We start from the raw sequence: 72,089 nt of genomic DNA on the forward strand, positions 1-72,089 counted from the left end.
GGGTGATACTGTCAAAATACTGAGAGATGTACGAATATAAGGAAAACACTTTCAAAAATTGCCATAAAAAACGAGAATTTTTTTTGAAATGTTGACTTAAGTCTCCGTTTCGACTCCAATATATTCATTTCCCCATGATATATATTCGGGGAAAATATCGAACGAGTTGAACACGAGGGTAATACATTTCGGAAAAATTAGTAAAATCTCCAATTCACCAAAGGGGTACCCCTTTCAGAAATCTTCGATATCTCTAATATGAATTAGAGCAATGTTTTGATAGTGAATACTAAGGAATATTCGAGGGTGATGGGAACAAAAGTTGTAGCCCTATGTCTCAGGGTTCTATGTATAAAATTTCGTGCAAATCCGAGGTGTGTAGAGGGCGATACTGTCAAAATACTGAGAGATGTACGAATATAAGGAAAACACTTTCGAAAATTGCCATAAAAAACGAGAATTTTTTTGAAATGTTGACTTAAGTCTCCGTTTCGACTCCAATATATTCATTTCCCCATGAGATATATTCGGGGAAAATATCTAACGAGTTGAACACGAGGGTAATACATTTCGGAGAAATTAGTGAAATCTCCAATTCACCAAAGGGGTACCCCTTTCAGAAATCTTCGATATCTCTAATATGAATTAGAGCAATGTTTTGATAGTGAATACTAAGGAATATGCGAGGGTCATGGGAACAAAAGTTGTAGCCCTATGTCTCAGGGTTCTATGTATAAAATCTCGTGCAAATCCGAGGTGTGTAGAGGGCGATACTGTCAAAATACTGAGAGATGTACGAATATAAGGAAAACACTTTCAAAAATTGCCATAAAAAACGAGAATTTTTTTTGAAATGTTGACTTAAGTCTCCGTTTCGACTCCAATATATTCATTTCCCCATGATATATATTCGGGGAAAATATCGAACGAGTTGAACACGAGGGTAATACATTTCGGAAAAATTAGTAAAATCTCCAATTCACCAAAGGGGTACCCCTTTCAGAAATCTTCGATATCTCTAATATGAATTAGAGCAATGTTTTGATAGTGAATACTAAGGAATATTCGAGGGTGATGGGAACAAAAGTTGTAGCCCTATGTCTCAGGGTTCTATGTATAAAATTTCGTGCAAATCCGAGGTGTGTAGAGGGCGATACTGTCAAAATACTGAGAGATGTACGAATATAAGGAAAACACTTTCGAAAATTGCCATCAAAAACGAGAATTTTTTTGAAATGTTGACTTAAGTCTCCGTTTCGACTCCAATATATTCATTTCCCCATGAGATATATTCGGGGAAAATATCTAACGAGTTGAACACGAGGGTAATACATTTCGGAGAAATTAGTGAAATCTCCAATTCACCAAAGGGGTACCCCTTTCAGAAATCTTCGATTTCTCTAATATTAATTAGAGCAATGTTTTGATAGTGAATACTAAGGAATATGCGAGGGTCATGGGAACAAAAGTTGTAGCCCTATATCTCAGGGTTCTATGTATAAAATTTCGTGCAAATCCGAGGTGTGTAGAGGGCGATACTGTCAAAATACTGAGAGATGTACGAATATAAGGAAAACACTTTCGAAAATTGCCATCAAAAACGAGAATTTTTTTTGAAATGTTGACTTAAGTCTCCGTTTCGACTCCAATATATTCATTTCCCCATGAGATATATTCGGGGAAAATATCGAACGAGTTGAACACGAGGGTAATACATTTCGGAGAAATTAGTGAAATCTCCAATTCACCAAAGGGGTACCCCTTTCAGAAATCTTCGATTTCTCTAATATTAATTAGAACAATGTTTTGATAGTGAATAATAAGGAATATGCGAGGTACATGGGAAAAAAAGTTGTAGCCCTATATCTCAGGGTTCTATGTATAAAATTTCGTGCAAATCGGAGGTGTGTAGAGGGCGATACTGTCAAAATACTGAGAGATGTACGAATATAAGGAAAACACTTTCGAAAATTGCCATCAAAAACGAGAATTTTTTTTGAAATGTTGACTTAAGTCTCCGTTTCGACTCCAATATATTCATTTCCCCATGAGATATATTCGGGGGAAATATCGAACGAGTTGAAAACGAAGGTAATACATTTCGGAGAAATTAGTGAAATCTCCAATTCACCAAAGGGGTACCCCTTTCAGAAATCTTCGATATCTCTAATATGAATTAGAGCAATGTTTTGATAGTGAATACTAAGGAATATGCGAGGGTCATGGGAACAAAAGTTGTTGCCCTATGTCTCAGGGTTCTATGTATAAAATTTTGTGCAAATCCGAGGTTTATAGAGGGCGATACTGTCAAAATACTGAGAGATGTACGAATATAAGGAAAACACTTTCGAAAATTGCCATCAAAAACGAGAATTTTTTTTGAAATGTTGACTTAAGTCTCCGTTTCGACTCCAATATATTCATTTCCCCATGAGATATATTCGGGGAAAATATCGAACGAGTTGAACACGAGGGTAATACATTTCGGAGAAATTAGTGAAATCTCCAATTCACCAAAGGGGTACCCCTTTCAGAAATCTTCGATATCTCTAATATGAATTAGAGCAATGTTTTGATAGTGAATACTAAGGAATATGCGAGGGTCATGGGAACAAAAGTTGTAGCCCTATGTCTCAGGGTTCTATGTATAAAATTTCGTGCAAATCCGAGGTGTGTAGAGGGTGATACTGTCAAAATACTGAGAGATGTACGAATATAAGGAAAACACTTTCAAAAATTGCCATAAAAAACGAGAATTTTTTTTGAAATGTTGACTTAAGTCTCCGTTTCGACTCCAATATATTCATTTCCCCATGATATATATTCGGGGAAAATATCGAACGAGTTGAACACGAGGGTAATACATTTCGGAAAAATTAGTAAAATCTCCAATTCACCAAAGGGGTACCCCTTTCAGAAATCTTCGATATCTCTAATATGAATTAGAGCAATGTTTTGATAGTGAATACTAAGGAATATTCGAGGGTGATGGGAACAAAAGTTGTAGCCCTATGTCTCAGGGTTCTATGTATAAAATTTCGTGCAAATCCGAGGTGTGTAGAGGGCGATACTGTCAAAATACTGAGAGATGTACGAATATAAGGAAAACACTTTCGAAAATTGCCATAAAAAACGAGAATTTTTTTGAAATGTTGACTTAAGTCTCCGTTTCGACTCCAATATATTCATTTCCCCATGAGATATATTCGGGGAAAATATCTAACGAGTTGAACACGAGGGTAATACATTTCGGAGAAATTAGTGAAATCTCCAATTCACCAAAGGGGTACCCCTTTCAGAAATCTTCGATATCTCTAATATGAATTAGAGCAATGTTTTGATAGTGAATACTAAGGAATATGCGAGGGTCATGGGAACAAAAGTTGTAGCCCTATGTCTCAGGGTTCTATGTATAAAATCTCGTGCAAATCCGAGGTGTGTAGAGGGCGATACTGTCAAAATACTGAGAGATGTACGAATATAAGGAAAACACTTTCAAAAATTGCCATAAAAAACGAGAATTTTTTTTGAAATGTTGACTTAAGTCTCCGTTTCGACTCCAATATATTCATTTCCCCATGATATATATTCGGGGAAAATATCGAACGAGTTGAACACGAGGGTAATACATTTCGGAAAAATTAGTAAAATCTCCAATTCACCAAAGGGGTACCCCTTTCAGAAATCTTCGATATCTCTAATATGAATTAGAGCAATGTTTTGATAGTGAATACTAAGGAATATTCGAGGGTGATGGGAACAAAAGTTGTAGCCCTATGTCTCAGGGTTCTATGTATAAAATTTCGTGCAAATCCGAGGTGTGTAGAGGGCGATACTGTCAAAATACTGAGAGATGTACGAATATAAGGAAAACACTTTCGAAAATTGCCATCAAAAACGAGAATTTTTTTGAAATGTTGACTTAAGTCTCCGTTTCGACTCCAATATATTCATTTCCCCATGAGATATATTCGGGGAAAATATCTAACGAGTTGAACACGAGGGTAATACATTTCGGAGAAATTAGTGAAATCTCCAATTCACCAAAGGGGTACCCCTTTCAGAAATCTTCGATTTCTCTAATATTAATTAGAGCAATGTTTTGATAGTGAATACTAAGGAATATGCGAGGGTCATGGGAACAAAAGTTGTAGCCCTATATCTCAGGGTTCTATGTATAAAATTTCGTGCAAATCCGAGGTGTGTAGAGGGCGATACTGTCAAAATACTGAGAGATGTACGAATATAAGGAAAACACTTTCGAAAATTGCCATCAAAAACGAGAATTTTTTTTGAAATGTTGACTTAAGTCTCCGTTTCGACTCCAATATATTCATTTCCCCATGAGATATATTCGGGGAAAATATCGAACGAGTTGAACACGAGGGTAATACATTTCGGAGAAATTAGTGAAATCTCCAATTCACCAAAGGGGTACCCCTTTCAGAAATCTTCGATTTCTCTAATATTAATTAGAACAATGTTTTGATAGTGAATAATAAGGAATATGCGAGGTACATGGGAAAAAAAGTTGTAGCCCTATATCTCAGGGTTCTATGTATAAAATTTCGTGCAAATCGGAGGTGTGTAGAGGGCGATACTGTCAAAATACTGAGAGATGTACGAATATAAGGAAAACACTTTCGAAAATTGCCATCAAAAACGAGAATTTTTTTTGAAATGTTGACTTAAGTCTCCGTTTCGACTCCAATATATTCATTTCCCCATGAGATATATTCGGGGGAAATATCGAACGAGTTGAAAACGAAGGTAATACATTTCGGAGAAATTAGTGAAATCTCCAATTCACCAAAGGGGTACCCCTTTCAGAAATCTTCGATATCTCTAATATGAATTAGAGCAATGTTTTGATAGTGAATACTAAGGAATATGCGAGGGTCATGGGAACAAAAGTTGTTGCCCTATGTCTCAGGGTTCTATGTATAAAATTTTGTGCAAATCCGAGGTTTATAGAGGGCGATACTGTCAAAATACTGAGAGATGTACGAATATAAGGAAAACACTTTCGAAAATTGCCATCAAAAACGAGAATTTTTTTTGAAATGTTGACTTAAGTCTCCGTTTCGACTCCAATATATTCATTTCCCCATCAGATATATTCGGGGAAAATATCGAACGAGTTGAACACGAGGGTAATACATTTCGGAGAAATTAGTGAAATCTCCAATTCACCAAAGGGGTACCCCTTTCAGAAATCTTCGATATCTCTAATATGAATTAGAGCAATGTTTTGATAGTGAATACTAAGGAATATGCGAGGGTCATGGGAACAAAAGTTGTAGCCCTATGTCTCAGGGTTCTATGTATAAAATCTCGTGCAAATCCGAGGTGTGTAGAGGGCGATACTGTCAAAATACTGAGAGATGTACGAATATAAGGAAAACACTTTCAAAAATTGCCATAAAAAACGAGAATTTTTTTTGAAATGTTGACTTAAGTCTCCGTTTCGACTCCAATATATTCATTTCCCCATGAGATATATTCGGGGAAAATATCGAACGAGTTGAACACGAGGGTAATACATTTCGGAGAAATTAGTAAAATCTCCAATTCACCAAAGGGGTACCCCTTTCAGAAATCTTCGATATCTCTTATATGAATTAGAGCAATGTTTTGATAGTGAATACTAAGGAATATGCGAGGGTCATGGGAACAAAAGTTGTAGCCCTATGTCTCAGGGTTCTATGTATAAAATTTTGTGCAAATCCGAGGTGTGTAGAGGGCGATACTGTCAAAATACTGAGAGATGTACGAATATAAGGAAAACACTTTCGAAAATTGCCATCAAAAACGAGAATTTTTTTTGAAATGTTGACTTAAGTCTCCGTTTCGACTCCAATATATTCATTTCCCCATGAGATATATTCGGGGAAAATATCGAACGAGTTGAACACGAGGGTAATACATTTCGGAGAAATTAGTGAAATCTCCAATTCACCAAAGGGGTACCCCTTTCAGAAATCTTCGATATCTCTAATATGAATAAGAGCAATGTTTTGATAGTGAATCCAAAGGAATATGCGAGGGCCATGGGAACAAAATTTGTAGCCCTATATCTCAGGGTTCTATGTATAAAATTTTATGCAAATCCGAGGTGTGTAGAGGGCGATACTGCCAAAATACTGAGAGATGTACGAATATAAGGAATACACTTTCGAAAATTGCCATCAAAAACGAGAATTTTTTTTGAAATGTTGACTTAAGTCTCCGTTTCGACTCCAATATATTCATTTCCCCATGAGATATATTCGGGGAAAATATCGAACGAGTTGAACACGAGGGTAATACATTTCGGAGAAATTAGTGAAATCTCCAATTCACCAAAGGGGTACCCCTTTCAGAAATCTTCGATATCTCTAATATGAATTAGAGCAATGTTTTGATAGTGAATACTAAGGAATATGCGAGGGTCATGGGAACAAAAGTTGTAGCCCTATGTCTCAGGGTTCTATGTATAAAATCTCGTGCAAATCCGAGGTGTGTAGATGGCGATACTGTCAAAATACTGAGAGATGTACGAATATAAGGAAAACACTTTCAAAGATTGCCATAAAAAACGAGAATTTTTTTTGAAATGTTGACTTAAGTCTCCGTTTCGACTCCAATATATTCATTTCCCCATGAGATATATTCGGGGAAAATATCGAACGAGTTGAACACGAGGGTAATACATTTCGGAGAAATTAGTAAAATCTCCAATTCACCAAAGGGGTACCCCTTTCAGAAATCTTCGATATCTCTAATATGAATTAGAGCAATGTTTTGATAGTGAATACTAAGGAATATGCGAGGGTCATGGGAACAAAAGTTGTAGCCCTATGTCTCAGGGTTCTATGTATAAAATTTTGTGCAAATCCGAGGTGTATAGAGGGCGATACTGTCAAAATACTGAGAGATGTACGAATATAAGGAAAACACTTTCGAAAATTGCCATCAAAAACGAGAATTTTTTTTGAAATGTTGACTTAAGTCTCCGTTTCGACTCCAATATATTCATTTCCCCATGAGATATATTCGGGGAAAATATCGAACGAGTTGAACACGAGGGTAATACATTTCGGAGAAATTAGTGAAATCTCCAATTCACCAAAGGGGTACCCCTTTCAGAAATCTTCGATATCTCTAATATGAATTAGAGCAATGTTTTGATAGTGAATACTAAGGAATATGCGAGGGTCATGCGAACAAAAGTTGTAGCCCTATGTCTCAGGGTTCTATGTATAAAATTTCGTGCAAATCCGAGTTTTGTAGAGAGCGATACTGTCAAAATACTGAGAGATGTACGAATATAAGGAAAACACTTTCGAAAATTGCCATCAAAAACGAGAATTTTTTTTGAAATGTTGACTTAAGTCTCCGTTTCGACTCCAATATATTCATTTCCCCATGAGATATATTCGGGGAAAATATCTAACGAGTTGAACACGAGGGTAATACATTTCGGAGAAATTAGTGAAATCTCCAATTCACCAAAGGGGTACCCCTTTCAGAAATCTTCGATTTCTCTAATATTAATTAGAGCAATGTTTTGATAGTGAATACTAAGGAATATGCGAGGGTCATGGGAACAAAAGTTGTAGCCCTATATCTCAGGGTTCTATGTATAAAATTTTGTGCAAATCCGAGGTGTATAGAGGGCGATACTGTCAAAATACTGAGAGATGTACGAATATAAGGAAAACACTTTCGAAAATTGCCATCAAAAACGAGAATTTTTTTTGAAATGTTGACTTAAGTCTCCGTTTCGACTCCAATATATTCATTTCCCCATGAGATATATTCGGGGAAAATATCGAACGAGTAGAACACGAGGGTAATACATTTCGGAGAAATTAGTGAAATCTCCAATTCACCAAAGGGGTACCCCTTTCAGAAATCTTCGATATCTCTAATATGAATTAGAGCAATGTTTTGATAGTGAATCCAAAGGAATATGCGAGGGCCATGGGAACAAAAGTTGTAACCCTATATCTCAGGGTTCTATGTATAAAATTTTATGCAAATCCGAGGTGTGTAGAGGGCGATACTGTCAAAATACTGAGAGATGTACGAATATAAGGAATACCCTTTCAAAAATTGCCATCAAAAACGAGAATTTTTTTTGAAATGTTGACTTAAGTCTCCGTTTCGACTCCAATATATTCATTTCCCCATGAGATATATTCGGGGAAAATATCGAACGAGTTGAACACGAGGGTAATACATTTCGGAGAAATTAGTGAAATCTCCAATTCACCAAAGGGGTACCCCTTTCAGAAATTTTCAATTTCTCTAATATGAATTTGAGCAATGTTTTGATTGTGAATACTAAGGAATATGCGAGGGTCATGCGAACAAAAGTTGTAGCCCTATGTCTCAGGGTTCTATGTATAAAATTTCGTGCAAATCCGAGGTGTGTAGAGGGCGATACTGTCAAAATACTGAGAGATGTACGAATATAAGGAAAACACTTTCGAAAATTGCCATCAAAAACGAGAATTTTTTTTGAAATGTTGACTTAAGTCTCCGTTTCGACTCCAATATATTCATTTCCCCATGAGATATATTCGGGGAAAATATCGAACGAGTTGAACACGAAGGTAATACATTTCGGAGAAATTAGTGAAATCTCCAATTCACCAAAGGGGTACCCCTTTCAGAAATCTTCGATATCTCTAATATTAATTAGAGCAATGTTTTGATAGTGAATACTAATGAATATGAGAGGGACATGGGAACAAAAGTTGTAGCCCTATGTCTTAGGGTTCTATGTATAAAATTTCGTGCTAATCCGAGGTTTGTAGTGTGCGATACAGTCAAAGTAATTAGAGATGTACGAATATTAGGAATACACTTTCAAAAATTGCCATCAAAAACGAGAATTTTTTTTGAAATGTTGACTTAAGTCTCTGTTTCGACTCCAATATATTCATTTCCCCATGAGATATATTCGGGGAAAATATCGAACGAGTTCAACACGAGGGTAATACATTTCGGAGAAATTAGTGAAATCTCCAATTCACCAAAGGGGTACCCCTTTCAGAAATCTTCAATTTCTCTAATATTAATTAGAGCAATGTTTTAATAGTGAATACTAAGGAATATGCGAGGGTCATGGGAACAAAAGTTGTAGCCCTATTTCTCAAGGTTCTATGTATAAAATTTCGTGAAAATCCGAGATATGTAGAGGGCAATACAGTCAAAATACTTAGAGATGTACGAATATAAGGAAAACACTTTCGAAAATTGCCATCAAAAATGGGATTTTTTTTTGAAATGTTGACTTAAGTCTCTGTTTCGACTCCAATATATTCATTTCCCCATGAGATATCTTGGGGGAAAATATCTAATGAGTTGAACCCGAGGGTAATACATTTCGGAGAAATTAGTGAAATCTCCAATTCACCAAAGGGGTACCCCTTTCAGAAATCTTCGATTTCTCTAATATGAATTAGGGAAATATTTTGATAATGAATACAAAGGAATATGCGAGGGTCATGGGAACAAAATTGTAGCCCTATGTCTGAGGGTTCTATGTATAAAATTTCGTGCAAATCCGAGGTGTGTAGAGGGCGATACTGTCAAAATACTGAGAGAAGTACGAATATAAGGAAAACACTTTCGAAAATTGCCATCAAAAACGAGAATTTTTTTTGAAATGTTGACTTAAGTCTCCGTTTCGACTCCAATATATTCATTTCCCCATGAGATATATTCGGGGAAAATATCGAACGAGTTGAACACGAGGGTAATACATTTCGGAGAAATTAGTGAAATCTCCAATTCACCAAAGGGGTACCCCTTTCAGAAATCTTCGATATCTCTAATATGAATTAGAGCAATGTTTTGATAGTGAATACTAAGGAATATGCGAGGGTCATGGGAACAAAAGTTGTAGCCCTATGTCTCAGGGTTCTATATATAAAATTTCGTGCAAATCCGAGGTGTGTAGAGGGCGAAACTGTCAAAATACTGAGAGATGTACGAATATAAGGAAAACACTTTCGAAAATTGCCATCAAAAACGAGAATTTTTTTTGAAATGTTGACTTAAGTCTCCGTTTCGACTCCAATATATTCATTTCCCCATGAGATATATTCGGGGAAAATATCGAACGAGTTGAACACGAGGGTAATACATTTCGGAGAAATTAGTGAAATCTCCAATTCACCAAAGGGGTACCCCTTTCAGAAATCTTCGATATCTCTAATATGAATTAGAGCAATGTTTTGATAGTGAATACAAAGGAATATGCGAGGGCCATGGGAACAAAAGTTGTAGCCCTATATCTCAGGGTTCTATGTATAAAATTTTGTGCAAATCCGAGGTGTGTAGAGGGCGATACTGTCAAAATACTGAGAGATGTACGAATATAATGAAAACACTTTCGAAAATTGCCATCAAAAACGAGAATTTTTTTTGAAATGTTGACTTAAGTCTCCGTTTCGACTCCAATATATTCATTTCCCCATGAGATATATTCGGGGAAAATATCGAACGAGTTGAACACGAAGGTAATACATTTCGGAGAAATTAGTGAAATCTCCAATTCACCAAAGGGGTAACCCTTTCAGAAATCTTCGATATCTCTAATATGAATTAGAGTAATATTTTGATAGTGAATACTAAGGAATATGCGAGGGTCATGGGAACAAAAGTTGTAGCCCTATGTCTCAGGGTTCTATGTATAAAATTTTGTGCAAATCCGAGGTGTATAGAGGGCGATACTGTCAAAATACTGAGAGATGTACGAATATAAGGAAAACACTTTCGAAAATTGCCATCAAAAACGAGAATTTATTTTGAAATGTTGACTTAAGTCTCCGTTTCGACTCCAATATATTCATTTCCCCATGAGATATATTCGGAGAAAATATCGAACGAGTTGAACACGAAGGTAATACATTTCGGAGAAATTAGTGAAATCTCCAATTCACCAAAGGGGTAACCCTTTCAGAAATCTTCGATATCTCTAATATGAATTAGAGCAATATTTTGATAGTGAATACTAAGGAATATGCGAGGGTCATGGGATCAAAATTGTAGCCCTATGTCTGAGGGTTCTATGTATAAAATTTCGTGCAAATCCGAGGTGTGTAGAGGGCGATACTGTCAAAATACTGAGAGAAGTACGAATATAAGGAAAACACTTTCGAAAATTGCCATCAAAAACGAGAATTTTTTTTGAAATGTTGACTTAAGTCTCCGTTTCGACTCCAATATATTCATTTCCCCATGAGATATATTCGGGGAAAATATCGAACGAGTTGAACACGAGGGTAAAACATTTCGGAGAAATTAGTGAAATCTCCAATTCACCAAAGGGGTACCCCTTTCAGAAATCTTCGATTTCTCTAATAATAATTAGAGCAATGTTTTGATAGTGAATACTAAGGAATATGCGAGGGACATCGGAACAAAAGTTGTAGCCCTATATCTTAGGGTTCTATGTATAAAATTTCGTGCAAATCCAAGGTGTGTAGAGGGCGATACTGTCAAAATACTGAGAGATGTACGAATATAAGGAAAACACTTTCGAAAATTGCCATCAAAAACGAGAATTTTTTTTGAAATGTTGACTTAAGTCTCCGTTTCGACTCCAATATATTCATTTCCCCATGAGATATATTCGGGGAAAATATCGAACGAGTTGAACACGAGGGTAATACATTTTGGGGAAATTAGTGAAATCTCCAATTCACCAAAGGGGTACCCCTTTCAGAAATCTTCGATTTCTCTAATATAAATTAGAACAATGTTTTGATAGTGAATAATAAGGAATATGCGAGGTACATGGGAAAAAAAGTTGTAGCCCTATATCTTAGGGTTCTATGTATAAAATTTCGTGCAAATCCGAGGTGTGTAGAGGGCGATACTGTCAAAATACTGAGAGATGTACGAATATAAGGAAAACACTTTCGAAAATTGCCATAAAAAACGATAATTTTTTTTGAAATGTTGACTTAAGTCTCCGTTTCGACTCCAATATATTTATTTCCCCATGAGATATATTCGGGGAAAATATCGAACGAGTTGAACACGAGGGTAATACATTTCGGAGAAATTAGTAAAATCTCCAATTCACCAAAGGGGTACCCCTTTCAGAAATCTTCAAATCTCTAATATGAATTAGAGCAATGTTTTGATAGTGAATACTAAGGAATATGCGAGGGTCATGGGAACAAAAGTTGTAGCCCTATGTCTCAGGGTTTTATGTATAAAATTTTGTGCAAATCCGAGGTGTATAGAGGGCGATACTGTCAAAATACTGAGAGATGTACGAATATAAGGAAAACACTTTCGAAAATTGCCATCAAAAACGAGAATTTTTTTTGAAATGTTGACTTAAGTCTCCGTTTCGACTCCAATATATTCATTTCCCCATGAGATATATTCGGGGAAAATATCGAACGAGTTGAACACGAGGGTAATACATTTCGGAGAAATTAGTGAAATCTCCAATTCACCAAAGGGGTACCCCTTTCAGAAATCTTCGATATCTCTAATATGAATTAGAGCAATGTTTTGATAGTGAATACTAAGGAATATGCGAGGGTCATGGGAACAAAAGTTGTAGCCCTATGTCTCAGGGTTCTATGTATAAAATTTCGTGCAAATCCGAGGTGTGTAGAGGGCGATACTGTCAAAATACTGAGAGATGTACGAATATAAGGAAAACACTTTCGAAAATTGCCATCAAAAACGAGAATTTTTTTTGAAATGTTGACTTAAGTCTCCGTTTCGACTCCAATATATTTATTTCCCCATGAGATATATTCGGGGAAAATATCGAACGAGTTGAACACGAAGGTAATACATTTCGGAGAAATTAGTGAAATCTCCAATTCACCAAAGGGGTACCCCTTTCAGAAATCTTCGATATCTCTAATATGAATTAGAGCAATGTTTTGATAGTGAATACTAAGGAATATGCGAGGGTCATGGGAACAAAAGTTGTAGCCCTATGTCTCAGGGTTCTATGTATAAAATTTCGTGCAAATCCGAGGTGTATAGAGGGCGATACTGTCAAAATACTGAGAGATGTACGAATATAAGGAAAACACTTTCGAAAATTGCCATCAAAAACGAGAATTTTTTTTGAAATGTTGACTTAAGTCTCCGTTTCGACTCCAATATATTTATTTCCCCATGAGATATATTCGGGGAAAATATCGAACGAGTTGAACACGAGGGTAATACATTTCGGAGAAATTAGTGAAATCTCCAATTCACCAAAGGGGTACCCCTTTCAGAAATCTTTGATATCTCTAATTTGAATTAGAGCAATGTTTTGATAGTGAATACTAAGGAATATGCGAGGGTCATGGGAACAAAAGTTGTAGCCCTATATCTCAGGGTTCTATGTATAAAATTTCGTGCAAATCCGAGATTTGTAGAGGGCGATACTGTCAAAATACTGAGAGATGTATGAATATAAGGAAAACACTTTCGAAAATTGCCATCAAAAACGAGAATTTTTTTTGAAATGTTGACTTAAGTCTCCGTTTCGACTCCAATATATTCATTACCCCATGAGATATATTCGGGGAAAATATCTAACGAGTTGAACACGAGGGTAATACATTTCGGAGAAATTAGTGAATTCTCCAATTCACCAAAGGGGTACCCCTTTCAGAAATCTTCGATATCTCTAATATGAATTAGAGCAATGTTTTGATAGTGAATACTAAGGAATATGCGAGGGTCATGCGAACAAAAGTTGTAGCCCTATGTCTCAGGGTTCTATGTATAAAATTTCGTGCAAATCCGAGTTGTGTAGAGAGCGATACTGTCAAAATACTGAGAGATGTACGAATATAAGGAAAACACTTTCGAAAATTGCCATCAAAAACGAGAATTTTTTTTGAAATGTTGACTTAAGTCTCCGTTTCGACTCCAATATATTCATTTCCCCATGAGATATATTCGGGGAAAATATCTAACGAGTTGAACACGAGGGTAATACATTTCGGAGAAATTAGTGAAATCTCTAATTCACCAAAGGGGTACCCCTTTCAGAAATCTTCGATTTCTCTAATATTAATTAGAGCAATGTTTTGATAGTGAATACTAGGGAATATGCGAGGGTCATGGGAACAAAAGTTGTAGCCCTATATCTCAGGGTTCTTTGTATAAAATTTCGTGCAAATCCGAGGTGTGTAGAGGGCGATACTGTCAAAATACTGAGAGATGTATGAATATAAGGAAAACACTTTCGAAAATTGCCATCAAAAACGAGAATTTTTTTTGAAATGTTGACTTAAGTCTCCGTTTCGACTCCAATATATTCATTACCCCATGAGATATATTCGGGGAAAATATCTAACGAGTTGAACACGAGGGTAATACATTTCGGAGAAATTAGTGAAATCTCCAATTCACCAAAGGGGTACCCCTTTCAGAAATCTTCGATATCTCTAATATGAATTAGAGCAATGTTTTGATAGTGAATACTAAGGAATATGCGAGGGTCATGCGAACAAAAGTTGTAGCCCTATGTCTCAGGGTTCTATGTATAAAATTTCGTGCAAATCCGAGTTTTGTAGAGAGCGATACTGTCAAAATACTGAGAGATGTACGAATATAAGGAAAACACTTTCGAAAATTGCCATCAAAAACGAGAATTTTTTTTGAAATGTTGACTTAAGTCTCCGTTTCGACTCCAATATATTCATTTCCCCATGAGATATATTCGGGGAAAATATCTAACGAGTTGAACACGAGGGTAATACATTTCGGAGAAATTAGTGAAATCTCCAATTCACCAAAGGGGTACCCCTTTCAGAAATCTTCGATATCTCTAATATGAATTAGAGCAATGTTTTGATAGTGAATACTAAGGAATATGCGAGGGTCATGCGAACAAAAGTTGTAGCCCTATGTCTCAGGGTTCTATGTATAAAATTTCGTGCAAATCCGAGTTTTGTAGAGAGCGATACTGTCAAAATACTGAGAGATGTACGAATATAAGGAAAACACTTTCGAAAATTGCCATCAAAAACGAGAATTTTTTTTGAAATGTTGACTTAAGTCTCCGTTTCGACTCCAATATATTCATTTCCCCATGAGATATATTCGGGGAAAATATCTAACGAGTTGAACACGAGGGTAATACATTTCGGAGAAATTAGTGAAATCTCCAATTCACCAAAGGGGTACCCCTTTCAGAAATCTTCGATTTCTCTAATATTAATTAGAGCAATGTTTTGATAGTGAATACTAAGGAATATGCGAGGGTCATGGGAACAAAAGTTGTAGCCCTATATCTCAGGGTTCTATGTATAAAATTTCGTGCAAATCCGAGGTGTGTAGAGGGCGATACTGTCAAAATACTGAGAGATGTATGAATATAAGGAAAACACTTTCGAAAATTGCCATCAAAAACGAGAATTTTTTTTGAAATGTTGACTTAAGTCTCCGTTTCGACTCCAATATATTCATTACCCCATGAGATATATTCGGGGAAAATATCTAACGAGTTGAACACGAGGGTAATACATTTCGGAGAAATTAGTGAAATCTCCAATTCACCAAAGGGGTACCCCTTTCAGAAATCTTCGATTTCTCTAATATTAATTAGAGCAATGTTTTGATAGTGAATCCTAAGGAATATGCGAGGGTCATGGGAACAAAATTTATAGCCCTATGTCTCAAGGTTCTATGTATAAAATTTCGTGCAAATCCGAGATATGTAGTGGGCAATACAGTCAAAATACTTAGAGATATACGAATATAAGGAAAAAACTTGCGAAAATTTCCATCAAAGATGGGATTTTTTTTTGAAATGTTGACTTAAGTCTCTGTTTCGACTCCAATATATTCATTTCCCCATGAGATATCTTGGGGGAAAATATCTAACGAGTTGAACACGAGTGTAATACATTTCGGAGAAATTAATGAAATCTCCAATTCACCAAAGGGGTACCTCTTTCAGAAATCTTCGATTTCTCTAATATTAATTAGGGAAATATTTTGATAGTGAATACTAAGGAATATGCGAGGGTCATGGGAACAAAATTGTAGCCCTATGTCTCAGGGTTCTATGTATAAAATTTCGTGCAAATCCGAGGTGTGTAGAGGGCGATACTGTCAAAATACTGAGAGATGTACGAATATAAGGAAAACACTTTCAAAAATTGCCATAAAAAACGAGAATTTTTTTTGAAATGTTGACTTAAGTCTCCGTTTCGACTCCAATATATTCATTTCCCCATGAGATATATTCGGGGAAAATATCGAACGAGTTGAACACGAGAGTAATACATTTCGGAGAAATTAGTGAAATCTCCAATTCACCAAAGGGGTACCCCTTTCAGAAATCTTCGATATCTCTAATATGAATTAGAGCAATGTTTTGATAGTGAATACTAAGGAATATGCGAGGGTCATGGGAACAAAAGTTGTTGCCCTATATCTTAGGGTTCTATGTATAAAATTTCGTGCAAATCCGAGGTGTGTAGAGGGCGATACTGTCAAAATACTGAGAGATGTACGAATATAAGGAAAACACTTTCGAAAATTGCCATCAAAAACGAGAATTTTTTTTGAAATGTTGACTTAAGTCTCCGTTTCGACTCCAATATATTTATTTCCCCATGAGATATATTCGGGGAAAATATCAAACGAGTTGAACACGAGGGTAATACATTTCGGAGAAATTAGTGAAATCTCCAATTCACCAAAGGGGTACCCCTTTCAGAAATCTTTGATATCTCTAATTTGAATTAGAGCAATGTTTTGATAGTGAATACTAAGGAATATGCGAGGGTCATGGGAACAAAAGTTGTAGCCCTATATCTCAGGGTTCTATGTATAAAATTTCGTGCAAATCCGAGGTTTGTAGAGGGCGATACTGTCAAAATACTGAGAGATGTATGAATATAAGGAAAACACTTTCGAAAATTGCCATCAAAAACGAGAATTTTTTTTGAAATGTTGACTTAAGTCTCCGTTTCGACTCCAATATATTCATTACCCCATGAGATATATTCGGGGAAAATATCTAACGAGTTGAACACGAGGGTAATACATTTCGGAGAAATTAGTGAATTCTCCAATTCACCAAAGGGGTACCCCTTTCAGAAATCTTCGATATCTCTAATATGAATTAGAGCAATGTTTTGATAGTGAATACTAAGGAATATGCGAGGGTCATGCGAACAAAAGTTGTAGCCCTATGTCTCAGGGTTCTATGTATAAAATTTCGTGCAAATCCGAGTTGTGTAGAGAGCGATACTGTCAAAATACTGAGAGATGTACGAATATAAGGAAAACACTTTCGAAAATTGCCATCAAAAACGAGAATTTTTTTTGAAATGTTGACTTAAGTCTCCGTTTCGACTCCAATATATTCATTTCCCCATGAGATATATTCGGGGAAAATATCTAACGAGTTGAACACGAGGGTAATACATTTCGGCGAAATTAGTGAAATCTCTAATTCACCAAAGGGGTACCCCTTTCAGAAATCTTCGATTTCTCTAATATTAATTAGAGCAATGTTTTGATAGTGAATACTAAGGAATATGCGAGGGTCATGGGAACAAAAGTTGTAGCCCTATATCTCAGGGTTCTTTGTATAAAATTTCGTGCAAATCCGAGGTGTGTAGAGGGCGATACTGTCAAAATACTGAGAGATGTATGAATATAAGGAAAACACTTTCGAAAATTGCCATCAAAAACGAGAATTTTTTTTGAAATGTTGACTTAAGTCTCCGTTTCGACTCCAATATATTCATTACCCCATGAGATATATTCGGGGAAAATATCTAACGAGTTGAACACGAGGGTAATACATTTCGGAGAAATTAGTGAAATCTCCCATTCACCAAAGGGGTACCCCTTTCAGAAATCTTCGATATCTCTAATATGAATTAGAGCAATGTTTTGATAGTGAATACTAAGGAATATGCGAGGGTCATGCGAACAAAAGTTGTAGCCCTATGTCTCAGGGTTCTATGTATAAAATTTCGTGCAAATCCGAGTTTTGTAGAGAGCGATACTGTCAAAATACTGAGAGATGTACGAATATAAGGAAAACACTTTCGAAAATTGCCATCAAAAACGAGAATTTTTTTTGAAATGTTGACTTAAGTCTCCGTTTCGACTCCAATATATTCATTTCCCCATGAGATATATTCGGGGAAAATATCTAACGAGTTGAACACGAGGGTAATACATTTCGGAGAAATTAGTGAAATCTCCAATTCACCAAAGGGGTACCCCTTTCAGAAATCTTCGATTTCTCTAATATTAATTAGAGCAATGTTTTGATAGTGAATACTAAGGAATATGCGAGGGTCATGGGAACAAAAGTTGTAGCCCTATATCTCAGGGTTCTATGTATAAAATTTCGTGCAAATCCGAGGTGTGTAGAGGGCGATACTGTCAAAATACTGAGAGATGTATGAATATAAGGAAAACACTTTCGAAAATTGCCATCAAAAACGAGAATTTTTTTTGAAATGTTGACTTAAGTCTCCGTTTCGACTCCAATATATTCATTACCCCATGAGATATATTCGGGGAAAATATCTAACGAGTTGAACACGAGGGTAATACATTTCGGAGAAATTAGTGAAATCTCCAATTCACCAAAGGGGTACCCCTTTCAGAAATCTTCGATTTCTCTAATATTAATTAGAGCAATGTTTTGATAGTGAATCCTAAGGAATATGCGAGGGTCATGGGAACAAAATTTATAGCCCTATGTCTCAAGGTTCTATGTATAAAATTTCGTGCAAATCCGAGATATGTAGTGGGCAATACAGTCAAAATACTTAGAGATATACGAATATAAGGAAAAAACTTGCGAAAATTTCCATCAAAGATGGGATTTTTTTTTGAAATGTTGACTTAAGTCTCTGTTTCGACTCCAATATATTCATTTCCCCATGAGATATCTTGGGGGAAAATATCTAACGAGTTGAACACGAGTGTAATACATTTCGGAGAAATTAATGAAATCTCCAATTCACCAAAGGGGTACCTCTTTCAGAAATCTTCGATTTCTCTAATATTAATTAGGGAAATATTTTGATAGTGAATACTAAGGAATATGCGAGGGTCATGGGAACAAAATTGTAGCCCTATGTCTCAGGGTTCTATGTATAAAATTTCGTGCAAATCCGAGGTGTGTAGAGGGCGATACTGTCAAAATACTGAGAGATGTACGAATATAAGGAAAACACTTTCAAAAATTGCCATAAAAAACGAGAATTTTTTTTGAAATGTTGACTTAAGTCTCCGTTTCGACTCCAATATATTCATTTCCCCATGAGATATATTCGGGGAAAATATCGAACGAGTTGAACACGAGAGTAATACATTTCGGAGAAATTAGTGAAATCTCCAATTCACCAAAGGGGTACCCCTTTCAGAAATCTTCGATATCTCTAATATGAATTAGAGCAATGTTTTGATAGTGAATACTAAGGAATATGCGAGGGTCATGGGAACAAAAGTTGTTGCCCTATATCTTAGGGTTCTATGTATAAAATTTCGTGCAAATCCGAGGTGTGTAGAGGGCGATACTGTCAAAATACTGAGAGATGTACGAATATAAGGAAAACACTTTCGAAAATTGCCATCAAAAACGAGAATTTTTTTTGAAATGTTGACTTAAGTCTCCGTTTCGACTCCAATATATTCATTTCCCCATGAGATATATTCGGGGAAAATATAGAACGAGTTGAACACGAAGGTAATACATTTCGGAGAAATTAGTGAAATCTCCAATTCACCAAAGGGGTACCCCTTTCAGAAATCTTCTATATCTCTAATATGAATTAGAGCAATGTTTTGATAGTGAATACTAAGGAATATGCGAGGGCCATGGGAACAAAAGTTGTAGCCCTATGTCTCAGGGTTCTATGTATAAAATTTTGTGCAAATCCGAGGTGTGTAGAGGGCGATACTGTCAAAATACTGAGAGATGTACGAATATAAGGAAAACACTTTCAAAAATTGCCATAAAAAACGAGAATTTTTTTTGAAATGTTGACTTAAGTCTCCGTTTCGACTCCAATATATTCATTTCCCCATGAGATATATTCGGGGAAAATATCGAACGAGTTGAACACGAGGGTAATACATTTCGGAGAAATTAGTGAAATCTCCAATTCACCAAAGGGGTACCCCTTTCAGAAATCTTCGATATCTCTAATATGAATTAGAGCAATGTTTTGATAGTGAATACTAAGGAATATGCGAGGGTCATGGGAACAAAAGTTGTAGCCCTATGTCTCAGGGTTCTATGTATAAAATTTCGTGCAAATCCGAGATGTGTAGAGGGCGATACTGTCAAAATACTGAGAGATGTACGAATATAAGGAAAACACTTTCGAAAATTGCCATCAAAAACGAGAAATTTTTTTGAAATGTTGACTTAAGTCTCCGTTTCGACTCCAATATATTCATTTCCCCATGAGATATATTCGGCGAAAATATCGAACGAGTTGAACACGAAGGTAATACATTTCGGAGAAATTAGTGAAATCTCTAATTCACCAAAGGGGTACCCCTTTCAGAAATCTTCGATATCTCTAATATGAATTAGAGCAATGTTTTGATAGTGAATACTAAGGAATATGCGAGGGTCATGGGAACAAAAGTTGTAGCCCTATGTCTCAGGGTTCTATGTATAAAATTTCGTGCAAATCCGAGGTGTATAGAGGGCGATACTGTCAAAATACTGAGAGATGTAAGAATATAACGAAAACACTTTGGAAAATTGCCATCAAAAACGAGAATTTTTTTTGAAATGTTGACTTAAGTCTCCGTTTCGACTCCAATATATTTATTTCCCCATAAGATATATTCGGGGAAAATATCGAACGAGTTGAACACGAGGGTAATACATTTCGGAGAAATTAGTGAAATCTCCAATTCACCAAAGGGGTACCCCTTTCAGAAATCTTCGATATCTCTAATATGAATTAGAGCAATGTTTTGATAGTGAATACTAAGGAATATGCGAGGGTCATGCGAACAAAAGTTGTAGCCCTATGTCTCAGGGTTCTATGTATAAAATTTCGTGGAAATCCGAGTTGTGTAGAGAGCGATACTGTCAAAATACTGAGAGATGTACGAATATAAGGAAAACACTTTCGAAAATTGCCATCAAAAACGAGAATTTTTTTTGAAATGTTGACTTAAGTCTCCGTTTCGACTCCAATATATTCATTTCCCCATGAGATATATTCGGGGAAAATATCGAACGAGTTGAACACGAGGGTAATACATTTCGGAGAAATTAGTGAAATCTCCAATTCACCAAAGGGGTACCCCTTTCAGAAATCTTCGATATCTCTAATATGAATTAGAGCAATGTTTTGATAGTGAATACTAAGGAATATGCGAGGGCCATGGGAACAAAAGTTGTAGCCCTATGTCTCAGGGTTCTATGTATAAAATTTTGTGCAAATCCGAGGTGTGTAGAGGGCGATACTGTCAAAATACTGAGAGATGTACGAATATAAGGAAAACACTTTCAAAAATTGCCATAAAAAACGAGAATTTTTTTTGAAATGTTGACTTAAGTCTCCGTTTCGACTCCAATATATTCATTTCCCCATGAGATATATTCGGGGAAAATATCGAACGAGTTGAACACGAGGGTAATACATCTCGGAGAAATTAGTGAAATCTCCAATTCACCAAAGGGGTACCCCTTTCAGAAATCTTCGATATCTCTAATATGAATTAGAGCAATGTTTTGATAGTGAATACTAAGGAATATGCGAGGGTCATGGGAACAAAAGTTGTAGCCCTATGTCTCAGGGTTCTATGTATAAAATTTCGTGCAAATTCGAGATGTGTAGAGGGCGATACTGTCAAAATACTGAGAGATGTACGAATATAAGGAAAACACTTTCGAAAATTGCCATCAAAAACGAGAAATTTTTTTGAAATGTTGACTTAAGTCTCCGTTTCGACTCCAATATATTCATTTCCCCATGAGATATATTCGGGGAAAATATCGAACGAGTTGAACACGAAGGTAATACATTTCGGAGAAATTAGTGAAATCTCCAATTCACCAAAGGGGTACCCCTTTCAGAAATCTTCGATATCTCTAATATGAATTAGAGCAATGTTTTGATAGTGAATACTAAGGAATATGCGAGGGTCATGGGAACAAAAGTTGTAGCCCTATGTCTCAGGGTTCTATGTATAAAATTTCGTGCAAATCCGAGGTGTATAGAGGGCGATACTGTCAAAATACTGAGAGATGTACGAATATAAGGAAAACACTTTGGAAAATTGCCATCAAAAACGAGAATTTTTTTTGAAATGTTGACTTAAGTCTCCGTTTCGACTCCAATATATTTATTTCCCCATGAGATATATTCGGGGAAAATATCGAACGAGTTGAACACGAGGGTAATACATTTCGGAGAAATTAGTGAAATCTCCAATTCACCAAAGGGGTACCCCTTTCAGAAATCTTCGATATCTCTAATATGAATTAGAGCAATGTTTTGATAGTGAATACTAAGGAATATGCGAGGGTCATGGGAACAAAAGTTGTAGCCCTATGTCTCAGGGTTCTATGTATAAAATTTCGTGCAAATCCGAGTTGTGTAGAGAGCGATACTGTCAAAATACTGAGAGATGTACGAATATAAGGAAAACACTTTCGAAAATTGCCATCAAAAACGAGAATTTTTTTTGAAATGTTGACTTAAGTCTCCGTTTCGACTCCAATATATTCATTTCCCCATGAGATATATTCGGGGAAAATATCGAACGAGTTGAACACGAAGGTAATACATTTCGGAGAAATTAGTGAAATCTCCAATTCACCAAAGGGGTACCCCTTTCAGAAATCTTCGATATCTCTAATATGAATTAGAGCAATGTTTTGATAGTGAATACTAAGGAATATGCGAGGGTCATGCGAACAAAAGTTGTAGCCCTATGTCTCAGGGTTCTATGTATAAAATTTCGTGCAAATCCGAGGTGTGTAGAGGGCGATACTGTCAAAATACTGAGAGATGTACGAATATAAGGAAAACACTATCGAAAATTGCCATAAAAAACGAGAATGTTTTTTGAAACGTTGACTTAAGTCTCCGTTTCGACTCCAATATATTCATTTCCCATGAGATATATTCGGGGAAAATATCGAACGAGTTGAACACGAGGGTAATACATTTCGGAGAAATTAGTGAAATCTCCAATTCACCAAAGGGTTACCCCTTTCAGAAATCTTCGATATCTCTAATATGAATTAGAGCAATGTTTTGGTAGTGAATACTAAGGAATATGCGAGGGTCATGGGAACAAAAGTTGTAGCCCTATGTCTCAGGGTTCTATGTATAAAATTTCGTGAAAATCCGAGGTGTGTAGAGGGCGATACTGTCAAAATACTGAGAGATGTACGAATATAAGGAAAACACTTTCAAAAATTGCCATCAAAAACGAGAATTTTTTTTGAAATGTTGACTTAAATCTCCGTTTCGACTCCAATATATTCATTTCCCCATGAGATATATTCGGGGAAAATATCGAACGAGTTGAACACGAGGGTAATACATTTCGGAGAAATTAGTGAAATCTCCAATTCACCAAAGGGGTACCCCTTTCAGAAATCTTCGATATCTCTAATATGAATTAGAGCAATGTTTTGATAGTGAATACTAAGGAATATGCGAGGGTCATGGGAACAAAAGTTGTAGCCCTATGTCTCAGGGTTCTATGTATAAAATTTTGTGCAAATCCGAGGTATATAGAGGGCGATACTGTCAAACTACTGAGAGATGTACGAATATAAGGAAAACACTTTCGAAAATTGCCATCAAAAACGAGAATTTTTTTTGAAATGTTGACTTAAGTCTCCGTTTCGACTCCAATATATTCATTTCCCCATGAGATATATTCGGGGAAAATATCGAACGAGTTGAACACGAGGGTAATACATTTCGGAGAAATTAGTGAAATCTCCAATTCACCAAAGGGGTACCCCTTTCAGAAATCTTCGATATCTCTAATATGAATTAGAGCAATGTGTTGATAGCGAATACTAAGGAATATGCGAGGGCCATGGGAACAAAAGTTGTAGCCCTATGTCTCAGGGTTCTATGTATAAAATTTTGTGCAAATCCGAGGTGTGTAGAGGGCGATACTGTCAAAATACTGAGAGATGTACGAATATAAGGAAAACACTTTCAAAAATTGCCATCAAAAACGAGAATTTTTTTTGAAATGTTGACTTAAGTCTCCGTTTCGACTCCAATATATTCATTTCCCCATGAGATATATTCGGGGAAAATATCGAACGAGTTGAACACGAGGGTAATACATTTCGGATAAATTAGTGAAATCTCCAATTCACCAAAGGGGTACCCCTTTCAGAAATCTTCGATATCTCTAATATGAATTAGAGCAATGTTTTGATAGTGAATACTAAGGAATATGCGAGGGTCATGGGAACAAAAGTTGTAGCCCTATGTCTCAGGGTTCTATGTATAAAATTTCGTGCAAATCCGAGATGTGTAGAGGGCGATACTGTCAAAATACTGAGAGATTTACGAATATAAGGAAAACACTTTCGAAAATTGCCATCAAAAACGAGAAATTTTTTTGAAATGTTGACTTAAGTCTCCGTTTCGACTCCAATATATTCATTTCCCCATGAGATATATTCGGGGAAAATATCGAACGAGTTGAACACGAAGGTAATACATTTCGGAGAAATTAGTGAAATCTCCAATTCACCAAAGGGGTACCCCTTTCAGAAATCTTCGATATCTCTAATATGAATTAGAGCAATGTTTTGATAGTAAATACTAAGGAATATGCGAGGGTCATGGGAACAAAAGTTGTAGCCCTATGTCTCAGGGTTCTATGTATAAAATTTCGTGCAAATCCGAGGTGTATAGAGGGCGATACTGTCAAAATACTGAGAGATGTACGAATATAAGGAAAACACTTTGGAAAATTGCCATCAAAAACGAGAATTTTTTTTGAAATGTTGACTTAAGTCTCCGTTTCGACTCCAATATATTTATTTCCCCATGAGATATATTCGGGGAAAATATCGAACGAGTTGAACACGAGGGTAATACATTTCGGAGAAATTAGTGAAATCTCCAATTCACCAAAGGAGTACCCCTTTCAGAAATCTTCGATATCTCTAATATGAATTAGAGCAATGTTTTGATAGTGAATACTAAGGAATATGCGAGGGTCATGCGAACAAAAGTTGTAGCCCTATGTCTCAGGGTTCTATGTATAAAATTTCGTGCAAATCCGAGTTGTGTAGAGAGCGATACTGTCAAAATACTGAGAGATGTACGAATATAAGGAAAACACTTTCGAAAATTGCCATCAAAAACGAGAATTTTTTTTGAAATGTTGACTTAAGTCTCCGTTTCGACTCCAATATATTCATTTCCCCATGAGATATATTCGGTGAAAATATCGAACGAGTTGAACACGAAGGTAATACATTTCGGAGAAATTAGTGAAATCTCCAATTCACCAAAGAGGTACCCCTTTCAGAAATCTTCGATATCTCTAATATGAATTAGAGCAATGTTTTGATAGTGAATACTAAGGAATATGCGAGGGTCATGCGAACAAAAGTTGTAGCCCTATGTCTCAGGGTTCTATGTATAAAATTTCGTGCAAATCCGAGTTGTGTAGAGGGCGATACTGTCAAAATACTGAGAGATGTACGAATATAAGGAAAACACTTTCGAAAATTGCCATCAAAAACGAGAATTTTTTTTGAAATGTTGACTTAAGTCTCCGTTTCGACTCCAATATATTCATTTCCTCATGAGATATATTCGGGGAAAATATCGAACGAGTTGAACACGAAGGTAATACATTTCGGAGAAATTAGTGAAATCTCCAATTCACCAAAGGGGTACCCCTTTCAGAAATCTTCGATATCTCTAATATGAATTCGAGCAATGTTTTGATAGTGAATACTAAGGAATATGCGAGGGTCATGGGAACAAAAGTTGTAGCCCTATGTCTCAAGGTTCTATGTATAAAATTTTGTGCAAATCCGAGGTGTATAGAGGGCGATACTGTCAAAATACTGAGAGATGTACGAATATAAGGAAAACACTTTCGAAAATTGCCATAAAAAACGAGAATTTTTTTTGAAATGTTGACTTAAGTCTCCGTTTCAACTCCAATATATTCATTTCCCATGAGATATATTCGGGGAAAATATCGAACGAGTTGAACACGAGGGTAATACATTTCGGAGAAATTAGTGAAATCTCCAATTCACCAAAGGGGTACCCCTTTCAGAAATCTTCGATATCTCTAATATGAATTAGAGCAATGTTTTGATAGTGAATACTAAGGAATATGCGAGGGTCATGGGAACAAAAGTTGTAGCCCTATGCCTCAGGGTTCTATGTATAAAATTTTGTGCAAATCCGAGGTATATAGAGGGCGATACTGTCAAAATACTGAGAGATGTACGAATATAAGGAAAACACTTTCGAAAATTGCCATCAAAAACGAGAATTTTTTTTGAAATGTTGACTTAAGTCTCCGTTTCGACTCCAATATATTCATTTCCCCATGAGATATATTCGGGGAAAATATCGAACGAGTTGAACACGAGGGTAATACATTTCGGAGAAATTAGTGAAATCTCCAATTCACCAAAGGGGTACCCCTTTCAGAAATCTTCGATATCTCTAATATGAATTAGAGCAATGTGTTGATAGCGAATACTAAGGAATATGCGAGGGCCATGGGAACAAAAGTTGTAGCCCTATGTCTCAGGGTTCTATGTATAAAATTTTGTGCAAATCCGAGGTGTGTAGAGGGCGATACTGTCAAAATACTGAGAGATGTACGAATATAAGGAAAACACTTTCAAAAATTGCCATCAAAAACGAGAATTTTTTTTGAAATGTTGACTTAAGTCTCCGTTTCGACTCCAATATATTCATTTCCCCATGAGATATATTCGGGGAAAATATCGAACGAGTTGAATACGAGGGTAATACATTTCGGAGAAATTAGTGAAATCTCCAATTCACCAAAGGGGTACCCCTTTCAGAAATCTTCGATATCTCTAATATGAATTAGAGCAATATTTTGATAGTGAATACTAAGGAATATGCGAGGGTCATGGGAACAAAAGTTGTAGCCCTATGTCTCAGGGTTCTATGTATAAAATTTCGTGAAAATCCGAGGTGTGTAGAGGGCGATACTGTCAAAATACTGAGAGATGTACGAATATAAGGAAAACACTTTCAAAAATTGCCATCAAAAACGAGAATTTCTTTTGAAATGTTGACTTAAATCTCCGTTTCGACTCCAATATATTCATTTCCCCATGAGATATATTCGGGGAAAATATCGAACGAGTTGAACACGAGGGTAATACATTTCGGAGAAATTAGTGAAATCTCCAATTCACCAAAGGGGTACCCCTTTCAGAAATCTTCGATATCTCTAATATGAATTAGAGCAATGTTTTGATAGTGAATACTAAGGAATATGCGAGGGTCATGGGAACAAAAGTTGTAGCCCTATGTCTCAGGGTTCTATGTATAAAATTTTGTGCAAATCCGAGGTATATAGAGGGCGATACTGTCAAAATACTGAGAGATGTACGAATATAAGGAAAACACTTTCGAAAATTGCCATCAAAAACGAGAATTTTTTTTGAAATGTTGACTTAAGTCTCCGTTTCGACTCCAATATATTCATTTCCCCATGAGATATATTCGGGGAAAATATCGAACGAGTTGAACACGAGGGTAATACATTTCGGAGAAATTAGTGAAATCTCCAATTCACCAAAGGGGTACCCCTTTCAGAAATCTTCGATATCTCTAATATGAATTAGAGCAATGTGTTGATAGTGAATACTAAGGAATATGCGAGGGCCATGGGAACAAAAGTTGTAGCCCTATGTCTCAGGGTTCTATGTATAAAATTTCGTGCAAATCCGAGGTGTGTAGAGGGCGATACTGTCAAAATACTGAGAGATGTACGAATATAAGGAAAACACTTTCGAAAATTGCCATCAAAAACGAGAATTTTTTTTGAAATGTTGACTTAAGTCTCCGTTTCGACTCCAATATATTCATTTCCCCATGAGATATATTCGGGGAAAATATCGAACGAGTTGAACACGAGGGTAATACATTTCGGAGAAATTAGTGAAATCTCCAATTCACCAAAGGGGTACCCCTTTCAGAAATCTTCGATATCTCTAATATGAATTAGAGCAATGTTTTGATAGTGAATACTAAGGAATATGCGAGGGTCATGGGAACAAAAGTTGTAGCCCTATGTCTCAGGGTTCTATTTATAAAATTTCGTGAAAATCCGAGGTGTGTAGAGGGCGATACTGTCAAAATACTGAGAGATGTACGAATATAAGGAAAACACTTTCAAAAATTGCCATCAAAAACGAGAATGTTTTTTGAAATGTTGACTTAAATCTCCGTTTCGACTCCAATATATTCATTTCCCCATGAGATATATTCGGGGAAAATATCGAACGAGTTGAACACGAGGGTAATACATTTCGGAGAAATTAGTGAAATCTCCAATTCACCAAAGGGGTACCCCTTTCAGAAATTTTCGATATCTCTAATATGAATTAGAGCAATGTTTTGATAGTGAATACTAAGGAATATGCGAGGGTCATGGGAACAAAAGTTGTAGCCCTATGTCTCAGGGTTCTATGTATAAAATTTCGTGAAAATCCGAGGTGTGTAGAGGGCGATACTGTCAAAATACTGAGAGATGTACGAATATAAGGAAAACACTTTCAAAAATTGCCATCAAAAACGAGAATTTTTTTTGAAATGTTGACTTAAATCTCCGTTTCGACTCCAATATATTCATTTCCCCATGAGATATATTCGGGGAAAATATCGAACGAGTTGAACACGAGGGTAATACATTTCGGAGAAATTAGTGAAATCTCCAATTCACCAAAGGGGTACCCCTTTCAGAAATCTTCGATATCTCTAATATGAATTAGAGCAATTTTTTGATAGTGAATACTAAGGAATATGCGCGGGTCATGGGAACAAAAGTTGTAGCCCTATGTCTCAGGGTTCTATGTATAAAATTTTGTGCCAATCCGAGGTATATAGAGGGCGATACTGTCAAAATACTGAGAGATGTACGAATATAAGGAAAACACTTTCGAAAATTGCCATCAAAAACGAGAATTTTTTTTGAAATGTTGACTTAAGTCTCCGTTTCGACTCCAATATATTCATTTCCCCATGAGATATATTCGGGGAAAATATCGAACGAGTTGAACACGAGGGTAATACATTTCGGAGAAATTAGTGAAATCTCCAATTCACCAAAGGGGTACCCCTTTCAGAAATCTTCGATATCTCTAATATGAATTAGAGCAATGTGTTGATAGTGAATACTAAGGAATATGCGAGGGCCATGGGAACAAAAGTTGTAGCCCTATGTCTCAGGGTTCTATGTATAAAATTTTGTGCAAATCCGAGGTGTGTAGAGGGCGATACAGTCAAAATACTGAGAGATGTACGAATATAAGGAAAACACTTTAAAAAATTGCCATCAAAAACGAGAATTTTTTTTGAAATGTTGACTTAAATCTCCGATTCGACTCCAATATATTCATTTCCCCATGAGATATATTCGGGGAAAATATCGAACGAGTTGAACAGGAGGGTAATACATTTCGGAGAAATTAGTGAAATCTCCAATTCACCAAAGGGGTACGTACCCCTTTCAGAAATCTTCGATATCTCTAATTTGAATTAGAGCAATGTTTTGATAGTGAATACTAAGGAATATGCGAGGGTCATGGGAACAAAAGTTGTAGCCCTATGTCTCAGGGTTCTATGTATAAAATTTCGTGCAAATCCGAGGTGTATAGAGGGCGATACTGTCAAAATATTGAGAGATGTACGAATATAAGGAAAACACTTTCGAAAATTGCCATCAAAAACGAGAAATTTTTTTGAAATGTTGACTTAATTCTCCGTTTCGACTCCAATATATTCATTTCCCCATGAGATATATTCGGGGAAAATATCGAACGAGTTGAACAGGAGGGTAATACATTTCGGAGAAATTAGTGAAATCTCCAATTCACCAAAGGGGTACCCCTTTCAGAAATCTTCGATATCTCTAATATGAATTAGAGCAATGTTTTGATAGTGAATACTAAGGAATATGCGAGGGTCATGGGAACAAAAGTTGTAGCCCTATGTCTCAGGGTTCTGTGTATAAAATTTCGTGCAAATCCGAGGTATATAGAGGGCGATACTGTCAAAATACTGAGAGATGTACGAATATAAGGAAAACACTTTCGAAAATTGCCATCAAAAACGAGAATTTTTTTTGAAATGTTGACTTAAGTCTCCGTTTCGACTCCAATATATTCATTTCCCCATGAGATATATTCGGGGAAAATATCGAACGAGTTGAACACGAGGGTAATACATTTCGGAGAAATTAGTGAAATCTCCAATTCACCAAAGGGGTACCCCTTTCAGAAATCTTCGATATCTCTAATATGAATTAGAGCAATGTTTTGATAGTGAATACTAAGGAATATGCGAGGGTCATGCGAACAAAAGTTGTAGCCCTATGTCTCAGGGTTCTATGTATAAAATTTCGTGCAAATCCGAGGTGTGTAGAGGGCGATACTGTCAAAATACTGAGAGATGTACGAATATAAGGAAAAAACTTGCGAAAATTTCCATCAAAGATGGGATTTTTTTTTGAAATGTTGACTTAAGTCTCCGTTTCGACTCCAATATATTCATTTCCCCATGAGATATATTCGGGGAAAATATCGAACGAGTTGAACACGAGGGTAATACATTTCGGAGAAATTAGTGAAATCTCCAATTCACCAAAGGGGTACCCCTTTCAGAAATCTTCGATATCTCTAATATGAATTAGAGCAATGTTTTGATAGTGAATACTAAGGAATATGCGAGGGTCATGCGAACAAAAGTTGTAGCCCTATGTCTCAGGGTTTTATGTATAAAATTTCGTGCAAATCCGAGGTGTGTAGAGGGCGATACTGTCAAAATACTGAGAGATGTACGAATATAAGGAAAACACCTTCGAAAATTGCCATCAAAAACGAGAATTTTTTTTGAAATGTTGACTTAAGTCTCCGTTTCGACTCCAATATATTCATTTCCCCATGAGATATATTTGGGGAAAATATCTAACGAGTTGAACACGAAGGTAATACATTTCGGAGAAATTAGTGAAATCTCCAATTCACCAAAGGGGTACCCCTTTCAGAAATCTTCGATATCTCTAATATGAATTAGAGCAATGTTTTGATAGTGAATACTAAGGAATATGCGAGGGTCATGGGAACAAAAGTTGTAGCCCTATGTCTCAGGGTTCTATGTATAAAATTTCGTGCAAATCCGAGGTGTGTAGAGGGCGATACTGTCAAAATACTGAGAGATGTACGAATATAAGGAAAACACTTTCGAAAATTGCCATCAAAAACGAGAAATTTTTTTGAAATGTTGACTTAAGTCTCCGTTTCGACTCCAATATATTCATTTCCCCATGAGATATATTCGGGGAAAATATCGAACGAGTTGAACACGAAGGTAATACATTTCGGAGAAATTAGTGAAATCTCCAATTCACCAAAGGGGTACCCCTTTCAGAAATCTTCGATATCTCTAATATGAATTAGAGCAATGTTTTGATAGTGAATACTAAGGAATATTCGAGGGTCATGGGAACAAAAGTTGTAGCCCTATGTCTCAGGGTTCTATGTATAATATTTCGTGCAAATCCGAGGTGTATAGAGGGCGATACTGTCAAAATACTGAGAGATGTACGAATATAAGGAAAACACTTTCGAAAATTGCCATCAAAAACGAGAATTTTTTTTGAAATGTTGACTTAAGTCTCCGTTTCGACTCCAATATATTGATTTCCCCATGAGATATATTCGGGGAAAATATCGAACGAGTTGAACACGAGGGTAATACATTTCGGAGAAATTAGTGAAATCTCCAATTCACCAAAGGGGTACCCCTTTCAGAAATCTTCGATATCTCTAATATGAATTAGAGCAATGTTTTGATAGTGAATACTAAGGAATATGCGAGGGTCATGGAAACAAAAGTTGTAGCCCTATGTCTCAGGGTTCTATGTATAAAATTTCGTGCAAATCCGAGGTGTGTAGAGGGCGATACTGTCAAAATACTTAGAGATGTACGAATATAAGGAAAACACTTTCGAAAATTGCCATCAAAATCGAGAATTTTTTTTGAAATGTTGACTTAAGTCTCCGTTTCGACTCCAATATATTCATTTCCCCATGAGATATATTCGGGGAAAATATCGAACGAGTTGAACACGAAGGTAATACATTTCGGAGAAATTAGTGAAATCTCCAATTCACCAAAGGGGTACCCCTTTCAGAAATCTTCGATATCTCTAATATGAATTAGAGCAATGTTTTGATAGTGAATACTAAGGAATATGCGAGAGTCATGCGAACAAAAGTTGTAGCCCTATGTCTCAGGGTTCTATGTATAAAATTTCGTGCAAATCCGAGTTGTGTAGAGGGCGATACTGTCAAAATACTGAGAGATGTACGAATATAAGGAAAACACTTTCGAAAATTGCCATCAAAAACGAGAATTTTTTTTGAAATGTTGACTTAAGTCTCCGTTTCAACTCCAATATATTCATTTCCCATTAGATATATTCGGGGAAAATATCGAACGAGTTGAACACGAGGGTAATACATTTCGGAGAAATTAGTGAAATCTCAAATTCACCAAAGGGGTACCCCTTTCAGAAATCTTCGATATCTCTAATATGAATTAGAGCAATGTTTTGATAGTGAATACTAAGAAATATGCGAGGGTCATGGGAACAAAAGTTGTAGCCCTATGTCTCAGGGTTCTATGTATAAAATTTCGTGCAAATCCGAGGTGTGTAGAGGGTGATACTGTCAAAATACTGAGAGATGTACGAATATAAGGAAAACACTTTCGAAAATTGCCATCAAAAACGAGAATTTTTTTTGAAATGTTGACTTAAATCTCCGTTTCGACTCCAATATATTCATTTCCCCATGAGATATATTCGGGGAAAATATCGAACGAGTTGAACAGGAGGGTAATACATTTCGGAGAAATTAGTGAAATCTCCAATTCACCAAAGGGGTACCCCTTTCAGAAATCTTCGATATCTCTAATATGAATTAGAGCAATGTTTTGATAGTGAATACTAAGGAATATGCGAGGGTCATGGGAACAAAAGTTGTAGCCCTATGTCTCAGGGTTCTGTGTATAAAATTTCGTGCAAATCCGAGGTATATAGAGGGCGATACTGTCAAAATACTGAGAGATGTACGAATATAAGGAAAACACTTTCGAAAATTGCCATCAAAAACGAGAATTTTTTTTGAAATGTTGACTTAAGTCTCCGTTTCGACTCCATTATATTCATTTCCCCATGAGATATATTCGGGGAAAATATCGAACGAGTTGAACACGAGGGTAATACATTTCGGAGAAATTAGTGAAATCTCCAATTCACCAAAGGGGTACCCCTTTCAGAAATCTTCGATATCTCTAATATGAATTAGAGCAATGTTTTGATAGTGAATACTAAGAAATATGCGAGGGTCATGGGAACAAAAGTTGTAGCCCTATGTCTCAGGGTTCTATGTATAAAATTTCGTGCAAATCCGAGGTGTGTAGAGGGCGATACTGTCAAAATACTGAGAGATGTACGAATATAAGGAAAACACTTTCGAAAATTGCCATCAAAAACGAGAATTTTTTTTGAAATGTTGACTTAAATCTCCGTTTCGACTCCAATATATTCATTTCCCCATGAGATATATTCGGGGAAAATATCGAACGAGTTGAACACGAGGGTAATACATTTCGGAGAAATTAGTGAAATCTCCAATTCACCAAAGGGGTACCCCTTTCAGAAATCTTCCATATCTCTAATATGAATTAGAGCAATGTTTTGATAGTGAATACTAAGGAATATGCGAGGGTCATGCGAACAAAAGTTGTAGCCCTATGTCTCAGGGTTCTATGTATAAAATTTTGTGCAAATCCGAGGTGTGTAGAGGGCGATACTGTCAAAATACTGAGAGATGTACGAATATAAGGAAAACACCTTCGAAAATTGCCATCAAAAACGAGAATTTTTTTTGAAATGTTGACTTAAGTCTCCGTTTCGACTCCAATATATTCATTTCCCCATGAGATATATTTGGGGAAAATATCTAACGAGTTGAACACGAAGGTAATACATTTCGGAGAAATTAGTGAAATCTCCAATTCACCAAAGGGGTACCCCTTTCAGAAATCTTCGATATCTCTAATATGAATTAGAGCAATGTTTTGATAGTGAATACTAAGGAATATGCGAGGGTCATGGGAACAAAAGTTGTAGCCCTATGTCTCAGGGTTCTATGTATAAAATTTCGTGCAAATCCGAGGTGTGTAGAGGGCGATACTGTCAAAATACTGAGAGATGTACGAATATAAGGAAAACACTTTCGAAAATTGCCATCAAAAACGAGAAATTTTTTTGAAATGTTGACTTAAGTCTCCGTTTCGACTCCAATATATTCATTTCCCCATGAGATATATTCGGGGAAAATATCGAACGAGTTGAACACGAAGGTAATACATTTCGGAGAAATTAGTGAAATCTCCAATTCACCAAAGGGGTACCCCTTTCAGAAATCTTCGATATCTCTAATTTGAATTAGAGCAATGTTTTGATAGTGAATACTAAGGAATATGCGAGGGTCATGGGAACAAAAGTTGTAGCCCTATGTCTCAGAGTTCTATGTATAAAATTTTGTGCAAATCCGAGGTATATAGAGGGCGATACTGTCAAAATATTGAGAGATGTACGAATATAAGGAAAACACTTTCGAAAATTGCCATCAAAAACGAGAAATTTTTTTGAAATGTTGACTTAATTCTCCGTTTCGACTCCAATATATTCATTTCCCCATGAGATATATTCGGGGAAAATATCGAACGAGTTGAACACGAGGGTAATACATTTCGGAGAAATTAGTGAAATCTCCAATTCACCAAAGGGGTACCCCTTTCAGAAATCTTCCATATCTCTAATATGAATTAGAGCAATGTTTTGATAGTGAATACTAAGGAATATGCGAGGGTCATGCGAACAAAAGTTGTAGCCCTATGTCTCAGGGTTCTATGTATAAAATTTTGTGCAAATCCGAGGTGTGTAGAGGGCGATACTGTCAAAATACTGAGAGATGTACGAATATAAGGAAAACACCTTCGAAAATTGCCATCAAAAACGAGAATTTTTTTTGAAATGTTGACTTAAGTCTCCGTTTCGACTCCAATATATTCATTTCCCCATGAGATATATTTGGGGAAAATATCTAACGAGTTGAACACGAAGGTAATACATTTCGGAGAAATTAGTGAAATCTCCAATTCACCAAAGGGGTACCCCTTTCAGAAATCTTCGATATCTCTAATATGAATTAGAGCAATGTTTTGATAGTGAATACTAAGGAATATGCGAGGGTCATGGGAACAAAAGTTGTAGCCCTATGTCTCAGGGTTCTATGTATAAAATTTCGTGCAAATCCGAGGTGTGTAGAGGGCGATACTGTCAAAATACTGAGAGATGTACGAATATAAGGAAAACACTTTCGAAAATTGCCATCAAAAACGAGAAATTTTTTTGAAATGTTGACTTAAGTCTCCGTTTCGACTCCAATATATTCATTTCCCCATGAGATATATTCGGGGAAAATATCGAACGAGTTGAACACGAAGGTAATACATTTCGGAGAAATTAGTGAAATCTCCAATTCACCAAAGGGGTACCCCTTTCAGAAATCTTCGATATCTCTAATTTGAATTAGAGCAATGTTTTGATAGTGAATACTAAGGAATATGCGAGGGTCATGGGAACAAAAGTTGTAGCCCTATGTCTCAGAGTTCTATGTATAAAATTTTGTGCAAATCCGAGGTATATAGAGGGCGATACTGTCAAAATATTGAGAGATGTACGAATATAAGGAAAACACTTTCGAAAATTGCCATCAAAAACGAGAAATTTTTTTGAAATGTTGACTTAATTCTCCGTTTCGACTCCAATATATTCATTTCCCCATGAGATATATTCGGGGAAAATATCGAACGAGTTGAACAGGAGGGTAATACATTTCGGAGAAATTAGTGAAATCTCCAATTCACCAAAGGGGTACCCCTTTCAGAAATCTTCGATATCTCTAATATGAATTAGAGCAATGTTTTGATAGTGAATACTAAGGAATATGCGAGGGTCATGGGAACAAAAGTTGTAGCCCTATGTCTCAGGGTTCTGTGTATAAAATTTCGTGCAAATCCGAGGTATATAGAGGGCGATACTGTCAAAATACTGAGAGATGTACGAATATAAGGAAAACACTTTCGAAAATTGCCATCAAAAACGAGAATTTTTTTTGAAATGTTGACTTAAGTCTCCGTTTCGACTCCAATATATTCATTTCCCCATGAGATATATTCGGGGAAAATATCGAACGAGTTGAACACGAGGGTAATACATTTCGGAGAAATTAGTGAAATCTCCAATTCACCAAAGGGGTACCCCTTTCAGAAATCTTCGATATCTCTAATATGAATTAGAGCAATGTTTTGATAGTGAATACTAAGGAATATGCGAGGGTCATGCGAACAAAAGTTGTAGCCCTATGTCTCAGGGTTTTATGTATAAAATTTCGTACAAATCCGAGGTGTGTAGAGGGCGATACTGTCAAAATACTGAGAGATGTACGAATATAAGGAAAACACCTTCGAAAATTGCCATCAAAAACGAGAATTTTTTTTGAAATGTTGACTTAAGTCTCCGTTTCGACTCCAATATATTCATTTCCCCATGAGATATATTTGGGGAAAATATCTAACGAGTTGAACACGAAGGTAATACATTTCGGAGAAATTAGTGAAATCTCCAATTCACCAAAGGGGTACCCCTTTCAGAAATCTTCGATATCTCTAATATGAATTAGAGCAATGTTTTGATAGTGAATACTAAGGAATATGCGAGGGTCATGGGAACAAAAGTTGTAGCCCTATGTCTCAGGGTTCTATGTATAAAATTTCGTGCAAATCCGAGGTGTGTAGAGGGCGATACTGTCAAAATACTGAGAGATGTACGAATATAAGGAAAACACTTTCGAAAATTGCCATCAAAAACGAGAAATTTTTTTGAAATGTTGACTTAAGTCTCCGTTTCGACTCCAATATATTCATTTCCCCATGAGATATATTCGGGGAAAATATCGAACGAGTTGAACACGAAGGTAATACATTTCGGAGAAATTAGTGAAATCTCCAATTCACCAAAGGGGTACCCCTTTCAGAAATCTTCGATATCTCTAATATGAATTAGAGCAATGTTTTGATAGTGAATACTAAGGAATATTCGAGGGTCATGGGAACAAAAGTTGTAGCCCTATGTCTCAGGGTTCTATGTATAATATTTCGTTCAAATCCGAGGTGTATAGAGGGCGATACTGTCAAAATACTGAGAGATGTACGAATATAAGGAAAACACTTTCGAAAATTGCCATCAAAAACGAGAATTTTTTTTGAAATGTTGACTTAAGTCTCCGTTTCGACTCCAATATATTGATTTCCCCATGAGATATATTCGGGGAAAATATCTAACGAGTTGAACACGAGGGTAATACATTTCGGAGAAATTAGTGAAATCTCCAATTCACCAAAGGGGTACCCCTTTCAGAAATCTTCGATATCTCTAATATGAATTAGAGCAATGTTTTGATAGTGAATACTAAGGAATATGCGAGGGTCATGGAAACAAAAGTTGTAGCCCTATGTCTCAGGGTTCTATGTATAAAATTTCGTGGAAATCCGAGGTGTGTAGAGGGCGATACTGTCAAAATACTTAGAGATGTACGAATATAAGGAAAACACTTTCGAAAATTGCCATCAAAATCGAGAATTTTTTTTGAAATGTTGACTTAAGTCTCCGTTTCGACTCCAATATATTCATTTCCCCATGAGATATATTCGGGGAAAATATCGAACGAGTTGAACACGAAGGTAATACATTTCGGAGAAATTAGTGAAATCTCCAATTCACCAAAGGGGTACCCCTTTCAGAAATCTTCGATATCTCTAATATGAATTAGAGCAATGTTTTGATAGTGAATACTAAGGAATATGCGAGAGTCATGCGAACAAAAGTTGTAGCCCTATGTCTCAGGGTTCTATGTATAAAATTTCGTGCAAATCCGAGTTGTGTAGAGGGCGATACTGTCAAAATACTGAGAGATGTACGAATATAAGGAAAACACTTTCGAAAATTGCCATCAAAAACGAGAATTTTTTTTGAAATGTTGACTTAAGTCTCCGTTTCAACTCCAATATATTCATTTCCCATGAGATATATTCGGGGAAAATATCGAACGAGTTGAACACGAGGGTAATACATTTCGGAGAAATTAGTGAAATCTCCAATTCACCAAAGGGGTACCCCTTTCAGAAATCTTCGATATCTCTAATATGAATTAGAGCAATGTTTTGATAGTGAATACTAAGAAATAAGCGAGGGTCATGGGAACAAAAGTTGTAGCCCTATGTCTCAGGGTTCTATGTATAAAATTTCGTGCAAATCCGAGGTGTGTAGAGGGTGATACTGTCAAAATACTGAGAGATGTACGAATATAAGGAAAACACTTTCGAAAATTGCCATCAAAAACGAGAATTTTTTTTGAAATGTTGACTTAAATCTCCGTTTCGACTCCAATTTATTCATTTCCCCATGAGATATATTCGGGGAAAATATCGAACGAGTTGAACAGGAGGGTAATACATTTCGGAGAAATTAGTGAAATCTCCAATTCACCAAAGGGGTACCCCTTTCAGAAATCTTCGATATCTCTAATATGAATTAGAGCAATGTTTTGATAGTGAATACTAAGGAATATGCGAGGGTCATGGGAACAAAAGTTGTAGCCCTATGTCTCAGGGTTCTGTGTATAAAATTTCGTGCAAATCCGAGGTATATAGAGGGCGATACTGTCAAAATACTGAGAGATGTACGAATATAAGGAAAACACTTTCGAAAATTGCCATCAAAAACGAGAATTTTTTTTGAAATGTTGACTTAAGTCTCCGTTTCGACTCCATTATATTCATTTCCCCATGAGATATATTCGGGGAAAATATCGAACGAGTTGAACACGAGGGTAATACATTTCGGAGAAATTAGTGAAATCTCCAATTCACCAAAGGGGTACCCCTTTCAGAAATCTTCGATATCTCTAATATGAATTAGAGCAATGTTTTGATAGTGAATACTAAGGAATATGCGAGGGTCATGGGAACAAAAGTTGTAGCCCTATGTCTCAGGGTTCTGTGTTTAAAATTTCGTGCAAATCCGAGGTATATAGAGGGCGATACTGTCAAAATACTGAGAGATGTACGAATATAAGGAAAACACTTTCGAAAATTGCCATCAAAAACGAGAATTTTTTTTGAAATGTTGACTTAAGTCTCCGTTTCGACTCCATTATATTCATTTCCCCATGAGATATATTCGGGGAAAATATCGAACGAGTTGAACACGAGGGTAATACATTTCGGAGAAATTAGTGAAATCTCCAATTCACCAAAGGGGTACCCCTTTCAGAAATCTTCGATATCTCTAATATGAATTAGAGCAATGTTTTGATAGTGAATACTAAGAAATATGCGAGGGTCATGGGAACAAAAGTTGTAGCCCTATGTCTCAGGGTTCTATGTATAAAATTTCGTGCAAATCCGAGGTGTGTAGAGGGCGATACTGTCAAAATACTGAGAGATGTACGAATATAAGGAAAACACTTTCGAAAATTGCCATCAAAAACGAGAATTTTTTTTGAAATGTTGACTTAAATCTCCGTTTCGACTCCAATATATTCATTTCCCCATGAGATATATTCGGGGAAAATATCGAACGAGTTGAACACGAGGGTAATACATTTCGGAGAAATTAGTGAAATCTCCAATTCACCAAAGGGGTACCCCTTTCAGAAATCTTCCATATCTCTAATATGAATTAGAGCAATGTTTTGATAGTGAATACTAAGGAATATGCGAGGGTCATGCGAACAAAAGTTGTAGCCCTATGTCTCAGGGTTCTATGTATAAAATTTTGTGCAAATCCGAGGTGTGTAGAGGGCGATACTGTCAAAATACTGAGAGATGTACGAATATAAGGAAAACACCTTCGAAAATTGCCATCAAAAACGAGAATTTTTTTTGAAATGTTGACTTAAGTCTCCGTTTCGACTCCAATATATTCATTTCCCCATGAGATATATTTGGGGAAAATATCTAACGAGTTGAACACGAAGGTAATACATTTCGGAGAAATTAGTGAAATCTCCAATTCACCAAAGGGGTACCCCTTTCAGAAATCTTCGATATCTCTAATATGAATTAGAGCAATGTTTTGATAGTGAATACTAAGGAATATGCGACGGTCATGGGAACAAAAGTTGTAGCCCTATGTCTCAGGGTTCTATGTATAAAATTTCGTGCAAATCCGAGGTGTGTAGAGGGCGATACTGTCAAAATACTGAGAGATGTACGAATATAAGGAAAACACTTTCGAAAATTGCCATCAAAAACGAGAAATTTTTTTGAAATGTTGACTTAAGTCTCCATTTCGACTCCAATATATTCATTTCCCCATGAGATATATTCGGGGAAAATATCGAACGAGTTGAACACGAAGGTAATACATTTCGGAGAAATTAGTGAAATCTCCAATTCACCAAAGGGGTACCCCTTTCAGAAATCTTCGATATCTCTAATATGAATTAGAGCAATGTTTTGATAGTGAATACTAAGGAATATTCGAGGGTCATGGGAACAAAAGTTGTAGCCCTATGTCTCAGGGTTCTATGTATAAAATTTCGTGCAAATCCGAGGTGTATAGAGGGCGATACTGTCAAAATACTGAGAGATGTACGAATATAAGGAAAACACTTTCGAAAATTGCCATAAAACACGAGAATTTTTTTTGATATGTTGACTTAAGTCTCCGTTTCGACTCCAATATATTGATTTCCCCATGAGATATATTCGGGGAAAATATCGAACGAGTTGAACACGAGGGTAATACATTTCGGAGAAATTAGTGAAATCTCCAATTCACCAAAAGGGTACCCCTTTCAGAAATCTTCGATATCTCTAATATGAATTAGAGCAATGTTTTGATAGTGAATACTAAGGAATATGCGAGGGTCATGGAAACAAAAGTTGTAGCCCTATGTCTCAGGGTTCTATGTATAAAATTTCGTGCAAATCCGAGGTGTGTAGAGGGCGATACTGTCAAAATACTTAGAGATGTACGAATATAAGGAAAACACTTTCGAAAATTGCCATCAAAATCGAGAATTTTTTTTGAAATGTTGACTTAAGTCTCCGTTTCGACTCCAATATATTCATTTCCCCATGAGATATATTCGGGGAAAATATCGAACGAGTTGAACACGAAGGTAATACATTTCGGAGAAATTAGTGAAATCTCCAATTCACCAAAGGGGTACCCCTTTCAGAAATCTTCGATATCTCTAATATGAATTAGAGCAATGTTTTGATAGTGAATACTAAGGAATATGCGAGAGTCATGCGAACAAAAGTAGTAGCCCTATGTCTCAGGGTTCTATGTATAAAATTTCGTGCAAATCCGAGTTGTGTAGAGGGCGATACTGTCAAAATACTGAGAGATGTACGAATATAAGGAAAACACTTTCGAAAATTGCCATCAAAAACGAGAATTTTTTTTGAAATGTTGACTTAAGTCTCCGTTTCGACTCCAATATATTCATTTCCCCATGAGATATATTCGGGGAAAATTTCGAACGAGTTGAACACGAGGGTAATACATTTCGGAGAAATTAGTGAAATCTCCAATTCACCAAAGGGGTACCCCTTTCAGAAATCTTCGATATCTCTAATATGAATTAGAGCAATGTTTTGATAGTGAATACTAAGGAATATGCGAGGGTCATGGGAACAAAAGTTGTAGCCCTATGTCTCAGGGTTCTATGTATAAAATTTCGTGCAAATCCGAGGTGTATAGAGGGCGATACTGTCAAAATACTGAGAGATGTACGAATATAAGGAAAACACTTTCGAAAATTGCCATCAAAAACGAGAATTTTTTTTGATATGTTGACTTAAGTCTCCGTTTCGACTCCAATATATTGATTTCCCCATGAGATATATTCGGGGAAAATATCGAACGAGTTGAACACGAGGGTAATACATTTCGGAGAAATTAGTGAAATCTCCAATTCACCAAAAGGGTACCCCTTTCAGAAATCTTCGATATCTCTAATATGAATTAGAGCAATGTTTTGATAGTGAATACTATGGAATATGCGAGGGTCATGGAAACAAAAGTTGTAGCCCTATGTCTCAGGGTTCTATGTATAAAATTTCGTGCAAATCCGAGGTGTGTAGAGGGCGATACTGTCAAAATACTTAGAGATGTACGAATATAAGGAAAACACTTTCGAAAATTGCCATCAAAATCGAGAATTTTTTTTGAAATGTTGACTTAAGTCTCCGTTTCGACTCCAATATATTCATTTCCCCATGAGATATATTCGGGGAAAATATCGAACGAGTTGAACACGAAGGTAATACATTTCGGAGAAATTAGTGAAATCTCCAATTCACCAAAGGGGTACCCCTTTCAGAAATCTTCGATATCTCTAATATGAATTAGAGCAATGTTTTGATAGTGAATACTAAGGAATATGCGAGAGTCATGCGAACAAAAGTTGTAGCCCTATGTCTCAGGGTTCTATGTATAAAATTTCGTGCAAATCCGAGTTGTGTAGAGGGCGATACTGTCAAAATACTGAGAGATGTACGAATATAAGGAAAACACTTTCGAAAATTGCCATCAAAAACGAGAATTTTTTTTGAAATGTTGACTTAAGTCTCCGTTTCGACTCCAATATATTCATTTCCCCATGAGATATATTCGGGGAAAATTTCGAACGAGTTGAACACGAGGGTAATACATTTCGGAGAAATTAGTGAAATCTCCAATTCACCAAAGGGGTACCCCTTTCAGAAATCTTCGATATCTCTAATATGAATTAGAGCAATGTTTTGATAGTGAATACTAAGGAATATGCGAGGGTCATGGGAACAAAAGTTGTAGCCCTATGTCTCAGGGTTCTATGTATAAAATTTCGTGCAAATCCGAGGTGTGTAGAGGGCGATACTGTCAAAATACTGAGAGATGTACGAATATAAGGAAAACACTTTCGAAAATTGCCATCAAAAACGAGAATTTTTTTTGAAATGTTGACTTAAGTCTCCGTTTCGACTCCAATATATTCATTTCCCCATGAGATATATTCGGGGAAAATATCGAACGAGTTGAACACGAAGGTAATACATTTCGGAGAAATTAGTGAAATCTCCAATTCACCAAAGGGGTACCCCTTTCAGAAATCTTCGATATCTCTAATATGAATTAGAGCAATGTTTTGATAGTGAATACTAAGGAATATGCGAGGGTCATGGGAACAAAAGTTGTAGCCCTATGTCTCAGGGTTCTATGTATAATATTTCGTGCAAATCCGAGGTGTTTAGAGGGCGATACTGTCAAAATACTGAGAGATGTACGAATATAAGGAAAACACTTTCGAAAATTGCCATCAAAAACGAGAAATTTTTTTGAAATGTTGACTTAAGTCTCCGTTTCGACTCCAATATATTCATTTCCCCATGAGATATATTCGGGGAAAATATCGAACGAGTTGAACACGAAGGTAATACATTTCGAAGAAATTAGTGAAATCTCCAATTCACCAAAGGGGTACCCCTTTCAGAAATCTTCGATATCTCTAATATGAATTAGAACAATGTTTTGATAGTGAATACTAAGGAATATGCGAGGGTCATGGGAACAAAAGTTGTAGCCCTATGTCTCAGGGTTCTATGTATAAAATTTCGTGCAAATCCGAGGTGTATAGAGGGCGATACTGTCAAAATACTGAGAGATGTACGAATATAAGGAAAACACTTTCGAAAATTGCCATCAAAAACGAGAATTTTTTTTGAAATGTTGACTTAAGTCTCCGTTTCGACTCCAATATATTTATTTCCCCATGAGATATATTCGGGGAAAATATCGAACGAGTTGAACACGAGGGTAATACATTTCGGAGAAATTAGTGAAATCTCCAATTCACCAAAGGGGTACCCCTTTCAGAAATCTTCGATATCTCTAATATGAATTAGAGCAATGTTTTGATAGTGAATACTAAGGAATATGCGAGGGTCATGCGAACAAAAGTTGTAGCCCTATGTCTCAGGGTTCTATGTATAAAATTTCGTGCAAATCCGAGGTGTGTAGAGGGCGATACTTTCAAAATACTGAGTGATGTACGAATATAAGGAAAACACTTTCGAAAATTGCCATCAAAAACGAGAATTTTTTTTGAAATGTTGACTTAAGTCTCCGTTTCGACTCCAATATATTCATTTCCCCATGAGATATATTCGGGGAAAATATCGAACGAGTTGAACACGAAGGTAATACATTTTGGAGAAATTAGTGAAATCTCCAATTCACCAAAGGGGTACCCCTTTCAGAAATCTTCGATATCTCTAATATGAATTAGAGCAATGTTTTGATAGTGAATACTAAGGAATATGCGAGGGTCATGGAAACAAAAGTTGTAGCCCTATGTCTCAGGGTTCTATGTATAAACTTTCGTGCAAATCCGAGGTGTGTAGAGGGCGATACTGTCAAAATACTTAGAGATGTACGAATATAAGGAAAACACTTTCGAAAATTGCCATCAAAAACGAGAATTTTTTTTGAAATGTTGACTTAAGTCTCCGTTTCGACTCCAATATATTCATTTCCCCATGAGATATATTCGGGGAAAATATCGAACGAGTTGAACACGAAGGTAATACATTTCGGAGAAATTAGTGAAATCTCCAATTCACCAAAGGGGTACCCCTTTCAGAAATCTTCGATATCTCTAATATGAATTAGAGCAATGTTTTGATAGTGAATACTAAGGAATATGCGAGGGTCATGCGAACAAAAGTTGTAGCCCTATGTCTCAGGGTTCTATGTATAAAATTTCGTGCAAATCCGAGGTGTGTAGAGGGCGATACTTTCAAAATACTGAGAGATGTACGAATATAAGGAAAACACTTTCGAAAATTGCCATCAAAAACGAGAATTTTTTTTGAAATGTTGACTTAAGTCTCCGTTTCGACTCCAATATATTCATTTCCCCATGAGATATATTCGGGGAAAATATCGAACGAGTTGAACACGAAGGTAATACATTTTGGAGAAATTAGTGAAATCTCCAATTCACCAAAGGGGTACCCCTTTCAGAAATCTTCGATATCTCTAATATGAATTAGAGCAATGTTTTGATAGTGAATACTAAGGAATATGCGAGGGTCATGGAAACAAAAGTTGTAGCCCTATGTCTCAGGGTTCTATGTATAAAATTTCGTGCAAATCCGAGGTGTGTAGAGGGCGATACTGTCAAAATACTTAGAGATGTACGAATATAAGGAAAACACTTTCGAAAATTGCCATCAAAAACGAGAATTTTTTTTGAAATGTTGACTTAAGTCTCCGTTTCGACTCCAATATATTCATTTCCCCATGAGATATATTCGGGGAAAATATCGAACGAGTTGAACACGAAGGTAATACATTTCGGAGAAATTAGTGAAATCTCCAATTCACCAAAGGGGTACCCCTTTCAGAAATCTTCGATATCTCTAATATGAATTAGAGCAATGTTTTGATAGTGAATACTAAGGAATATGCGAGGGTCATGGGAACAAAAGTTGTAGCCCTATGTCTCAGGGTTCTATGTATAAAATTTCGTGCAAATCCGAGGTGTGTAGAGGGCGATACTGTCAAAATACTGAGAGATGTACGAATATAAGGAAAACACTTTCGAAAATTGCCATCAAAAACGAGAATTTTTTTTGAAATGTTGACTTAAGTCTCCGTTTCGACTCCAATATATTCATTTCCCCATGAGATATATTCGGGGAAAATATCGAACGAGTTGAACACGAAGGTAATACATATCGGAGAAATTAGTGAAATCTCCAATTCACCAAAGGGGTACCCCTTTCAGAAATCTTCGATATCTCTAATATGAATTAGAGCAATGTTTTGATAGTGAATACTAAGGAATATGCGAGGGTCATGGGAACAAAAGTTGTAGCCCTATGTCTCAGGGTTCTATGTATAAAATTTCGTGCAAATCCGAGGTGTGTAGAGGGCGATACTGTCAAAATACTGAGAGATGTACGAATATAAGGAAAACACTTTCGAAAATTGCCATCAAAAACGAGAAATTTTTTTGAAATGTTGACTTAAGTCTCCGTTTCGACTCCAATATATTCATTTCCCCATGAGATATATTCGGGGAAAATATCGAACGAGTTGAACACGAAGGTAATACATTTCGAAGAAATTAGTGAAATCTCCAATTCACCAAAGGGGTACCCCTTTCAGAAATCTTCGATATCTCTAATATGAATTAGAACAATGTTTTGATAGTGAATACTAAGGAATATGCGAGGGTCATGGGAACAAAAGTTGTAGCCCTATGTCTCAGGGTTCTATGTATAAAATTTCGTGCAAATCCGAGGTGTATAGAGGGCGATACTGTCAAAATACTGAGAGATGTACGAATATAAGGAAAACACTTTCGAAAATTGCCATCAAAAACGAGAATTTTTTTTGAAATGTTGACTTAAGTCTCCGTTTCGACTCCAATATATTTATTTCCCCATGAGATATATTCGGGGGAAATATCGAACGAGTTGAACACGAGGGTAATACATTTCGGAGAAATTAGTGAAATCTCCAATTCACCAAAGGGGTACCCCTTTCAGAAATCTTCGATATCTCTAATATGAATTAGAGCAATGTTTTGATAGTGAATACTAAGGAATATGCGAGGGTCATGCGAACAAAAGTTGTAGCCCTATGTCTCAGGGTTCTATGTATAAAATTTCGTGCAAATCCGAGGTGTGTAGAGGGCGATACTTTCAAAATACTGAGAGATGTACGAATATAAGGAAAACACTTTCGAAAATTGCCATCAAAAACGAGAATTTTTTTTGAAATGTTGACTTAAGTCTCCGTTTCGACTCCAATATATTTATTTCCCCATGAGATATATTCGGGGAAAATATCGAACGAGTTGAACACGAGGGTAATACATTTCGGAGAAATTAGTGAAATCTCCAATTCACCAAAGGGGTACCCCTTTCAGAAATCTTCGATATCTCTAATATGAATTAGAGCAATGTTTTGATAGTGAATACTAAGGAATATGCGAGGGTCATGCGATCAAAAGTTGTAGCCCTATGTCTCAGGGTTCTATGTATAAAATTTCGTGCAAATCCGAGGTGTGTAGAGGGCGATACTGTCAAAATACTGAGAGATGTACGAATATAAGGAAAACACTTTCGAAAATTGCCATCAAAAACGAGAATTTTTTTTGAAATGTTGACTTAAGTCTCCGTTTCGACTCCAATATATTTATTTCCCCATGAGATATATTCGGGGAAAATATCGAACGAGTTGAACACGAGGGTAATACATTTCGGAGAAATTAGTGAAATCTCCAATTCACCAAAGGGGTACCCCTTTCAGAAATCTTCGATATCTCTAATATGAATTAGAGCAATGTTTTGATAGTGAATACTAAGGAATATGCGAGGGTCATGCGAACAAAAGTTGTAGCCCTATGTCTCAGGGTTCTATGTATAAAATTTCGTGCAAATCCGAGGTGTGTAGAGGGCGATACTTTCAAAATACTGAGAGATGTACGAATATAAGGAAAACACTTTCGAAAATTGCCATCAAAAACGAGAATTTTTTTTGAAATGTTGACTTAAGTCTCCGTTTCGACTCCAATATATTCATTTCCCCATGAGATATATTCGGGGAAAATATCGAACGAGTTGAACACGAAGGTAATACATTTCGGAGAAATTAGTGAAATCTCCAATTCACCAAAGGGGTACCCCTTTCAGAAATCTTCGATATCTCTAATATGAATTAGAGCAATGTTTTGATAGTGAATACTAAGGAATATGCGAGGGTCATGGAAACAAAAGTTGTAGCCCTATGTCTCAGGGTTCTATGTATAAAATTTCGTGCAAATCCGAGGTGTGTAGAGGGCGATACTGTCAAAATACTGAGAGATGTACGAATATAAGGAAAACACTTTCGAAAATTGCCATCAAAAACGAGAATTTTTTTTGAAATGTTGACTTAAGTCTCCGTTTCGACTCCAATATATTCATTTCCCCATGAGATATATTCGGGGAAAATATCGAACGAGTTGAACACGAAGGTAATACATTTCGGAGAAATTAGTGAAATCTCCAATTCACCAAAGGGGTACCCCTTTCAGAAATCTTCGATATCTCTAATATGAATTAGAGCAATGTTTTGATAGTGAATACTAAGGAATATGCGAGGTTCATGGGAACAAAAGTTGTAGCCCTATGTCTCAGGGTTCTATGTATAAAATTTCGTGCAAATCCGAGGTGTGTAGAGGGCGATACTGTCAAAATACTGAGAGATGTACGAATATAAGGAAAACACTTTCGAAAATTGCCATCAAAAACGAGAAATTTTTTTGAAATGTTGACTTAAGTCTCCGTTTCGACTCCAATATATTTATTTCCCCATGAGATATATTCGGGGAAAATATCGAACGAGTTGAACACGAAGGTAATACATTTCGAAGAAATTAGTGAAATCTCCAATTCACCAAAGGGGTACCCCTTTCAGAAATCTTCGATATCTCTAATATGAATTAGAACAATGTTTTGATAGTGAATACTAAGGAATATGCGAGGGTCATGGGAACAAAAGTTGTAGCCCTATGTCTCAGGGTTCTATGTATAAAATTTCGTGCAAATCCGAGGTGTATAGAGGGCGATACTGTCAAAATACTGAGAGATGTACGAATATAAGGAAAACACTTTCGAAAATTGCCATCAAAAACGAGAATTTTTTTTGAAATGTTGACTTAAGTCTCCGTTTCGACTCCAATATATTTATTTCCCCATGAGATATATTCGGGGAAAATATCGAACGAGTTGAACACGAGGGTAATACATTTCGGAGAAATTAGTGAAATCTCCAATTCACCAAAGGGGTACCCCTTTCAGAAATCTTCGATATCTCTAATATGAATTAGAGCAATGTTTTGATAGTGAATACTAAGGAATATGCGAGGGTCATGCGAACAAAAGTTGTAGCCCTATGTCTCAGGGTTCTATGTATAAAATTTCGTGCAAATCCGAGGTGTGTAGAGGGCGATACTTTCAAAATACTGAGAGATGTACGAATATAAGGAAAACACTTTCGAAAATTGCCATCAAAAACGAGAATTTTTTTTGAAATGTTGACTTAAGTCTCCGTTTCGACTCCAATATATTTATTTCCCCATGAGATATATTCGGGGAAAATATCGAACGAGTTGAACACGAGGGTAATACATTTCGGAGAAATTAGTGAAATCTCCAATTCACCAAAAGGGTACCCCTTTCAGAAATCTTCGATATCTCTAATATGAATTAGAGCAATGTTTTGATAGTGAATACTAAGGAATATGCGAGGGTCATGGAAACAAAAGTTGTAGCCCTATGTCTCAGGGTTCTATGTATAAAATTTCGTGCAAATCCGAGGTGTGTAGAGGGCGATACTGTCAAAATACTTAGAGATGTACGAATATAAGGAAAACACTTTCGAAAATTGCCATCAAAAACGAGAATTTTTTTTGAAATGTTGACTTAAGTCTCCGTTTCGACTCCAATATATTCATTTCCCCATGAGATATATTCGGGGAAAATATCGAACGAGTTGAACACGAGGGTAATACATTTCGGATAAATTAGTGAAATCTCCAATTCACCAAAGGGGTACCCCTTTCAGAAATCTTCGATATCTCTAATATGAATTAGAGCAATATTTTGATAGTGAATACTAAGGAATATGCGAGGGTCATGGGAACAAAAGTTGTAGCCCTATGTCTCAGGGTTCTATGTATAAAATTTCGTGCAAATCCGAGGTGTGTAGAGGGCGATACTGTCAAAATACTTAGAGATGTACGAATATAAGGAAAACACTTTCGAAAATTGCCATCAAAATCGAGAATTTTTTTTGAAATGTTGACTTAAGTCTCCGTTTCGACTCCAATATATTCATTTCCCCATGAGATATATTCGGGGAAAATATCGAACGAGTTGAACACGAAGGTAATACATTTCGGAGAAATTAGTGAAATCTCCAATTCACCAAAGGGGTACCCCTTTCAGAAATCTTCGATATCTCTAATATGAATTAGAGCAATGTTTTGATAGTGAATACTAAGGAATATGCGAGAGTCATGCGAACAAAAGTTGTAGCCCTATGTCTCAGGGTTCTATGTATAAAATTTCGTGCAAATCCGAGTTGTGTAGAGGGCGATACTGTCAAAATACTGAGAGATGTACGAATATAAGGAAAACACTTTCGAAAATTGCCATCAAAAACGAGAATTTTTTTTGAAATGTTGACTTAAGTCTCCGTTTCGACTCCAATATATTCATTTCCCCATGAGATATATTCGGGGAAAATTTCGAACGAGTTGAACACGAGGGTAATACATTTCGGAGAAATTAGTGAAATCTCCAATTCACCAAAGGGGTACCCCTTTCAGAAATCTTCGATATCTCTAATATGAATTAGAGCAATGTTTTGATAGTGAATACTAAGGAATATGCGAGGGTCATGGGAACAAAAGTTGTAGCCCTATGTCTCAGGGTTCTATGTATAAAATTTCGTGCAAATCCGAGGTGTGTAGAGGGCGATACTGTCAAAATACTGAGAGATGTACGAATATAAGGAAAACACTTTCGAAAATTGCCATCAAAAACGAGAATTTTTTTTGAAATGTTGACTTAAGTCTCCGTTTCGACTCCAATATATTCATTTCCCCATGAGATATATTCGGGGAAAATATCGAACGAGTTGAACACGAAGGTAATACATTTCGGAGAAATTAGTGAAATCTCCAATTCACCAAAGGGGTACCCCTTTCAGAAATCTTCGATATCTCTAATATGAATTAGAGCAATGTTTTGATAGTGAATACTAAGGAATATGCGAGGGTCATGGGAACAAAAGTTGTAGCCCTATGTCTCAGGGTTCTATGTATAATATTTCGTGCAAATCCGAGGTGTTTAGAGGGCGATACTGTCAAAATACTGAGAGATGTACGAATATAAGGAAAACACTTTCGAAAATTGCCATCAAAAACGAGAAATTTTTTTGAAATGTTGACTTAAGTCTCCGTTTCGACTCCAATATATTCATTTCCCCATGAGATATATTCGGGGAAAATATCGAACGAGTTGAACACGAAGGTAATACATTTCGAAGAAATTAGTGAAATCTCCAATTCACCAAAGGGGTACCCCTTTCAGAAATCTTCGATATCTCTAATATGAATTAGAACAATGTTTTGATAGTGAATACTAAGGAATATGCGAGGGTCATGGGAACAAAAGTTGTAGCCCTATGTCTCAGGGTTCTATGTATAAAATTTCGTGCAAATCCGAGGTGTCTAGAGGGCGATACTGTCAAAATACTGAGAGATGTACGAATATAAGGAAAACACTTTCGAAAATTGCCATCAAAAACGAGAATTTTTTTTGAAATGTTGACTTAAGTCTCCGTTTCGACTCCAATATATTTATTTCCCCATGAGATATATTCGGGGAAAATATCGAACGAGTTGAACACGAGGGTAATACATTTCGGAGAAATTAGTGAAATCTCCAATTCACCAAAGGGGTACCCCTTTCAGAAATCTTCGATATCTCTAATATGAATTAGAGCAATGTTTTGATAGTGAATACTAAGGAATATGCGAGGGTCATGCGAACAAAAGTTGTAGCCCTATGTCTCAGGGTTCTATGTATAAAATTTCGTGCAAATCCGAGGTGTGTAGAGGGCGATACTTTCAAAATACTGAGAGATGTACGAATATAAGGAAAACACTTTCGAAAATTGCCATCAAAAACGAGAATTTTTTTTGAAATGTTGACTTAAGTCTCCGTTTCGACTCCAATATATTCATTTCCCCATGAGATATATTCGGGGAAAATATCGAACGAGTTGAACACGAAGGTAATACATTTTGGAGAAATTAGTGAAATCTCCAATTCACCAAAGGGGTACCCCTTTCAGAAATCTTCGATATCTCTAATATGAATTAGAGCAATGTTTTGATAGTGAATACTAAGGAATATGCGAGGGTCATGGAAACAAAAGTTGTAGCCCTATGTCTCAGGGTTCTATGTATAAAATTTCGTGCAAATCCGAGGTGTGTAGAGGGCGATACTGTCAAAATACTTAGAGATGTACGAATATAAGGAAAACACTTTCGAAAATTGCCATCAAAAACGAGAATTTTTTTTGAAATGTTGACTTAAGTCTCCGTTTCGACTCCAATATATTCATTTCCCCATGAGATATATTCGGGGAAAATATCGAACGAGTTGAACACGAAGGTAATACATTTCGGAGAAATTAGTGAAATCTCCAATTCACCAAAGGGGTACCCCTTTCAGAAATCTTCGATATCTCTAATATGAATTAGAGCAATGTTTTGATAGTGAATACTAAGGAATATGCGAGGGTCATGGGAACAAAAGTTGTAGCCCTATGTCTCAGGGTTCTATGTATAAAATTTCGTGCAAATCCGAGGTGTGTAGAGGGCGATACTGTCAAAATACTGAGAGATGTACGAATATAAGGAAAACACTTTCGAAAATTGCCATCAAAAACGAGAATTTTTTTTGAAATGTTGACTTAAGTCTCCGTTTCGACTCCAATATATTCATTTCCCCATGAGATATATTCGGGGAAAATATCGAACGAGTTGAACACGAAGGTAATACATATCGGAGAAATTAGTGAAATCTCCAATTCACCAAAGGGGTACCCCTTTCAGAAATCTTCGATATCTCTAATATGAATTAGAGCAATGTTTTGATAGTGAATACTAAGGAATATGCGAGGGTCATGGGAACAAAAGTTGTAGCCCTATGTCTCAGGGTTCTATGTATAAAATTTCGTGCAAATCCGAGGTGTGTAGAGGGCGATACTGTCAAAATACTGAGAGATGTACGAATATAAGGAAAACACTTTCGAAAATTGCCATCAAAAACGAGAAATTTTTTTGAAATGTTGACTTAAGTCTCCGTTTCGACTCCAATATATTCATTTCCCCATGAGATATATTCGGGGAAAATATCGAACGAGTTGAACACGAAGGTAATACATTTCGAAGAAATTAGTGAAATCTCCAATTCACCAAAGGGGTACCCCTTTCAGAAATCTTCGATATCTCTAATATGAATTAGAACAATGTTTTGATAGTGAATACTAAGGAATATGCGAGGGTCATGGGAACAAAAGTTGTAGCCCTATGTCTCAGGGTTCTATGTATAAAATTTCGTGCAAATCCGAGGTGTATAGAGGGCGATACTGTCAAAATACTGAGAGATGTACGAATATAAGGAAAACACTTTCGAAAATTGCCATCAAAAACGAGAATTTTTTTTGAAATGTTGACTTAAGTCTCCGTTTCGACTCCAATATATTTATTTCCCCATGAGATATATTCGGGGGAAATATCGAACGAGTTGAACACGAGGGTAATACATTTCGGAGAAATTAGTGAAATCTCCAATTCACCAAAGGGGTACCCCTTTCAGAAATCTTCGATATCTCTAATATGAATTAGAGCAATGTTTTGATAGTGAATACTAAGGAATATGCGAGGGTCATGCGAACAAAAGTTGTAGCCCTATGTCTCAGGGTTCTATGTATAAAATTTCGTGCAAATCCGAGGTGTGTAGAGGGCGATACTTTCAAAATACTGAGAGATGTACGAATATAAGGAAAACACTTTCGAAAATTGCCATCAAAAACGAGAATTTTTTTTGAAATGTTGACTTAAGTCTCCGTTTCGACTCCAATATATTTATTTCCCCATGAGATATATTCGGGGAAAATATCGAACGAGTTGAACACGAGGGTAATACATTTCGGAGAAATTAGTGAAATCTCCAATTCACCAAAGGGGTACCCCTTTCAGAAATCTTCGATATCTCTAATATGAATTAGAGCAATGTTTTGATAGTGAATACTAAGGAATATGCGAGGGTCATGCGATCAAAAGTTGTAGCCCTATGTCTCAGGGTTCTATGTATAAAATTTCGTGCAAATCCGAGGTGTGTAGAGGGCGATACTGTCAAAATACTGAGAGATGTACGAATATAAGGAAAACACTTTCGAAAATTGCCATCAAAAACGAGAATTTTTTTTGAAATGTTGACTTAAGTCTCCGTTTCGACTCCAATATATTTATTTCCCCATGAGATATATTCGGGGAAAATATCGAACGAGTTGAACACGAGGGTAATACATTTCGGAGAAATTAGTGAAATCTCCAATTCACCAAAGGGGTACCCCTTTCAGAAATCTTCGATATCTCTAATATGAATTAGAGCAATGTTTTGATAGTGAATACTAAGGAATATGCGAGGGTCATGCGAACAAAAGTTGTAGCCCTATGTCTCAGGGTTCTATGTATAAAATTTCGTGCAAATCCGAGGTGTGTAGAGGGCGATACTTTCAAAATACTGAGAGATGTACGAATATAAGGAAAACACTTTCGAAAATTGCCATCAAAAACGAGAATTTTTTTTGAAATGTTGACTTAAGTCTCCGTTTCGACTCCAATATATTCATTTCCCCATGAGATATATTCGGGGAAAATATCGAACGAGTTGAACACGAAGGTAATACATTTCGGAGAAATTAGTGAAATCTCCAATTCACCAAAGGGGTACCCCTTTCAGAAATCTTCGATATCTCTAATATGAATTAGAGCAATGTTTTGATAGTGAATACTAAGGAATATGCGAGGGTCATGGAAACAAAAGTTGTAGCCCTATGTCTCAGGGTTCTATGTATAAAATTTCGTGCAAATCCGAGGTGTGTAGAGGGCGATACTGTCAAAATACTGAGAGATGTACGAATATAAGGAAAACACTTTCGAAAATTGCCATCAAAAACGAGAATTTTTTTTGAAATGTTGACTTAAGTCTCCGTTTCGACTCCAATATATTCATTTCCCCATGAGATATATTCGGGGAAAATATCGAACGAGTTGAACACGAAGGTAATACATTTCGGAGAAATTAGTGAAATCTCCAATTCACCAAAGGGGTACCCCTTTCAGAAATCTTCGATATCTCTAATATGAATTAGAGCAATGTTTTGATAGTGAATACTAAGGAATATGCGAGGTTCATGGGAACAAAAGTTGTAGCCCTATGTCTCAGGGTTCTATGTATAAAATTTCGTGCAAATCCGAGGTGTGTAGAGGGCGATACTGTCAAAATACTGAGAGATGTACGAATATAAGGAAAACACTTTCGAAAATTGCCATCAAAAACGAGAAATTTTTTTGAAATGTTGACTTAAGTCTCCGTTTCGACTCCAATATATTTATTTCCCCATGAGATATATTCGGGGAAAATATCGAACGAGTTGAACACGAAGGTAATACATTTCGAAGAAATTAGTGAAATCTCCAATTCACCAAAGGGGTACCCCTTTCAGAAATCTTCGATATCTCTAATATGAATTAGAACAATGTTTTGATAGTGAATACTAAGGAATATGCGAGGGTCATGGGAACAAAAGTTGTAGCCCTATGTCTCAGGGTTCTATGTATAAAATTTCGTGCAAATCCGAGGTGTATAGAGGGCGATACTGTCAAAATACTGAGAGATGTACGAATATAAGGAAAACACTTTCGAAAATTGCCATCAAAAACGAGAATTTTTTTTGAAATGTTGACTTAAGTCTCCGTTTCGACTCCAATATATTTATTTCCCCATGAGATATATTCGGGGAAAATATCGAACGAGTTGAACACGAGGGTAATACATTTCGGAGAAATTAGTGAAATCTCCAATTCACCAAAGGGGTACCCCTTTCAGAAATCTTCGATATCTCTAATATGAATTAGAGCAATGTTTTGATAGTGAATACTAAGGAATATGCGAGGGTCATGCGAACAAAAGTTGTAGCCCTATGTCTCAGGGTTCTATGTATAAAATTTCGTGCAAATCCGAGGTGTGTAGAGGGCGATACTTTCAAAATACTGAGAGATGTACGAATATAAGGAAAACACTTTCGAAAATTGCCATCAAAAACGAGAATTTTTTTTGAAATGTTGACTTAAGTCTCCGTTTCGACTCCAATATATTTATTTCCCCATGAGATATATTCGGGGAAAATATCGAACGAGTTGAACACGAGGGTAATACATTTCGGAGAAATTAGTGAAATCTCCAATTCACCAAAAGGGTACCCCTTTCAGAAATCTTCGATATCTCTAATATGAATTAGAGCAATGTTTTGATAGTGAATACTAAGGAATATGCGAGGGTCATGGAAACAAAAGTTGTAGCCCTATGTCTCAGGGTTCTATGTATAAAATTTCGTGCAAATCCGAGGTGTGTAGAGGGCGATACTGTCAAAATACTTAGAGATGTACGAATATAAGGAAAACACTTTCGAAAATTGCCATCAAAAACGAGAATTTTTTTTGAAATGTTGACTTAAGTCTCCGTTTCGACTCCAATATATTCATTTCCCCATGAGATATATTCGGGGAAAATATCGAACGAGTTGAACACGAGGGTAATACATTTCGGATAAATTAGTGAAATCTCCAATTCACCAAAGGGGTACCCCTTTCAGAAATCTTCGATATCTCTAATATGAATTAGAGCAATATTTTGATAGTGAATACTAAGGAATATGCGAGGGTCATGGGAACAAAAGTTGTAGCCCTATGTCTCAGGGTTCTATGTATAAAATTTCGTGAAAATCCGAGTTGTGTAGAGGGCGATACTGTCAAAATACTGAGAGATGTACGAATATAAGGAAAACACTTTCAAAAATTGCCATCAAAAACGAGAATTTTTTTTGAAATGTTGACTTAAATCTCCGTTTCGACTCCAATATATTCATTTCCCCATGAGATATATTCGGGGAAAATATCGAACGAGTTGAACACGAGGGTAATACATTTCGGAGAAATTAGTGAAATCTCCAATTCACCAAAGGGGTACCCCTTTCAGAAATCTTCGATATCTCTAATATGAATTAGAGCAATGTTTTGATAGTGAATACTAAGGAATATGCGAGGGTCATGGGAACAAAAGTTGTAGCCCTATATCTCAGGGTTCTACGTATAAAATTTTGTGCAAATCCGAGGTGTGTAGAGGGCGATACTATCAAAATACTGAGAGATGTACGAATATAAGGAAAACACTTTCAAAAATTGCCATCAAAAACGAGAATTTTTTTGAAATGTTGACTTAAGTCTCCGTTTCGACTCCAATATATTCATTTCCCCATGAGATATATTCGGGGAAAATATCGAACGAGTTGAACACGAGGGTAATACATTTCGGAGAAATTAGTGAAATCTCCAATTCACCAAAGGGGTACCCCTTTCAGAAATCTTCGATATCTCTAATATGAATTAGAGCAATGTTTTGATAGTGAATACTAAGGAATATGCGAGGGTCATGGGAACAAAAGTTGTAGCCCTATGTCTCAGGGTTCTATGTATAAAATTTCGTGCAAATCCGAGGTGTGTAGAGGGCGATACTGTCAAAATATTGAGAGATGTACGAATATAAGGAAAACACTTTCGAAAATTGCCATCAAAAACGAGAATTTTTTTTGAAATGTTGACTTAAGTCTCCGTTTCGACTCCAATATATTCATTTCCCCATGAGATATATTCGGGGAAAATATCGAACGAGTTGAACACGAAGGTAATACATTTCGGAGAAATTAGTGAAATCTCCAATTCACCAAAGGGGTACCCCTTTCAGAAATCTTCGATATCTCTAATATGAATTAGAGCAATGTTTTGATAGTGAATACTAAGGAATATGCGAGGGTCATGGGAAGAAAAGTTGTAGCCCTATGTCTCAGGGTTCTATGTATAAAATTTCGTGCAAATCCGAGGTGTGTAGAGGGCGATACTGTCAAAATACTGAGAGATGTACGAATATAAGGAAAACACTTTCGAAAATTGCCATCAAAAACGAGAAATTTTTTTGAAATGTTGACTTAAGTCTCCGTTTCGACTCCAATATATTCATTTCCCCATGAGATATATTCGGGGAAAATATCGAACGAGTTGAACACGAAGGTAATACATTTCGGAGAAATTAGTGAAATCTCCAATTCACCAATGGGGTACCCCTTTCACAAATCTTCGATATCTCTAATATGAATTAGAGCAATGTTTTGATAGTGAATACTAAGGAATATGCGAGGGTCATGGGAACAAAAGTTGTAGCCCTATGTCTCAGGGTTCTATGTATAAAATTTCGTGCAAATCCGAGGTGTATAGAGGGCGATACTGTCAAAATACTGAGAGATGTACGAATATAAGGAAAACACTTTCGAAAATTGCCATCAAAAACGAGAATTTTTTTTGAAATGTTGACTTAAGTCTCCGTTTCGACTCCAATATATTGATTTCCCCATGAGATATATTCGGGGAAAATATCGAACGAGTTGAACACGAGGGTAATACATTTCGGAGAAATTAGTGAAATCTCCAATTCACCAAAGGGGTACCCCTTTCAGAAATCTTCGATATCTCTAATATGAATTAGAGCAATGTTTTGATAGTGAATACTAAGGAATATGCGAGGGTCATGGGAACAAAAGTTGTAGCCCTATATCTCAGGGTTCTACGTATAAAATTTTGTGCAAATCCGAGGTGTGTAGAGGGCGATACTATCAAAATACTGAGAGATGTACGAATATAAGGAAAACACTTTCAAAAATTGCCATCAAAAACGAGAATTTTTTTGAAATGTTGACTTAAGTCTCCGTTTCGACTCCAATATATTCATTTCCCCATGAGATATATTCGGGGAAAATATCGAACGAGTTGAACACGAGGGTAATACATTTCGGAGAAATTAGTGAAATCTCCAATTCACCAAAGGGGTACCCCTTTCAGAAATCTTCGATATCTCTAATATGAATTAGAGCAATGTTTTGATAGTGAATATTAAGGAATATGCGAGGGTCATGGGAACAAAAGTTGTAGCCCTATGTCTCAGGGTTCTATGTATAAAATTTCGTGCAAATCCGAGGTGTGTAGAGGGCGATACTGTCAAAATATTGAGAGATGTACGAATATAAGGAAAACACTTTCGAAAATTGCCATCAAAAACGAGAATTTTTTTTGAAATGTTGACTTAAGTCTCCGTTTCGACTCCAATATATTCATTTCCCCATGAGATATATTCGGGGAAAATATCGAACGAGTTGAACACGAAGGTAATACATTTCGGAGAAATTAGTGAAATCTCCAATTCACCAAAGGGGTACCCCTTTCAGAAATCTTCGATATCTCTAATATGAATTAGAGCAATGTTTTGATAGTGAATACTAAGGAATATGCGAGGGTCATGGGAAGAAAAGTTGTAGCCCTATGTCTCAGGGTTCTATGTATAAAATTTCGTGCAAATCCGAGGTGTGTAGAGGGCGATACTGTCAAAATACTGAGAGATGTACGAATATAAGGAAAACACTTTCGAAAATTGCCATCAAAAACGAGAAATTTTTTTGAAATGTTGACTTAAGTCTCCGTTTCGACTCCAATATATTCATTTCCCCATGAGATATATTCGGGGAAAATATCGAACGAGTTGAACACGAAGGTAATACATTTCGGAGAAATTAGTGAAATCTCCAATTCACCAATGGGGTACCCCTTTCACAAATCTTCGATATCTCTAATATGAATTAGAGCAATGTTTTGATAGTGAATACTAAGGAATATGCGAGGGTCATGGGAACAAAAGTTGTAGCCCTATGTCTCAGGGTTCTATGTATAAAATTTCGTGCAAATCCGAGGTGTATAGAGGGCGATACTGTCAAAATACTGAGAGATGTACGAATATAAGGAAAACACTTTCGAAAATTGCCATCAAAAACGAGAATTTTTTTTGAAATGTTGACTTAAGTCTCCGTTTCGACTCCAATATATTGATTTCCCCATGAGATATATTCGGGGAAAATATCGAACGAGTTGAACACGAGGGTAATACATTTCGGAGAAATTAGTGAAATCTCCAATTCACCAAAGGGGTACCCCTTTCAGAAATCTTCGATATCTCTAATATGAATTAGAGCAATGTTTTGATAGTGAATACTAAGGAATATGCGAGGGTCATGGGAACAAAAGTTGTAGCCCTATATCTCAGGGTTCTACGTATAAAATTTTGTGCAAATCCGAGGTGTGTAGAGGGCGATACTATCAAAATACTGAGAGATGTACGAATATAAGGAAAACACTTTCAAAAATTGCCATCAAAAACGAGAATTTTTTTGAAATGTTGACTTAAGTCTCCGTTTCGACTCCAATATATTCATTTCCCCATGAGATATATTCGGGGAAAATATCGAACGAGTTGAACACGAGGGTAATACATTTCGGAGAAATTAGTGAAATCTCCAATTCACCAAAGGGGTACCCCTTTCAGAAATCTTCGATATCTCTAATATGAATTAGAACAATGTTTTGATAGTGAATACTAAGGAATATGCGAGGGTCATGGGAACAAAAGTTGTAGCCCTATGTCTCAGGGTTCTATGTATAAAATTTCGTGCAAATCCGAGGTGTATAGAGGGCGATACTGTCAAAATACTGAGAGATGTACGAATATAAGGAAAACACTTTCGAAAATTGCCATCAAAAACGAGAATTTTTTTTGAAATGTTGACTTAAGTCTCCGTTTCGACTCCAATATATTGATTTCCCCATGAGATATATTCGGGGAAAATATCGAACGAGTTGAACACGAGGGTAATACATTTCGGAGAAATTAGTGAAATCTCCAATTCACCAAAGGGGTACCCCTTTCAGAAATCTTCGATATCTCTAATATGAATTAGAGCAATGTTTTGATAGTGAATACTAAGGAATATGCGAGGGTCATGGAAACAAAAGTTGTAGCCCTATGTCTCAGGGTTCTATGTATAGAATTTCGTGCAAATCCGAGGTGTGTAGAGGGCGATACTGTCAAAATACTTAGAGATGTACGAATATAAGGAAAACACTTTCGAAAATTGCCATCAAAAACGAGAATTTTTTTTGAAATGTTGACTTAAGTCTCCGTTTCGACTCCAATATATTCATTTCCCCATGAGATATATTCGGGGAAAATATCGAACGAGTTGAACACGAAGGTAATACATTTCGGAGAAATTAGTGAAATCTCCAATTCACCAAAGGGGTACCCCTTTCAGAAATCTTCGATATCTCTAATATGAATTAGAGCAATGTTTTGATAGTGAATACTAAGGAATATGCGAGGGTCATGGGAACAAAAGTTGTAGCCCTATGTCTCAGGGTTCTATGTATAAAATTTCGTGCAAATCCGAGGTGTGTAGAGGGCGATACTGTCAAAATACTGAGAGATGTACGAATATAAGGAAAACACTTTCGAAAATTGCCATCAAAAACGAGAAATTTTTTTGAAATGTTGACTTAAGTCTCCATTTCGACTCCAATATATTCATTTCCCCATGAGATATATTCGGGGAAAATATCGAACGAGTTGAACACGAAGGTAATACATTTCGAAGAAATTAGTGAAATCTCCAATTCACCAAAGGGGTACCCCTTTCAGAAATCTTCGATATCTCTAATATGAATTAGAACAATGTTTTGATAGTGAATACTAAGGAATATGCGAGGGTCATGGGAACAAAAGTTGTAGCCCTATGTCTCAGGGTTCTATGTATAAAATTTCGTGCAAATCCGAGGTGTATAGAGGGCGATACTGTCAAAATACTGAGAGATGTACGAATATAAGGAAAACACTTTCGAAAATTGCCATCAAAAACGAGAATTTTTTTTGAAATGTTGACTTAAGTCTCCGTTTCGACTCCAATATATTGATTTCCCCATGAGATATATTCGGGGAAAATATCGAACGAGTTGAACACGAGGGTAATACATTTCGGAGAAATTAGTGAAATCTCCAATTCACCAAAGGGGTACCCCTTTCAGAAATCTTCGATATCTCTAATATGAATTAGAGCAATGTTTTGATAGTGAATACTAAGGAATATGCGAGGGTCATGGAAACAAAAGTTGTAGCCCTATGTCTCAGGGTTCTATGTATAGAATTTCGTGCAAATCCGAGGTGTGTAGAGGGCGATACTGTCAAAATACTTAGAGATGTACGAATATAAGGAAAACACTTTCGAAAATTGCCATCAAAAACGAGAATTTTTTTTGAAATGTTGACTTAAGTCTCCGTTTCGACTCCAATATATTCATTTCCCCATGAGATATATTCGGGGAAAATATCGAACGAGTTGAACACGAAGGTAATACATTTCGGAGAAATTAGTGAAATCTCCAATTCACCAAAGGGGTACCCCTTTCAGAAATCTTCGATATCTCTAATATGAATTAGAGCAATGTTTTGATAGTGAATACTAAGGAATATGCGAGGGTCATGGGAACAAAAGTTGTAGCCCTATGTCTCAGGGTTCTATGTATAAAATTTCGTGCAAATCCGAGGTGTGTAGAGGGCGATACTGTCAAAATACTGAGAGATGTACGAATATAAATAAAACACTTTCGAAAATTGCCATCAAAAACGAGAAATTTTTTTGAAATGTTGACTTAAGTCTCCATTTCGACTCCAATATATTCATTTCCCCATGAGATATATTCGGGGAAAATATCGAACGAGTTGAACACGAAGGTAATACATTTCGAAGAAATTAGTGAAATCTCCAATTCACCAAAGGGGTACCCCTTTCAGAAATCTTCGATATCTCTAATATGAATTAGAACAATGTTTTGATAGTGAATACTAAGGAATATGCGAGGGTCATGGGAACAAAAGTAGTAGCCCTATGTCTCAGGGTTCTATGTATAAAATTTCGTGCAAATCCGAGGTGTATAGAGGGCGATACTGTCAAAATACTGAGAGATGTACGAATATAAGGAAAACACTTTCGAAAATTGCCATCAAAAACGAGAATTTTTTTTGAAATGTTGACTTAAGTCTCCGTTTCGACTCCAATATATTTATTTCCCCATGAGATATATTCGGGGAAAATATCGAACGAGTTGAACACGAGGGTAATACATTTCGGAGAAATTAGTGAAATCTCCAATTCACCAAAGGGGTACCCCTTTCAGAAATCTTCGATATCTCTAATATGAATTAGAGCAATGTTTTGATAGTGAATACTAAGGAATATGCGAGGGTCATGCGAACAAAAGTTGTAGCCCTATGTCTCAGGGTTCTATGTATAAAATTTCGTGCAAATCCGAGGTGTGTAGAGGGCGATACTTTCAAAATACTGAGAGATGTACGAATATAAGGAAAACACTTTCGAAAATTGCCATCAAAAACGAGAATTTTTTTTGAAATGTTGACTTAAGTCTCCGTTTCGACTCCAATATATTCATTTCCCCATGAGATATATTCGGGGAAAATATCGAACGTGTTGAACACGAGGGTAATACATTTCGGAGAAATTAGTGAAATCTCCAATTCACCAAAGGGGTACCCCTTTCAGAAATCTTCGATATCTCTAATATGAATTAGAGCAATGTTTTGATAGTGAATACTAAGGAATATGCGAGGGTCATGGGAACAAAAGTTGTGGCCCTATGTCTCAAGGTTCTATGTATAAAATTTTGTGCAAATCCGAGGTGTATAGAGGGCGATACTGTCAAAATACTGAGAGATGTACGAATATAAGGAAAACACTTTCGAAAATTGCCATCAAAAACGAGAATTTTTTTTGAAATGTTGACTTAAGTCTCCGTTTCGACTCCAATATATTCATTTCCCCATGAGATATATTCGGGGAAAATATCGAACGAGTTGAACACGAGGGTAATACATTTCGGAGAAATTAGTGAAATCTCCAATTCACCAAAGGGGTACCCCTTTCAGAAATCTTCGATATCTCTAATATGAATTAGAGCAATATTTTGATAGTGAATACTAAGGAATATGCGAGGGTCATGGGAACAAAAGTTGTAGCCCTATGTCTCAGGGTTCTATGTATAAAATTTCGTGAAAATCCGAGGTGTGTAGAGGGCGATACTGTCAAAATACTGAGAGATGTACGAATATAAGGAAAACACTTTCAAAAATTGCCATCAAAAACGAGAATTTTTTTTGAAATGTTGACTTAAATCTCCGTTTCGACTCCAATATATTCATTTCCCCATGAGATATATTCGGGGAAAATATCGAACGAGTTGAACACGAGGGTAATACATTTCGGAGAAATTAGTGAAATCTCCAATTCACCAAAGGGGTACCCCTTTCAGAAATCTTCGATATCTCTAATATGAATTAGAGCAATGTTTTGATAGTGAATAGTAAGGAATATGCGAGGGTCATGGGAACAAAAGTTGTAGCCCTATGTCTCAGGGTTCTATGTATAAAATTTCGTGCAAATCCGAGGTGTGTAGAGGGCGATACTGTCAAAATATTGAGAGATGTACGAATATAAGGAAAACACTTTCGAAAATTGCCATCAAAAACGAGAAATTTTTTTGAAATGTTGACTTAAGTCTCCATTTCGACTCCAATATATTCATTTCCCCATGAGATATATTCGGGGAAAATATCGAACGAGTTGAACACGAGGGTAATACATTTCGGAGAAATTAGTGAAATCTCCAATTCACCAAACGGGTACCCCTTTCAGAAATCTTCGATATCTCTAATATGAATTAGAGCAATGTTTTGATAGTGAATACTAAGGAATATGCGAGGGTCATGGGAACAAAAGTTGTAGCCCTATGTCTGAGGGTTCTATGTATAAAATTTCGTGAAAATCTGAGGTGTGTAGAGGGCGATACTGTCAAAATACTGAGAGATGTACGAATATAAGGAAAACACTTTCAAAAATTGCCATCAAAAACGAGAATTTTTTTTGAAATGTTGACTTAAGTCTCCATTTCGACTCCAATATATTCATTTCCCCATGAGATATATTCGGGGAAAATATCGAACGAGTTGAACACGAGGGTAATACATTTCGGAGAAATTAGTGAAATCTCCAATTCACCAAAGGGGTACCCCTTTCAGAAATCTTCGATATCTCTAATATGAATTAGAGCAATGTTTTGATAGTGAATACTAAGGAATATGCGAGGGTCATGGGAACAAAAGTTGTAGCCCTATGTCTCAGGGTTCTATGTATAAAATATCGTGCAAATCCGAGGTGTATAGAGGGCTATACTGTCAAAATACTGAGAGATGTACGAATATAAGGAAAACACTTTCGAAAATTGCCATCAAAAACGAGAAATTTTTTTGAAATGTTGACTTAAGTCTCCGTTTCGACTCCAATATATTCATTTCCCCATGAGATATATTCGGGGAAAATATCGAACGAGTTGAACACGAAGGTAATACATTTCGAAGAAATTAGTGAAATCTCAAATTCACCAAAGGGGTACCCCTTTCAGAAATCTTCGATATCTCTAATATGAATTAGAACAATGTTTTGATAGTGAATACTAAGGAATATGCGAGGGTCATGGGAACAAAAGTTGTAGCCCTATGTCTCAGGGTTCTATGTATAAAATTTCGTGCAAATCCGAGGTGTATAGAGGGCGATACTGTCAAAATACTGAGAGATGTACGAATATAAGGAAAACACTTTCGAAAATTGCCATCAAAAACGAGAATTTTTTTTGAAATGTTGACTTAAGTCTCCGTTTCGACTCCAATATATTTATTTCCCCATGAGATATATTCGGGGAAAATATCGAACGAGTTGAACACGAGGGTAATACATTTCGGAGAAATTAGTGAAATCTCCAATTCACCAAAGGGGTACCCCTTTCAGAAATCTTCGATATCTCTAATATGAATTAGAGCAATGTTTTGATAGTGAATACTAAGGAATATGCGAGGGTCATGCGAACAAAAGTTGTAGCCCTATGTCTCAGGGTTCTATGTATAAAATTTCGTGCAAATCCGAGGTGTGTAGAGGGCGATACTTTCAAAATACTGAGAGATGTACGAATATAAGGAAAACACTTTCGAAAATTGCCATCAAAAACGAGAATTTTTTTTGAAATGTTGACTTAAGTCTCCGTTTCGACTCCAATATATTCATTTCCCCATGAGATATATTCGGGGAAAATATCGAACGTGTTGAACACGAGGGTAATACATTTCGGAGAAATTAGTGAAATCTCCAATTCACCAAAGGGGTACCCCTTTCAGAAATCTTCGATATCTCTAATATGAATTAGAGCAATGTTTTGATAGTGAATACTAAGGAATATGCGAGGGTCATGGGAACAAAAGTTGTAGCCCTATGTCTCAAGGTTCTATGTATAAAATTTTGTGCAAATCCGAGGTGTATAGAGGGCGATACTGTCAAAATACTGAGAGATGTACGAATATAAGGAAAACACTTTCGAAAATTGCCATCAAAAACGAGAATTTTTTTTGAAATGTTGACTTAAGTCTCCGTTTCGACTCCAATATATTCATTTCCCCATGAGATATATTCGGGGAAAATATCGAACGAGTTGAACACGAGGGTAATACATTTCGGAGAAATTAGTGAAATCTCCAATTCACCAAAGGGGTACCCCTTTCAGAAATCTTCGATATCTCTAATATGAATTAGAGCAATATTTTGATAGTGAATACTAAGGAATATGCGAGGGTCATGGGAACAAAAGTTGTAGCCCTATGTCTCAGGGTTCTATGTATAAAATTTCGTGAAAATCCGAGGTGTGTAGAGGGCGATACTGTCAAAATACTGAGAGATGTACGAATATAAGGAAAACACTTTCAAAAATTGCCATCAAAAACGAGAATTTTTTTTGAAATGTTGACTTAAATCTCCGTTTCGACTCCAATATATTCATTTCCCCATGAGATATATTCGGGGAAAATATCGAACGAGTTGAACACGAGGGTAATACATTTCGGAGAAATTAGTGAAATCTCCAATTCACCAAAGGGGTACCCCTTTCAGAAATCTTCGATATCTCTAATATGAATTAGAGCAATGTTTTGATAGTGAATATTAAGGAATATGCGAGGGTCATGGGAACAAAAGTTGTAGCCCTATGTCTCAGGGTTCTATGTATAAAATTTCGTGCAAATCCGAGGTGTGTAGAGGGCGATACTGTCAAAATATTGAGAGATGTACGAATATAAGGAAAACACTTTCGAAAATTGCCATCAAAAACGAGAAATTTTTTTGAAATGTTGACTTAAGTCTCCGTTTCGACTCCAATATATTCATTTCCCCATGAGATATATTCGGGGAAAATATCGAACGAGTTGAACACGAGGGTAATACATTTCGGAGAAATTAGTGAAATCTCCAATTCACCAAACGGGTACCCCTTTCAGAAATCTTCGATATCTCTAATATGAATTAGAGCAATGTTTTGATAGTGAATACTAAGGAATATGCGAGGGTCATGGGAACAAAAGTTGTAGCCCTATGTCTGAGGGTTCTATGTATAAAATTTCGTGAAAATCTGAGGTGTGTAGAGGGCGATACTGTCAAAATACTGAGAGATGTACGAATATAAGGAAAACACTTTCAAAAATTGCCATCAAAAACGAGAATTTTTTTTGAAATGTTGACTTAAGTCTCCATTTCGACTCCAATATATTCATTTCCCCATGAGATATATTCGGGGAAAATATCGAACGAGTTGAACACGAGGGTAATACATTTCGGAGAAATTAGTGAAATCTCCAATTCACCAAAGGGGTACCCCTTTCAGAAATCTTCGATATCTCTAATATGAATTAGAGCAATGTTTTGATAGTGAATACTAAGGAATATGCGAGGGTCATGGGAACAAAAGTTGTAGCCCTATGTCTCAGGGTTCTATGTATAAAATATCGTGCAAATCCGAGGTGTATAGAGGGCTATACTGTCAAAATACTGAGAGATGTACGAATATAAGGAAAACACTTTCGAAAATTGCCATCAAAAACGAGAAATTTTTTTGAAATGTTGACTTAAGTCTCCGTTTCGACTCCAATATATTCATTTCCCCATGAGATATATTCGGGGAAAATATCGAACGAGTTGAACACGAAGGTAATACATTTCGAAGAAATTAGTGAAATCTCAAATTCACCAAAGGGGTACCCCTTTCAGAAATCTTCGATATCTCTAATATGAATTAGAACAATGTTTTGATAGTGAATACTAAGGAATATGCGAGGGTCATGGGAACAAAAGTTGTAGCCCTATGTCTCAGGGTTCTATGTATAAAATTTCGTACAAATCCGAGGTGTATAGAGGGCGATACTGTCAAAATACTGAGAGATGTACGAATATAAGGAAAACACTTTCGAAAATTGCCATCAAAAACGAGAATTTTTTTTGAAATGTTGACTTAAGTCTCCGTTTCGACTCCAATATATTTATTTCCCCATGAGATATATTCGGGGAAAATATCGAACGAGTTGAACACGAGGGTAATACATTTCGGAGAAATTAGTGAAATCTCCAATTCACCAAAGGGGTACCCCTTTCAGAAATCTTCGATATCTCTAATATGAATTAGAGCAATGTTTTGATAGTGAATACTAAGGAATATGCGAGGGTCATGCGAACAAAAGTTGTAGCCCTATGTCTCAGGGTTCTATGTATAAAATTTCGTGCAAATCCGAGGTGTGTAGAGGGCGATACTTTCAAAATACTGAGAGATGTACGAATATAAGGAAAACACTTTCGAAAATTGCCATCAAAAACGAGAATTTTTTTTGAAATGTTGACTTAAGTCTCCGTTTCGACTCCAATATATTCATTTCCCCATGAGATATATTCGGGGAAAATATCGAACGTGTTGAACACGAGGGTAATACATTTCGGAGAAATTAGTGAAATCTCCAATTCACCAAAGGGGTACCCCTTTCAGAAATCTTCGATATCTCTAATATGAATTAGAGCAATGTTTTGATAGTGAATACTAAGGAATATGCGAGGGTCATGGGAACAAAAGTTGTAGCCCTATGTCTCAAGGTTCTATGTATAAAATTTTGTGCAAATCCGAGGTGTATAGAGGGCGATACTGTCAAAATACTGAGAGATGTACGAATATAAGGAAAACACTTTCGAAAATTGCCATCAAAAACGAGAATTTTTTTTGAAATGTTGACTTAAGTCTCCGTTTCGACTCCAATATATTCATTTCCCCATGAGATATATTCGGGGAAAATATCGAACGAGTTGAACACGAGGGTAATACATTTCGGAGAAATTAGTGAAATCTCCAATTCACCAAAGGGGTACCCCTTTCAGAAATCTTCGATATCTCTAATATGAATTAGAGCAATATTTTGATAGTGAATACTAAGGAATATGCGAGGGTCATGGGAACAAAAGTTGTAGCCCTATGTCTCAGGGTTCTATGTATAAAATTTCGTGAAAATCCGAGGTGTGTAGAGGGCGATACTGTCAAAATACTGAGAGATGTACGAATATAAGGAAAACACTTTCAAAAATTGCCATCAAAAACGAGAATTTTTTTTGAAATGTTGACTTAAGTCTCCATTTCGACTCCAATATATTCATTTCCCCATGAGATATATTCGGGGAAAATATCGAACGAGTTGAACACGAGGGTAATACATTTCGGAGAAATTAGTGAAATCTCCAATTCACCAAAGGGGTACCCCTTTCAGAAATCTTCGATATCTCTAATATGAATTAGAGCAATGTTTTGATAGTGAATACTAAGGAATATGCGAGGGTCATGGGAACAAAAGTTGTAGCCCTATGTCTCAGGGTTCTATGTATAAAATTTCGTGAAAATCCGAGGTGTGTAGAGGGCGATACTGTCAAAATACTGAGAGATGTACGAATATAAGGAAAACACTTTCAAAAATTGCCATCAAAAACGAGAATTTTTTTTGAAATGTTGACTTAAATCTCCGTTTCGACTCCAATATATTCATTTCCCCATGAGATATATTCGGGGAAAATATCGAACGAGTTGAACACGAGGGTAATACATTTCGGAGAAATTAGTGAAATCTCCAATTCACCAAAGGGGTACCCCTTTCAGAAATCTTCGATATCTCTAATATGAATTAGAGCAATGTTTTGATAGTGAATACTAAGGAATATGCGAGGGTCATGGGAACAAAAGTTGTAGCCCTATATCTCAGGGTTCTATGTATAAAATTTTGTGCAAATCCGAGGTGTGTAGAGGGCGATACTGTCAAAATACTGAGAGATGTACGAATATAAGGAAAACACTTTCGAAAATTGCCATCAAAAACGAGAATTTTTTTTGAAATGTTGACTTAAGTCTCCGTTTCGACTCCAATATATTCATTTCCCCATGAGATATATTCGGGGAAAATATCGAACGAGTTGAACACGAGGGTAATACATTTCGGAGAAATTAGTGAAATCTCCAATTCACCAAAGGGGTACCCCTTTCAGAAATCTTCGATATCTCTAATATGAATTAGAGCAATGTTTTGATAGTGAATACTAAGGAATATGCGAGGGTCATGGGAACAAAAGTTGTAGCCCTATGTCTCAGGGTTCTATGTATAAAATTTCGTGAAAATCTGAGGTGTGTAGAGGGCGATACTGTCAAAATACTGAGAGATGTACGAATATAAGGAAAACACTTTCAAAAATTGCCATCAAAAACGAGAATTTTTTTTGAAATGTTGACTTAAGTCTCCATTTCGACTCCAATATATTCATTTCCCCATGAGATATATTCGGGGAAAATATCGAACGAGTTGAACACGAGGGTAATACATTTCGGAGAAATTAGTGAAATCTCCAATTCACCAAAGGGGTACCCCTTTCAGAAATCTTCGATATCTCTAATATGAATTAGAGCAATGTTTTGATAGTGAATACTAAGGAATATGCGAGGGTCATGGGAACAAAAGTTGTAGCCCTATGTCTCAGGGTTCTATGTATAAAATTTTGTGCAAATCCGAGGTGTGTAGAGGGCGATACTGTCAAAATACTGAGAGATGTACGAATATAAGGAAAACACTTTCGAAAATTGCCATCAAAAACGAGAATTTTTTTTGAAATGTTGACTTAAGTCTCCGTTTCGACTCCAATATATTCATTTCCCCATGAGATATATTCGGGGAAAATATCGAACGAGTTGAATACGAGGGTAATACATTTCGGAGAAATTAGTGAAATCTCCAATTCACCAAAGGGGTACCCCTTTCAGAAATCTTCGATATCTCTAATATGAATTAGAGCAATATTTTGATAGTGAATACTAAGGAATATGCGAGGGTCATGGGAACAAAAGTTGTAGCCCTATGTCTCAGGGTTCTATGTATAAAATTCCGTCAAAATCCGAGGTGTGTAGAGGGCGATACTGTCAAAATACTGAGAGATGTACGAATATAAGGAAAACACTTTCAAAAATTGCCATCAAAAACGAGAATTTTTTTTGAAATGTTGACTTAAATCTCCGTTTCGACTCCAATATATTCATTTCCCCATGAGATATATTCGGGGAAAATATCGAACGAGTTGAACACGAGGGTAATACATTTCGGAGAAATTAGTGAAATCTCCAATTCACCAAAGGGGTACCCCTTTCAGAAATCTTCGATATCTCTAATATGAATTAGAGCAATGTTTTGATAGTGAATACTAAGGAATATGCGAGGGTCATGGGAACAAAAGTTGTAGCCCTATATCTCAGGGTTCTATGTATAAAATTTTGTGCAAATCCGAGGTGTGTAGAGGGCGATACTGTCAAAATACTGAGAGATGTACGAATATAAGGAAAACACTTTCGAAAATTGCCATCAAAAACGAGAATTTTTTTTGAAATGTTGACT

The sequence above is a fragment of the Humulus lupulus genome, chromosome 6, assembly GCF_963169125.1.
Source record: "Humulus lupulus chromosome 6, drHumLupu1.1, whole genome shotgun sequence".
In the NCBI taxonomy this organism is placed as follows: domain Eukaryota; kingdom Viridiplantae; phylum Streptophyta; class Magnoliopsida; order Rosales; family Cannabaceae; genus Humulus; species Humulus lupulus.